General features: G+C 40.3%; 1 protein-coding gene across 1 annotated transcript; it reads right to left on the bottom strand.

The window, feature by feature from the left end:
• Nucleotides 1–18,639: 18,639 nt before the first annotated feature.
• LOC124117067 lies at nucleotides 18,640–70,633 on the bottom strand. Its single transcript, XM_048393526.1, has 34 exons — nucleotides 70,403–70,633; nucleotides 63,185–63,316; nucleotides 59,966–60,213; nucleotides 59,471–59,602; nucleotides 59,163–59,301; nucleotides 58,758–58,865; nucleotides 56,570–57,913; nucleotides 56,172–56,273; nucleotides 54,493–55,893; nucleotides 46,534–46,632; nucleotides 46,002–46,164; nucleotides 44,158–44,342; nucleotides 41,724–43,038; nucleotides 41,485–41,558; nucleotides 40,917–41,015; nucleotides 38,932–39,076; nucleotides 37,161–37,351; nucleotides 35,199–36,653; nucleotides 34,663–34,991; nucleotides 34,232–34,450; nucleotides 33,100–33,410; nucleotides 32,563–32,677; nucleotides 32,172–32,354; nucleotides 31,499–31,798; nucleotides 30,588–30,999; nucleotides 30,079–30,296; nucleotides 29,664–29,828; nucleotides 28,789–29,053; nucleotides 28,393–28,663; nucleotides 27,734–27,880; nucleotides 22,657–22,945; nucleotides 21,976–22,044; nucleotides 21,337–21,532; nucleotides 18,640–21,174 (listed from the first exon to the last, which is right to left on the bottom strand). Exons 1-34 carry the CDS (start codon nucleotides 70,473–70,475, stop codon nucleotides 19,415–19,417), a joined length of 12,654 nt encoding a protein of 4,217 aa, XP_048249483.1. The 5' UTR covers nucleotides 70,476–70,633; the 3' UTR covers nucleotides 18,640–19,414.
• Nucleotides 70,634–72,089: the final 1,456 nt, after the last annotated feature.

Genomic DNA, 72,089 nt, shown 5'->3' with positions numbered 1-72,089 from the left:
TATTTAAGATTTTAATATTGAATACTTAGTCTCTAGGATAAACTTTTGGGCGACGTCCAGTTAGGGTTAAGGTAACCAGGAGTCCCACGAAATGACACTCATTTCACGAAGTCTCAGATTAATTCACGCAAAATCAGTCATTAATAATAGACTCTGAATATCTCAATATCTGTCATGTCATGGTTGTGTCAGATGTCAAGGTCAGTTTGATTGTCATTCACGCATGAAAAGTTTCTTTCAGAAAATGTTGGAAGTATGGCATGGATACTTTTTTATTTTATCTTAAGTTTGTATTGTTTCCAGAGTTGTAGAGTAATACAGTATTCCGTTAAAAGCATATTGCGGATTGCATAGAATGACACAATACACTCTTTAAAAAAATTATAGGTTTTGTAACAAATATTTCCACATTTCAAAACAAAAAGGAAGCAACACACAATCAGACTCAAACATAGCATGTATCAACAGAGAGCTCATGCTGAGAGTAAAAGTGACCATTTTTTGTTCAAGTTATTTCTGTCATCCTTTTTATAGTAGTAAATTTGTCGATTGAATATAAGTTTTTAAGTAGTTTTAAAAGCATATTTTTTTTTCGGTTTGACGGCATGGATACTTCATATTTGTATTATCACCAACGTTTTGCAAGCATGGGATTTAATGACATTTGAAGGTCAAGGTCACAAAGAAAGAGAAGGCGTCCTAAACGTGTCTGCACAAAACGAGTATTTATGGTTGGAAATTGATCTCGAACAATTTAGTGAAAACCATTTAAGATCAATGTCACGAGAGGCAACATTTTGAAACGTGGTTCAAATTTGAATCTGTTTCAAAATTGCACTGCACTGGGCATACGTGACGTGAAGTGATCAAATGGGAAATGTTTTATAAGTTGGGCGTATCTCACCAAGATTCCAGTGTGATGCCATTACACCGAAAGTGCTTACAACTTTGTTATTTGGTATCTTGAGGCAAAGAGCTAAGTTATATTGCCCTGGACAGCATAAGTGAATACAGACAAACAAGGGGGTCCTTCGATTTTGCAAATACCTTTCCAGTGTTTTATAGCTTGTCATTGATAAGCGCCTTTCTCCCAAAACAATTGCAAAACTAATATGTACAAAGGCTGTGCATTTATAGTTTGATCGGAGCAAACGCTATAAATGGCATGGAGACAGCTGTTGAAATTGAAAGCACGCGGAATGCTCTCAAAACAAATTCGTTAAAACATTCATGATTTCATGTAGCATAATGCCAATTATCTTTTGATGAGATAACATGTTACAGAAATGTGTTAGATCGGATTGTCCATGATGTTGTTCATTAACTATCATTTTGGCTAAACTGTTCTAGATATCCTTTTGTAGCCGTGTTAACATGACATATGACTTACTGTAACTATGAAATTCGCATTGAATTGAAATGAAACTATGACATCGACCATGTGATAAATTAATGTTGGCCAGAAACTTAAACTGAAAACCTGATTACATTTTACAAATACGATTCAGTTCATTCCATACTCACAATTAAAGCAGCATGCCGTAGCTACCCCTATGACACAAGCGGCCACAAAAACAACATAGAGATTTGGGGTCACCGCGAACAGTACTGTACTTGTCCCCTGAAGGAATATGCAAATCAGGAGCACAAGGTTTGAATCTAGGAACTTCAACACAGCCATGGAGCACAGACACCCAACGCCTTCAGCAGTGGCAAGTATAAGGAAGAGGTTTGATATGTCCAACAGACTGGCTTGGAAGAGATGCTTGAGGTCGAGTAAAGTTGGTCCTAATGCACCAGCAAATGTCCCCTGCAGACAAATGAAAAATCAACGACTTTGATAGTTAACAAGCTCGATAATTTCCTTAGTGTTTGTGTCAGATCTCATTGTCATAATATGTATGTACTGCAGTTAATGTCTAAAGTCAATCAAAACTCATCTTCATGTTTTTTAAGATGACAGATCTTTTTAGACTGAGTGAATCAGTCATATTACAAATTTAATGAACATTTCTGTCATTATAGAAAAGGATGATTTTAAACATTGGCTGTAATATATAATTCTGTTTGGTTGAAAATCGACAGAATTTAACTGATGTATGACGCTTATGGTATATTCGGAAATGATTAAACAACGTTGATAATAAGCTTTTATGTCTGCTTTTGTCATACATGTAACATGAATATTTGGTTGTTGCCACGTACAATTAGGAAGAGGCAATAGCTCCACACAGACACTTTTAACACCTTCTTTAGAAGTACCATGGTGGATGGGGATAGCAGCTTTCAGGATCTTGACACAGCCGTACCTTGACCTGAAAACAACAGTTCATGCAGGACGTAGAATTCATAGAATACTAAACATTCCTATTTACCGCATGTGCGCATGTTAATTTGCACATTTTGGTTTTTAGCTCGAATATCATTTGAATGGTATATCTAATGTCATCTTTAAAGAAGCCTTATCGAAATCATATTGTATGTATCTCTGTATCTTTATCTTGAATTTATGATAAGAAAATGCAAAAAGAAAGTTCAAGACACATGTAGGTTACACCACAGGCATGGAGAAAGACCTTATCATCAAGCACGAACAATAATTTATACTTATGGGTGTTTTTATTCGTGTTAAATGCAAATTACTTCGCATTGTAAGAAGAATAAAGAAATGTTCCTATGCAAGGCAGAATTGTTGGAATAGGAAGTAAATGTGTTCAAAATCTAAAAGAAAATATAAAGGAACATCGATATTACTGAAATAAGTCAAACAAAAGCTGCTTTTTAGGTTGCTGACATTGGTCTATGCAGGGTTTCTGACAAACCCGTTTCTACCCAACACATCCCCTGTTCACTTGTTAATCAGAGGATTTTGGCAACAAATGTAATACACACCCAGGTCGGACTGTCATCTACTGACTGACTGATTTCAAAGAGCGTCATACAAGTCTTGCTCAGTTGTTTGAGCAAAGCGATAACATTCAAGGCGTCAATAAAGCTCTCAAATCGTTTTGGTTAGACATGTTGTCCGATGCAATTCCCTATTTTGACTTGTACCATATGTTCCCGTGGTTTTTTCAGGTGAACAATTGGCTTGCCTTTGCATGTGTTTGTGACGGTTGTCACTGATGGGGCAGGATACGCTCAACTTTTCGTGAACACCAGGTATCATCACTATTTGATAGTGATTCATAAACACAATCTCGTGATATCGTCGGAATCGTACAATCGACGATCTGTTTTGGGCAGATATTTCTTAGGAATGTGGAAAGGGTTTTGTCGCTTTTATATATCTAATGGCTGAAAGTATAAATACATACCAATTCCAGCTTCTTGCATAACAGTCTTCACTCTGAATGAATCATAGTGCATATTATTGCTATATATATACTCTGCATTACTTTTTCATGGAATATTTTCTCTCATGTTGCAATCACGGTCGTAAATGTTAATAATGTGAATATAATACATAATGTTGTCACAAACACGCTGGTTACAACAAAAGAAGACACACAAGTTAAATTGTCAAGTTAAATGCCTGCTTATACAATTACGGTTGTAACAGTTGGGCTGAATCACTGAACAAAGGAACTTTAATTGAAACTTTAATCCCCCAAAAGATACCATTATTAATGTGACTAATATCAATTAGCTTTTGATATTTTGGGAATGATCCTTATCAACATAATAATGTTAAAATAGCAGATGAAACCATTCTTCTATAAGATAACTTTTATAGGGCTTTATTCCAGATCACCTTACAGCTGCAATACTCCGACGTAAACGTATCCGTCACTCCCATTTCAGCGATGAAACTGCATGATCTCGTCACATGGCTCGTATTCCTCGGGAATTGAAATATCGGTGCGTGCTAAGAATAAAGAGCGCACAACATCCGTTCACTGTTCCTCACGTATTTTTCTCTTATGAGTATGGACTAATCTTCCTTGCTTACTCCCAGTGATATCCTGTGAATCATCAGAAACTTGCATGACAAAGTCACCATCAGAATGTAAATTGTCACCCAACACGGAAATCTCATGTTTGTGACATAATTCTTCAGAGTGGATTTGTATGGACATAGCTCGAGTCGCCGAATCGGCAGGACAATTGCCTGGAATGCCTTGTTTTTACTGCTCTGCGTTTACTTCTGTTTTCGGATTCGGATTAGAAACAACTTTCAGGTCAGCCCAAACTTTGTGAAGACACTGCTCAAAATAAGCGACACACCTTCCTTCTTTTGGTCAAACAAATCTGAATATCCGACTGCTGAAGTGGGAAGATGGGTAAATGTTCAAGGAGCAATACGGGAAGGATATGTGTAAAAGAGAGTCGAATAGCAACAGCTTGGAGGTTGTATTTCAGAGAGACAAGGCTATGGATAACATCATAATAGAAGCACCACCAGAGGTGAAAATGAATGATATAAATTGTAATGACGAATGACATGGTTTGAACCAGTATTTAACAACTCTGACGTGAGATCTCATTTTTCTTGCTTATCTGTTTGGGTGTAAGTAGCAGCAGTGATGTTAGCGTTTCTGACCCCATTTGGCTATGGATTGGATCAATGGAAATAGGCCTCTTTTCGGTTCCTCTTCTAGCAGACTCCTTGGCCTGGTCAGGGGCCTAGTGTAAGTGTTATCCCTTCTAATCCCCAGGTCTAATCTGTATTTGTTTTAAACTTAACTGCTGTATTTGACTTGTAACCAGCGTATTTTGACAAAATGGTGTAATTGAAATGATTAAAATTTGTTTAAGGACCATATTGGTAAATACAAAATGTCAACGCAAAAGAAAAGTCTCATGATCTAGATTATCTGCCGAAACAGATTCCATTGGTGTAAAGGGCAAAATACTTCATATTCATATGAATGAAATATAAAAAATAGTGATGACGCCAGGTGTCCGCGACAATGGTAAGCATGTCCTACTGTACAGGTAGCATGTGGACATATTTACTTACAAAATAAATGTGGAATATATATAGGCACTACTGCGCAATGTCTCTAAATGAAATGACTCCTGTGGTCCACAACGTACAATGTAGGTACAGAATCATTGTCATGTTGCTGTTTTAGAATATTACCTATGATAACATGTCTTTTAGATGCGAGTGAACGATTGGATATTGCTTTATGGAATGCTTAGGTATTAAATCCTGACATGTGTGTTGGTATAACAGAGCTTGGATTGTGAAGATGAACGTTATTTCACTGAAACTGCAAACATGCACATACCAGGTGCTTTAAAAATGGGTTGATATAGTGTATGATTCATTTTACCAAATGTGTAATTCACCATTTTCAACAGATGTCACCAAATGTTTATGATAATTTCAGATCGTTTTCTAATTTTATTTAAAGTCAAATTATATATTGTGATTAGGGATTCCTGAATTTCAATGTTGGAATTTGATGTTGTCAAATAAATTTCTTGTAATTAGAAATATTTTGGTAAAAGGGTGATACAAAGACCTTGACATGCATCGCTTGTAAGAATAAATTTGTAAGAATTTCTGGGTCCAGAGAATGTACAACATTCCCTGTCTCAAAGATCAACCATAATCCTTGCCCCAATCAAAAAAGACATTCTTTAATTGTACAGAAAGTATTTGAAACAAGTAGAACTAATACCATATGAATTCTCAAAACTTAAGGGGTTTGCATGTCATTTTGCAATGCCAGAAAATAACCAAGTTCAATGCTGTGAAACCCTTTTATTTTACAACAACTATCCCACACGACAAACTTAAGAAAAAAATTGACCATAGATTAAAAGGTTCAGGATAATTTGGCAAAAATGAAAGGAAATGTCATCTGACATGAATGACTTTCTCATTGATAGCATCTATGTGAAATTTAGGCATTACATTTGGGCAAGAAGTTGGCATCCCCATGGTCACCAAATGTACTCCCATCCTTGCGTATTTGCTTCTTTATGCATACTAATCGGAATTTCTTTTCTGATTAGCAGAGTCAAAACAAGGTAGTTTGGCCAAGAAGTCTAACTTAAACCTCAGCTATATCGAATATCTGATTTCGTTCAATAACAATCAAATAGCCAATTCCCTTCCACTGATTTACCCACCTGAACTAGAAATAAAGTAGACCAGTGAGACCGCATCATCGGTTTCATATTTATGCATAAAGATTCAGATTCTTTCTTTTCGCTTACTTTATTCATATGATAGGATTTTCTGCTCGGACTGGCGAAAAAAAACAAGGGAATTTGGCCAAGAAGTTTAACCTAAGCTTCAGATATATCGATTATGTGATATCGTTATAACAGCCAAATCCCTTCTTCGGAATTAACATTAAGTGAGTTGGGTTTTAACGCCGCTTTTAACAGTATTCCAGTTATATCACGGCGTGTCAGCTTAATGTGGGAGGAAAGCTCGAAGTGATGCAGGTCTCAGACGTTTACCACTTCGGTGAAACCCACGAGCACGGGTTTTGGTGCTGACAAACCTAGAAACATAATCGGGGCGAACCGGGATTCGAACCCACAATCATAGGTTTCTGGCGTGCCCAGAGGACGCAACTCTGCACAGCGAATCGCAGCGCCTTAGACGACTGGGCCACCCGTGTCCCCTCGGAATTAACAAGAAATAACACCTGTAAAACCACCGCATCTCTTTCATATTTAGATCAATGGATACAAATTCAGAGGGACAAATCCTCCACAAGACTATGACAAGAGGAATGACTTCAACTTTTCAATTAGGAGATTAACATACTGTGTTTTCAATGTAGAGCTAGGTTACCTGTAGATTTAACCCCGCTTAATTGAATTTGGAACCGAACGCGCAGCGTGAGGTTTCAAATGTTAAATTTAGCGCGTTTAAATCTACAGGTAACCTAGCTCTACATTGAAAACACAGTATGTTTATCTCCATTCTACCTTGACTAAATAAAACGCGAACTCTTTGGTGTTAGCAAATATACTGAGTGAAGCGGCATGGGTTGAGTTCAGTGTTTTGAGTGGGTTATCGATCTGAATTGCGGAATCACCGAACAAAATATGGTGCTGTATACACTCAAGCAGTTTGTTTACACCGTAATACTTCACTCGAACATATATGGCAGACATTGAAAGCATATAAGCACGGCAACTTGGTAAGCTAACATGAGGTGGGCATCCCTAAAGAAAACAATGCAAACCTTGCAAGGCTTTCGCTCTACATCGCGCGTCACCATTATGACGTCATATCGCTCATTGTGACGCAAAAGATATGACATCACAGTCGTATATAGAAAAGCGCCAAAATTCCAAGCTCTCTGTTGTCTCCAAAACGTAAATACATTCCCTTTGTTGATTTCTGTCGGGTTTTTCTGCACGAAATGTATTGCCACACATCCTTTGAATGTTGTAGTAACCGCATCTGTCCATTTTGTAACCTGCAATTGTAGATATAATTATTTAAATATGCTTGCCGACAGTGACTGAAAATAGTACTATTCTATGAATATTAGCTTCCGCGGTGATGCGGCCGTCAAACCAGCTGTTTCAATCAGAGGGGGTTTATTGTGATTTAATAGCCTCTGATTGACCAATCAGAATCGAGTAAATTCCAAATTCATGGTAGAATAGTCAATTTTCCCTTTACGTCCAGCAATAATGTGTTTGTGATGGGCGATACTCGTGGGGACGGAATCGCTCACCATTTGGCGAACATCTGGTACTGTCCCTATTTGATAGTGATCATAAACACACGCTCATGATATAATCGGAATTAAACAATGAACTTTGTTACGATCGTGGAAATGTTTTTTATTTGCATTTAGAAACAAATGATGTAGCGTAAACCGATTCAGATTTGGTTGATCTTGAACCCAGTATCTTGCATTAATTGAAGTGTCTGTCTCTGGTGTCATTTTAGACTGTTGAATACATATACAGGAAAGCTGCTGTGTCACATGACACAGTTATCTCATTCATTTAAATGCTTCATTTCCATTAGGTACTGATGTAGTGTCTTGAAATAACTAACGAAGTCGCATAAAAAAGATAAATGTGGATACCGGTTGGCATTGTATGCTATAACATCGCCCAAAAGAACATGGATAACAGTTTTGACTACTTTACCATCTGTTATGTCTATAATGTTCAGTAATTGTGTTTAACATGACAAGTTGATATGGTTTGTCTCTCCATTTCTCGTAGGCAGCAATTTATTTACTCGAAAACCCAACAATGGTGGAACATGGTTCACATTGGCTTTGATTTTTTCCAATATGAACTCATTATTGAACAGACAGCAATAATGTCAACATAGAAGAACGACAAGAACCAATATCTACACCGATTATTATTTTATTCTATGCATGTCTAATTTCTCTATACATTCCTTTCGGTGGCTTACCGTCTGCCTATAGTAGTTATCTGTCTGTTTATGGTGTGAAATGTTATTTGCATATCAATGTCCAGGCAATAGCTACCATGACATCGGCATTTTGGATGCTTTTCACCCTTGGAAGGATCCTTGGAACAATTCTCAGCCAGTCAGTGCTGATCTACACTCTCATTGGAGTGTTACTTGCAGCAGTGTTAGTAGTGTTTCAGACACCATGCCAAGTCTGGCTGTGGGTTGGATCAATGGCAATAGGTCTCTTTTCGGGTCCTCTTTAGCTGCGTATTGTCCTGGTGCAGGGCCTACATCACTCTGTCACCACTAGTGCTAGGGATCTGCACATTTGGAAACCTTACTGATGTATTCCTTTTGCAGTACTTTACAGGACAAGTTATGGGTCATTTTGGGTTAGATTGGTACTTAAATTTTATTTTGTTTCTATCTGTCTTTGAACTCATGATGTTTGTTATTCTTACAGTGTTTAGTTATTGCATGAAGTAAAACAGAGAATAGAAGTAAACAAAGTTAGTGCATTGCTGGAGGGAAATTTCGATTTTGGGAGTGACCTTCTCATGTCGCACGTTTTCACTAACAATTTCAGGTCTTTCTGGCATAGTGTGCCTCGCGGGTCCATTAGACACCATCTACACTAGCATAACCACTTTGGTGATTCCACTGGCACATTCCTTTTACAGTACTTTACAGGTCAAGTCATGGGTGATCTTGCATTAGATTGGTACTTGTATGTTATGATATTCTTATCTATCTTTGAATTCCTGATTTTTGCTATTCTCACAGTGTTGTTATATGAAGTAAAATGGAAAATGTAAATCATGTAAATATTCTGACTGGAGATGAAAGTTCTAACATCAGTATATCAAATATGTTAGAATTTAGAGATACATATCAAGGCAGTTATCGCTCTTGTAAATACAATATTATGATTATTGTCATGAAATGGAAGAACTTGAAAAGGCAAACATCAAGAAATGCCATACTGTGTGAGTGTGGTAGATTACCCTCTTTACATGCGCTGTGAATCAATAGATCAAAAACTGGTCACGTTATTACATATACCAACAACCACTTGTGACGAACATGTTATCTTATCTACATGCTAAATTTGTATTACAGAAATTGAAAATGTGGGGAATACATTTCAGAAAGATTTTATATTCTTCAGGTTGTGTTGATGTTTAGAGACCACAATCACCTGGAAATGACACGTGTCTTAGTAATCTGTTTTAAACTGCGTATGAAAGTTAATTTCCTCAAATGGCGCTTTGCGTCTCGTAAATTCCGAGCATGACATTGATGCTGCCCCCTCCAGCTGGAACTGTAAGTTGGAAGGAAATTTAACACCCCTAGCAGAGTGAGAGTCAGAAAAGTTGGTATGTCTGATGTCATTTGTTGCTGGAGTGCCCTTTTCATAAACAAATACGTCATACATAATATCTCTAGTTGGGGGCACGGGTGTCCATGTCATGTCGTCTGGGGCGCCGAAAATCGCTGTTCAGAGTTGCGTTTCTTGGGCATACCAGAAACCTGTGATTGTGGGTTGGAGTCCCCGTTCGCCCCGATTATGTTTCTGGGTTTGTCAACACCACATCAGTGAATCACCAAAGTTACAAACGTCTGGGACCTGCATCACTTCGTGCTTTCCTCACACATTAAGCTGACACAGCGTGGAATACTGTTAAAAGGGGCGTTAAACGAAAAATATGAAAATAGTTAAATATGCTGTGTCAACTTCAAATAGAAATAGCACACTCAATGAAATACTGTTACTTTACCTGTTCCGACATTAATTCACAAACCGTTGACATTACAATCACAGATAAATTAGTATGTATAGGTACATTGTTTCATTCTTTCATGAGTGAGAACTGAAACAAAATGATGCCAGTTTGCATAGGGTTGGTTCATTTAGAGATATTTTTCTGGCATGACTTCTAAAACTTAGTGCTGAGAGAAATAGAAATAATCGAGGAATAAACATTGTTTATTATATTGTATATATAGCACCAAACTTGCAATGGTTTCCATTTTCCCCAACTTTTTATAAGTTTGAGGATATTGGTGTGGCTGGATAATTGGTAAATTCTTGATTTTATCTTTATGTTGAAATTCTTTTTGTGTCAGTCAGTACAGTTAAGAGATACGAATCTTATAGTAAAACACTATCACACACAAAGCAGTCGGTAAAACGTTCACTCGTCACGCCGAAGACCCAGGTTCGATCCCCTACATGGGTACAATATGTGATATCCATTTTTGGTGTCCCCCGGCCGTGATATTACTGGAATATTACTAAAGCGTCATAAACGTCTATTCACTCACTCACTCAGGCCTATTAGAACTCAACAAATGTGACAGTTTGACACAAACGTTAAATACCTTAGTGTCTACATCACCGTTGGGAGTGAAGTGTAGAATCTGCAATACATTATCAACCCAGGTCAATCCTCCAACTGGCAAAGAATAGAGTAAGGACACTTGCAGTTATACCGTATCACCAGGATACTTACTTCTCAATCAGTCATGCCTGGTATCTTGATCAGACGAATGTTAGGACAACGTGAACTAAGACAGTCAGAATGCTGAAAGATGGAATCTGTCCCCCATGTACCTTCAGTGTTACGATGTTGAGCAATCTCAGTGGTGGTAGGCCATCGGACGAATAGGAACAGTCATAGGTGTGCTTGTAGCCACTATCTGTAGAAATGTACGTCATTATAATGTACATCCATATGTATTATCATAATAAAATTTGGTGATCTTAGATACTTAGGTGACCATAAAAACATAATTCATAAACACATCCCTCATCGTGTATTATTATTCAACGTTGTACATTTTGTGATATAATATTAGTATGACTTCGTGATGTTACATTCTAAAACAGGTGTGAACGAGCGATTTATATTCTATGCTTGCTGGCTCACATTACATGTTGTGCAATATGCGAGTATCACATCAGTGAAGAAACAAATTCCTCAGCGTCACTTGTGACTTCACTTTACAATGAATAGCTGTATGTAACCCTCACTGTAAATCCAGGAAAACCTGTTATGGTAATGTGCTTATGATGTGTGCTTGTGATCTACTTGCTTATACACACCACGGGCAACCAACAAGCAGGACCAGAGTTTTTCCATCCAAAGTAAGGTTCTGCAAACAAGTTCATATGTTTCGACGATTAACCATCTTCAAATATAAACGTTTGCTTTTGAAACAACGACTCATTCAGTATTGTTTTATTCGACTGCCGATAAAATTTGCCCTTAGTTTACATGTACAATGTTTACTCCTGTAATGTTGCATAATTTTAACTCAATTACAAATCAGATTCGGTTTAATGATGATACCTTGACTTTATCATGAGAAGTTCCTTGTGTCTCACCCCCATTTTACATGTTACAACACAAATTTGGTTCTGTACAACTCTCCAATGAAATTCAGCTTGGATATTGAAGAAAGCCAAACTGAACTGCAGCATTCTGCCGCTATCTGACGTCCCTCTGGAACACGTGGAGGGATGTGAGGGCCTTTTCTTGGACCGCCCGACCTTCATCCAGTTACTACTACTCTTGCAAAGGTAACATTTGATACAAGTCTTACATCTCTTGATTATCCCCTACATGTAAAACAATGTGATTTAAAACGTCATATTATCTATACACATGAAACAGTGTTCCAGTAATCAAATAGTCGGAACCTTTTACGGGCGTTTTATATTGATATATTGAAATGTCTTGGCGCCTGCGGACGCTCTTCGGTATCTTAGAAAGAACATGCTCGAGTGTACCTCGAAAGTGGTAAAATGTTAATATCAACGGTTGGAGCTGCTGGAATATTGCCCGACATAAAAGGAAAGGGGGTTATTGGAAAGTTGAATCATCCTTCTTGTCATACAGTTTTGATTATAGTTTTGACACTCAAAATCTTAGTTCAAAATCCATAGTTCCGTGCAAATTGAAATGCACATGCGTTCCCCCATTTCTTCCCCTATAAAAATCCACCCAGATCGGACAACATTCATTCGTTATTAATTTGCTACCGCATGCCAAGATTGACAAGAAATCAGCGACACCAAGCCCTTGGACGATTGCAAGCTGGACAAACCGCCCGGCATGTAGCCAATGCATTTCAAGTTCACGTAAGGACCATATACAGGCTCAAGCAACGGTACCAGACCACCAACACTACAGATGACCGACCACGTAGTGGAAGACCAAGGGTCACCACCCGACGTCAGGATCGTCAGATTGTGCGACAGGATCTTCAAGATCGCTTTGTTAGTGCTGCGGAAACTGCTCGACAGACCATGGGGACACACCGGCGACACATTAGTGCGGACACCGTGCGTCGACGATTGACGAGCAGACACCTCCACTGTCACAGGCCACACCAAGGACTCATTCTGATACCACGTCATCGCCGGGACCGTCTTCAGTGGGCAACATGGCACCAGCATTGGAGCCACCAGCAGTGGAGAAGAGTCCTCTTCTCAGACGAGAGCCGTTACTGTATCTCAACAGCAGATGGCATGAGAGAGAGAGAGAGAGAGAGAGAGAGAGAGAGAGAGTCTGGCGACGCCGTGGGGAACGTTATTCGGATGCTTGTGTTGTTGAGAGAGACTCGTGGGGTGGTCCGAGCATCATGGTGTGGGAATTGGTCTTTCACAGAGGGTCGGCCCTGTGGTCTTCCAGTACATCGGTCCAAGGAGAGTCAATGGTGTCACAGCAGCTCGGTAATTTGATCAAATCTTGAGACCACACGCCATGCCTCATTTGTCACGTCGCCGCAACCACGAGTTTCAGCATGATAACGCCCGTGCCCACACTGCGAGAGCAACAAGAGACTTCCTCCAGCAGAATGGCATCAGAACCATGCAGTGGCCTGCCCTCAGTCCCGATTTAAATCCCATTGAGAACCTGTGGGACGAGATTCAAAGACGGCTGAATGACGTCCGATCAAAGCCGACAACTGCAGCTGAACTGCGTCAGGCGTTCCTCAGAGTGTGGACTCAAGTGCCTATGGTCTTCATCAAACGCCCCATCTATTCCATGTATCGATGTGGCACGGCAGTCATCAATGCACACACGGCGGATAAACGAGATACTGACTTGTGATGCCGTTTTCTAATGTTGTGTTCACTTTAAGAACATTTGACACTTTAATTTCAACCTTGATGATCAGTTTTGCCAAGTTTCATCTTTTTAATATGTCTCAAAGTATGTTTACAGTGTTTGGACAAATAAGGTTCTCATACATACTGAACCAAATTAAAAACTTCACAATCCTAAAATTTTAACATTTTGACCACTTATCATTGTGGGCCCTTATTGTGTATTTAAACAGTAATGGCCACATATTGTCTTCAGATAACACCCGTTTTTGTGCAGGTGAATCGATCAAAATCATGTGCACGGCACTATAGTGGCAAAAGAGTTTTTTCACGTGCAACTGGTCGCGTGGCCATAATACCGCACGTGTTTTCAGCCATACTTGTTAGCAGTCATTTACAAAAAAAGAAAAACACAAGAAAACAAAAGTCTTTACGGCCATTTGTCATGACACGCCTTTCAAATGTGCAACGTGAACGTGCCATCGGCATGTTGCAGACGGGAAGTCGCAAGGACGATGGGTTGTAGTCGACGGACTGTTTATGATTTACAGACGCGTCTACAGCAAACGGGTACCACTGCTGAACGCCCTCGGCCAGGTCGACCACGAGGACGTCACATGCAGAGGATCGTCAGATTGTCTTACGTCACATCCGTAACCGATTTTTGACGGCTACATCAACCAGAAATGAACTGTTTAGGGGTTTAGGAGTGCGCAAACTGTTCGAAACCATCTGAGAACTGCTCACCTTCAAGCACGACGGCCGTACTGGGGGCCGATTCTGACTCAATTACACAGACGTCAACGTCAGTTGGCGGCACAGCGACACTTACGATGGACTCAGAGGAATTGGAATCAAGTCGTCTTCAGTGATGAATCCCGATTTAATCTTCGATTTGCTGATGGTAGGGCGAGGGTGTGGAGGCGCCGTCATGAACGTTACGCCCAGTGTTGTGTACAGGAAGTTGAAAGACAATTTCACAGTAAGGTAAATACAGGATACAGCAGACACACCAGTGTGCTCTTGTGACTAAGTTAAAAACCAAGAGGTATCCTCGCTGTCAATGACCTTTTGTGGCGCTATGTATGTTTTGCATTGTATATACTTTGATTTAAGCAAACACAGGGAGGTAGGTGTAAACAGGCTACTTTTCAAGTAAGTTTCAATTTGTCACGGCTTCCTTGATCAAAGGTGAGTCAAACCAGGAAGACACGACTGTGTGTGTGATGTTCTCCACGTGCCATGGCACATCGGCAACACAGTTTAATTTGTGCACATACATGTTGTATGTGTTGATTCAACAGATATTACGCAGAAGAGTGTGTACTGGCACCAGAACTTCTGCCTTTTATGGGTCAACGTCATGGACTGGCCGTCAAGGTCTCCTGACCTCAATCCCATCGAACACGTCTGGGATGCTTTTGGCAGCAGTCTGCGCACTCTCCAGAACCGACCACAGAATTTGCAAGATCTTGGCACCATTTTGCAGCAACAATGGCGTCGTCTTCCCAATCATGTGTTCACAAGCATCACAAGGTCCTTGCGGAGGCGTTGTGTGGCAGTTGTCAACGCACATGGTGGCCATACACGCTACTGAACTTGTGTGCCATCAGATTCTCGTGCTTGGGACTTATGATTTAAACTGTTGAAGTTATTACCGAATACCGTAGGTGCTTGGAACAAATTATGGTTACCACCGTTAATTAAAATCCTTCTTTTGGACATTTATGATTAAATATTACCTTCTCTGATACATTTGTCCGTTGTATATCATATATGGGATTACTTTTAAAAATGTGAAGTTTTTAATTTGACTCAGTATATCTATCCATGGTGACGTTTCTTTTGCGGTTCAGTATATATTGCATACAAGTCAGGCCTACACCAGGAAGTTTGCGGAGTTGGGGCCAGCCAGCATTTGCTTAAACTTTTTTAAATACTTTAAAGCCTGAGATGATGTTTGCAGATAGTATATAGAAGGGTGTTACCTCCATCAGCAATATAAAAGCAATATGTATGAACGCGGACAAAATCATATGGTCCAGCCTTCAAATGAAATTTGTTTCATGGCCTAAAAAAAGACAATTTCACAGTAAGGTAAATACAGGATACAGCAGACACACCAGTGTGCTCTTGTGACTAAGTTAAAAACCAAGAGGTATCCTCGCTGTCAATGACCTTTTGTGGCGCTATGTATGTTTTGCATTGTATATACTTTGATTTAAGCAAACACAGGGAGGTAGGTGTAAACAGGCTACTTTTCAAGTAAGTTTCAATTTGTCACGGCTTCCTTGATCAAAGGTGAGTCAAACCAGGAAGACACGACTGTGTGTGTGATGTTCTCCACGTGCCATGGCACATCGGCAACACAGTTTAATTTGTGCACATACATGTTGTATGTGTTGATTCAACAGATATTACGCAGAAGAGTGTGTACACAGGCAGACATAAGGTGGAAGTAGTTTGAGGGTGGGTGAGTAGGCGGGTTTTGGGAGTGTTGGCGCGTGGGAGGTTTTGTACCCGTAATACATTAGTTTCAGAACACCAAGCATGCCCAGTAAAGGAGTTTTCGATCAGAATAATGATGAGTTTGTTTTGGGGAAACAATATCCCAGGTCGACACACCATATCGCAACCCCCCCCCCCCCCCCCCCCCCCCACACACACACACAACCCTCATCAACATCAATGTTCGACCCTCTCGTCTCGATGTAGCCATCTTTCGGAAATGTGTTTTCCCGGACGATTTAACCGGACGCAGTGATATAACTGGAATACTGTTAAAAGCGGCGTTAAACCTAACCACTCACTCACTCACTCACTCTAAGAAAGTTCCAAAACCAGTTGCGTCAGGCGTCCATGATTTATTCATTATGTCAGAGCATAAATCTAGATGAATGTGTGTGTGTGTGTGTGTGTGTGTGTGTGTGTGTGTGTGTGTGTGTGTGTGTGTGTGTGTGTGTGTGTGTGTGTGTGTGTGCTCTCGTGTGTGTGTGTGTGTGCTCTCGTGTGTGACTGTACTAGCGGACGGACTAATGCCGTTTAAGATACCGGGGTCTTCTCTCATATAAAGATCACCAGACCTAAATTATCCCTAGAACAAGAAGGATTAAGATTATTGTTAGCTTCAAACTCTAGTTCATATTGCTGTATGCATACTGTAACTGTTAAGACATATCTTAACTGCAACATGGACAGAGGTTAGTTTGGGCCATATAAAGATGCAAATATGAAAAGTCAGATAGGTACTGCTTTCAGTGAAAACAAAACAAACATGGATTCGTCCTTGTCAATCGGCGATAGTCAGAATTAACCATCGCGAGTCTGGAGGAACTACTGACATAATTGTTTTTATTGTCAAGACAATAGTCTAAGATACTGAAAATTAGTAGCTGAGGCATTTTACAAGTTTTAGCAACTTTGAGATCTAAATTGCGAAACAAGCCCAGCGGGAACAGTGTCCATATCTGAGCTTGTAGATCTCTGCGGAAAAGCCTTTTCTCACATGTTTCCTCGTCGAATATTAACCTCAATTAGTGTTACAAATGACCTTTGTCACATTTTGTTGTTGAAAAAAAGTATATTGTAATCCTTTTATCCCACTCATACGAAGGAAAGTACAGTGTACAAATGTTCATTGGTAATTGTGGAAAGAAAAAATTCTAAGGGGTAAAAAGGGTGAAGAATATGTTGGCTTTGCCGAGAACGTGTGCAGGCGATCATGGCCGTGAACGGAGGAGTGCCAGCTGGATTGAGAACGGAAGGGCGGACTTGTTGTGCGATCAAGCGGGTACTTTTGCAGGTAGCTTGTGCGATCAAGCGTGTTAATATTTAGGTGATATCCTCCAAGACAAAATGTGAAGCCCCTGTATGTAAAGGCTCATCCTCCTCTGAATTGTCGTTCCAGCCTTTGAAATTGATAGACAGGACAAACGTGCAAATGAACCTTATTTACGATCTATTATAAGTTGTATCCTAATCTGTAAAGTTGTATCCTAATCTGCAAAGTTGTATCCTAATCTGCAAAGTTGTATCCCAATCTGCAAAGTTGAAACCTAATCTGTAAAGTCGTATCCTAATCTGTGAAGTTGTATCCTAATCTGTAAAGTTGTATCCTAATCTGTAAAGTTGTATTTACTTATGAGACTTGCACTCTAAAGAGGCTGTACATGATGTTAATATCCCATATAAGAAATAAACGACTCGTGGTATGTATTTATCGTACAATAAAACACTGCATGGAGTATAAACCACTCTGTGCTGTGCTGTTATATTGTACAATAAACAACTATCCCTCATCGTTTTTTCCTTAAAACCTGTACTTCAAGAGATATATGCATCTATACATGTACATACATGATGAAATATGACGCTACATCAAGGTCCAAGTATAGTGGCATCTATAAATACACCCTTAAACACGAATTCGACTTGCGTGTAAATATACATTGAATCAGGACAGCCATTGGCAAACCCAACTTCAACAAACAAACCACGCTCGGGTAGCATAATGCTCCTCATTCATGACGAATGAATGCTCCTATATTCTTTCCTACATTCAGCTGTATTTATACACAACATACTTCAAATAGAAGACGTATTGACGTATTTTGTGATGGTGTAATGTAAGCAAACAGGGTACAGTTTTTGTCCTCTAAGTGATAAATGAAACGTAAATGTGTATGTTCAGTTTGAATTGAATACAAATTCATAAGACGCATGCTGTGGCTACATTCACATGAACTCAAATCACACTTACTCCCGTGGGTATTCTGCATACTGCAATTGCTGCCCACGCTACATGAACTTGTAGTGCAAGGCAGGTCAGGGTCGGTGATTCTGTTGATGGGCGTAAAACCGACGGCGTGGGTCGTTGCTCATAACAGATGTATGTGGCACAGGTGCGTTCACGTGCGTTCAAAAAGTTTTATATGGAATCCGGTATAGAATTCATAAAAAGTGAATATTCTGTCGAGTCATTCGGGTGGTTATACTGTGTGAGTTGGATGAGTCTGTGTCACCTTGTCCCGTAGATAGTTACTCAAATCATCAACCTTGACCGTCACGTCAAGGCTTATGAAGAATCACCAGACTTAGCTGGAACATTGCCGATTGATTATGAGAACAACAATACATTCACAGAGACAGTAGCACGGAGTATTCTAAAAAAACCTTTATTCATAATATTATATAAAACATCATTTGATAGGTGAATGAATATATTTAATATTAATAGGTTGAAATGTTTTCTATGTATGATTACATTTGTACTCATATAAAAAAATGATAATACTACAATTGCAATGTGTACATTATGTTACATCTTGGATCTCCACGGTGATATAGTTTTGTAGAAAACAAACTAACAATCATTTCATTACATAATCTTGACAAATAGAAACTTGTTCCTATTCGTAATAGGAAGATATACGCATTCTTTTTTGTCTCAAGCTGGTGTCAACGCGTTCATTACAGGTTAATAAACAGTACATGAGACGATACGTAGCACTTATACTTAATACAAACTGACAATCAAATGTTATTCAAACTTTGTGTTGAGATCTTGAACGGATATCGTACTGCTGTTGGGAAAATCCTTGTATCGCTGTCGTTCAACGATAGTTATGTATGAAGATAAAAAAAGAGAATATTATACAACAAAATACGAAAAGAACGCAATGTAAGTGAAACGACTATGTGTCTAAAAATATACGGCAACTACTTTCTCAGAAAAACGTTACGTACATAAATATATTATCTATTATCACAATTCAAGAGAAAGCAGCAATCATTCACTCAACATGTCAGTATTATCAAATATTGTGCTTTCAGAGAAGATGTCAGAAGAATTAAACCAATGCTCATTTAACTCACTCGAACCTTTGACAGAATATACAAATGGGACAAATCAAATATTCACAGTGACATGTATGTTATTGTAACATATATATCAGTATTCCCGGTACCACCAACATCCAAACATGGGACAGGTTGTTTGTCGACCTAGATGTTGACACTGTAGTACCAGGTGAAGCAAACACAGAAGTTGAGCTTGAAACAATTGTGCCGTTTAGGTCAGTACCTGTTGAAGTTTCATTGGACGTGGATAATGAGGCCGTAGTTACAGAGGTTGCGTCTACAGCACTTGTGCTGTTTATAACAGAATCTGTTGTTGTGGACGTAGCAGTGACGGTGGTGGAAGAAACGCTAACGGGTACAGTCACAGCTGATGTTTCTCCTGACACCTGGGAGGTGGATCTTTGGGTTGAAACTCCTGTGACTGAAGATTTGTCGGTAGATGTTAAGGACGACGAGCTGTCGTCACCAACCTTCACCACAACTTTGACTGAACTACTCAAGGAAGGGATGCCATCATCTGTTACTGTCACAGTCAGTTCATACAGTGTATTTGTGAGTGGTTCAAGGCTTCTGACTTCTCCAGTCAGTTCACTTATTGTGAAAACAGAAGACCCATCAAGACTGTAGCGTAGTTGCGTATTCGGGTCCTTATCCGTAGCTTGAAGTTCAAAAATAGGACCTGGCAGTTGATCAAATGCAACGAATATCTCGTAAATACTCTTCGTAAATGTCGGCTTGTACATATTTTTAGGTCCAAATACCAGTGAGTAAGAGATATTAGTTGTTTCAGTCATGTTCTTGTGATAGTCAAATATGTGCAAGTAAAACTTATCATGGTAATAGGATGTCTGCCAGGCATTAGGTCCAACCAAAATCTTCTTCCCATCATCTCTGGTGACTTGCAGAAGTGTGTCAGTCGCGCTATCTCTTGTCAGATTGTTCACCAGGCGTGTGTAGGTATAGTTTGAGAAGGAACTCCTTGACATCATAGCAGTCAGGTCAACGTAAGCATATGACCTAGTCCCCACTGTCTCGGTTCTACCTAAAGTGAAGGTCATGACATTTGAAGAACTTACTGGAATTGAATAAAATCCATTTGAACTATCAAAAACGGCATCAGGCATTTCGTCCTCATCTATGATATCATTAACCAGAAAGTCGTCTCTGGTGTCATTTGGAGACTCGAGTCTCACCAGATGGACCAACTCGTGATATCCAAGGTCTTCCATAATGGATAACTGAGGATCACCAAGGGGGTTAATGTTCTCAAAGGTAGCTGTGTAGTTGTAAAATTTCCCCCTGAGGGTAGATGTTAGAAGCCAGCGAGCAGTCTTGGTCTCAAAGGACTCAATATCCCCAAAGTCTATAGACAGAGAAGGACTCACAGGATGTGTATCCAACTGTGCTCCTATTATCTTGAAAGCGACCAACAATCCCTTCTCATTTTCAATGATCTCTGGCTGTGCAGAGGTGATCTTCAGCTGGCGTGCTACACCATATGCCCCATTGGAGACCATGACTGCAAGTGTGAAGGGAACAACTGGCTCCACCACCTCTGAAGTCATTGGGTCATCCCCCTGGACATATTTCTCCTGGAAGTAGTTGACAGTGAGGCTGGGATTTGGTTTTACTGTAATTGTGTCTGGTAGGAGAGGGATGGAGAAGTTCGAACCATCGACTGTGTAAGAGAGAGTCCCGCCGACATCATACAGAGTGTCCTCCTTGACTGCCGCCGTGGAGTAGGGTATGATAAGCCACTCTGCTGTACCTGACACATCTGTCTCAAGCCTGCCAGTTCCATCAACTCCAGTAAGGCCCACCAGTGTTGGGGTTCCTGAGGAAAGAATCATACAGAGGAATATCCTACAGAGAGTTCATAATTCCTGCAAATAGCTTAAACCTGAATCATACACGACTTGAAGACAACATTAAACGCATTACGTTTCATTCTATATGATTTAGATAGGAGTTTTAGTATGTCCACTGAAATACTTACCAACTGAAAATTTGTCATTTGTAGATGTTTCATCGCCATACGTGGCCCTGATGTTTACGGTGACCCGAATGCTATCCAGGGCTGATTGTTCACCATTCTCTATCTCTAAACGAGCAGTGAATGCATCTCGTGTGAGAACCAGATCTTGCACAATACGTACTCGAACCTTTGCACACACTCCATCATCACTGCTACTCTGAAAAGAGAATACATGGATTTTCAGTTGAACATTAATACCAAACGTGGTCTGCACTGAATGATCTGCATGTAAATAGGGAATGGGAAAAGCAACAACGGGGTGAAACACGTTAGAAATCTCTCATTCCAGTACTATTCCAAGATGTTCACAAGTGTAATTAGGAACTTGTACCAGTAAGTACCTTACTAGCGGTATAGGGGTTTTCAGGGTTATAGGACTGTTTCTAAAAAAGCAAGCATTATACTTCTCAATGTTATCGCTGACATAGTGGGACCTTTTATATCAATGAACTGACTATACCTAAAAAGGTTATGATCATATTAATGTAAATACTAAGTTCAATGTAATGGTCTTGGAAACTATCATGTCATCCTTTGAAACGTTTGGTTGAAGTTCAATACACAATGCACAAGAATACAAAATCTAAGACATTTATTTACCTTCTTTTCGCTTTCTTGATAGGCATTGACTGCATTTCCAAAATCGTCAAATATAGAGTCAAATCCTCTCTACAGTGATAAAACATGACGCAAATATATATGTGAAAAAGAAGATTCATGATGATTATATTAGTTGCTTAAATTGCTATCTTAAATAAGTTTTATTTATTCTGAGACAACTGTCATATTGACAAATATACAGAGAATACCACCCGATCCCGTTAGTCGCCTCGTACGACAAGCATGGGATGCTGAAGACCCGAAACTTATGTTTATCTCAATGCTACCATCTTCTGTTGACTCTTGTTTAATAGGTGATTATTATGATTTGAAACCTCTGACCGATCAAAAGTACTTTCCAAAGTCATGGAAGAATTATGGATTATATGTCCCTCTTGAATGAGTGATATAAGCCCTCACCACCCCGACCCCTCGACTCCAGTAGTTTCGAGTTTCGAGTAATGTTATACATTCGAGATGAAATGAAGTATGGATGACGTTATTTCATTTTGAGCTCATGATTGGAACAATGTGATGACATGTCACTCCACCTTCCCAACCCGCATTGAAAATGACAAAAACGTACATGAATAAATACGTAAAAGCTACTACACATGTCCTTTCTTACCTCCAGCTCAAATAATCTGAACTGAGATTGCTTATGTTAACTTTCCGACTTACTTGTTTGGCATTGTCTGTGTCAGTCTTAAACTGCTCAAATCTGGACATGATGACATTGTAGGCAATGACATCGTCTTTAGGACCAAGTGAAGCAAGTGTTCCCCCTTCCCAAGCTGTCATTGTTTTGTTCCACCTAAGCAGGAACTTCTCAACAGTCTCACTCTGTGTTGAGTTCATCGGAGAAACAATGGACGCGACCTCACTGGAGGAGAGGAAACTTCCCCCTGCACTGTCATCAGCCAGGGCCAGGTTGAAGGAAGACGTCCAACTGTTGTCATACACACCAAACCTTAAAACAGAAACCCTCATTATTACTCGCCCGTTGAAGATACCACTGTTTAACATGAATACGCCGGTATTACAGTGTTTAATTCCAAAGTGCTTGCTGATGTACAGCGAGAACTAGGTTCAAAAACAAATATTGAAGACTGCAAACATCTCTGGGCTTATCTATTGTCATTGAGAGGAGCGTATGTACACTCGATGACCCCAGCAACCCTGTTGCAAGGTTGACGACACTTGGCGTTGTTTCGCTGGTGTATCTTGCAACAAAACTTCACATATTGTGTCATAGGGTTTTGTGACGTGTTTGTAAACTTTGTGGTGCAGGACCCCGTTCCCCACAGCGATCGTAGCGTAACGATAGTCGAAAGTCTATCCTAAAGTATGGGAGTTACGATTACCTTAACGCTACGATAACTTTGTGGAACGGTTCCTGAATTGCCGTTGTATGGTATTAAATTAATAGAGTCAACTTTTATTGTGTTTAAAGTAGTTTTCTGTTAAAATCAATTGGTTCATGCTGGGGATCGTGTAGATGTCTGCCTATTTACACACAACACTGATTTTTAAAAAAAGGCTATAATCGGCAAGTAATTAATATACTCACACGCAAAAGAAACGCAAGTCGAGTATGCAGTATACATGTTATTTATTTTCAACAGTAAAGTAGAGAAATATTTATAGGGCAAGATTGACAAAAATGTGACTAAAAGCAGTTTAATGGATTAAAAGGCAGATGACATAATAGTTGTTTTCAAATGTTAAGGGCTTATACAGTTTCGGGTCAATACCCAAAATGTCAGTCAATACCTGGTGTGACCACCATGAGCATTGATCACTGCCACACATCTCCTGTACAATGAGTGGATAAGACGATCAGAGTGGATCCAGAGCAGCTGTGCGTAGTTCATCGGCAGTTGTAGGGACTGGGCGCACATTGTGCAGACGCCTTTGAACCTCATCCCACAAGTGTTCGATGGGGTTCAGATCAGGACTGAGGGCTGGCCACGGTAGAACACGGATGTTGTGTTGTTGCAGAAAGGCCATGGTAGCTCTGGCAACATAGGGACGAGCGTTGTCCTGCTGGAAAATGTGTTGTTGATGTTGTGCAAAAAATGGAACAACGTGGGGTCTGATCACTTGGTCGATATACCACTGAGCAGTGACGCCATGTCACCGACCTTGACCAACATTCAGAAAGCACATGGGTCCAATCCCTGCCCATATCATGACGCTAGGTCCACCCAATGGATACCTTTCCACAACTTTCTGTCAGCGAAACGATCACCTCTTCCGTTTGCATGGGAGATACAAAAGCGACTTTCATCAGAGAAGATGACACGCCTCCAATCACGATGACGCCAATTGTGATGACCCTGTGCCCACTGAAGTCGTGCTTGTCGATGCCGTGGTTGGAGAACAGGACGACGTGCTGGTCGGCGACATCTGAGGATGCTGAAACGGAGACGTCGGATCACAGTGTCCCGGCTAATGTGTCGATTATGTGTTCCTATGGTCTGTCGAGCACTTTCACTTAGGAACGGATGTCGCTGGTGTTGACGGGTAATCTGCCGATCTTGTCGAGGTGTGGTGACCCTAGGACGACCGCTCCGAGGAAGGTCATCTGTGGTCTGTGTAGCATTGTATCGATGCAGGAGACGGTAAATTGTGGTTATGTTAACGTTGAAATGACGGGCAATATCTTGGACAGACTCTCCAGCTTCCAAACATCCGATAGCCTGGTTTCTCTGAATTTGAGTTAGGCGTGGCATTGTTGACCAAGGAGTGGTAGGTCCAAGAATCGCCCACAGTTTTATACCCACTACAGTTCGTGACAGTTCGTGCATTTTCGATTTCGCGAGAAATGGGTGCATGATACCAACATATTCATTGAAATGGTGCGTTTTGGCGATTCGTTTTTTATGTTGCGTTTTTACTCGGGGCTTCCATCAGGCTTCACTACATGCTAAAACTCGTATCAATATATGGTTCCGTGTTTGTTACCCATTTGCTTAAAATCACTTAAACCGTTTCTTTTGCGTGTGAGTATAGAATAATAAACTAACTCCATGTAATACCAACTTTATGAAACTCGTGAATAGTTCTGGTATCTGACTACCATTCGCTCCTCAGATACCAGAACTATTCAGTCGTTTAAAAACAAACTGGTGTTGCACAGGAGCTCGTTCAGTATTCTGTATTTGTGACATGAAACTATTGGATCAGATGGTGCGTGTTTATACATCAGTTCGTGATTGTTGGAAGCCACTGAACACCAGCGGTAGTGATTATGTACATATAAAAAGAATCTCCCACCAATGTACCCGATGTATTCACTGCGATACTGTATACTGGTGAGCATAATCAGCTAACTAATTCAGGGATACCTATAACGAGATACTCCCGGGATATGCAAACGAACAATGCGCAAGAATAACAACATGTAAATTGTAAATGACAGGACAGGCCAAGAAAACTAGAAGGGTTTACTACCTTTAAAGAATTAGTCCTGAAGACTATGTGTTTGCTTCTCTAGAAAAAATCATCTCCTTTTCTGAACTCGAGATTTTTTAGTTTGAGCCTTTGTTTTCAGATGTACATGGTGTTAAAATTATAAAATTGAGTCTGCCTGTAAACAGTCAAAATAACAACTGATGATTGTCAGGATAATGACCAAGATGGAAGCATAAGAAAGTGGGATTGACATTTGGACACGAACCATTCAGATAACATTGATATTACACACACTGAATCATTATGTCCGAAATTCAGTATGACCAATAACATTAATGTTGTAAATATAGTTAACGAGGTCTTTAATGGGTAGAGCCACCTTTATTAAAACAGGCGAAATTACCTTTTGGATCATAAAGGTCAAAGGTACATTATTTTAGGTAACAAAGTTTCAGAAAATGGAAACATTCTCGAACAATAATCAGTTGGAATCAGTTGTAAAAATAGGGATCAGTGCCCTCTCCTGAGAACTGCTGCTCCTTTATTTTGCTCTGTGTGTCTAAGTAAATTCTTCACATCTAGACTGAATAACAGTTATAGGCTGACTTTATTCTCAGAGAGCACTGACAGTTTTACTGAAAGACAAGTTGTATTAAGAAAAGGCTCAACAACAGATCACTTTTTTACATTTAACTCTCTCTTAAAACACGTAAACAGAAACTAATGAAACGCATTTCATACCGTGTGGAGGGTGGGTATCTGGAGAAAGATTCTTCATAACTGATTGCAAATGTTTTATTACAATTCATGATATGCTCAACAAGGAGAGAATTTGTCAACCTAACTGTTCTCTTTGTTCGTAAATGGTGTTGATAACTTTTGATAATATTGTATTCAACATGGAAGATAAAACCAGTCATAAGTATGTTTCTGAAACTCGTGCTACTGCTGTATGCAGACGAATCAAACTGATACTTTCGCAAATTGCTGCAACAAACGGAATTAAAGACACATATCAATAAAACCAAAGTTCTTATCTCTGGTGGTAGGAAAAAAGATTATAAGAAAGTAGCTATGCTAAACAGTGTAGCCCATGAAAGTTTCACAATGTATAAATTACCTCTAGTAAAACATGTAACTTTTTGTACACCACAAAGGCATAGTGTGAAATATGTATGAAAGCTATGCACTATGATAGCAGAAAAGCCGGATTTAAAAATTGTCCATAAGTTTGTTTTTGTTTTGATTGTTGTTTAACGCCGCACATATCAATATCCAGCTATATGATGGCGGTCTGTAAATAATATAGTCTTGACCAGACAATCCAGTGATTGACATCCTGAGCATCGATCCACGCAATTGGGATACGATGACATACATCAACAAAGTCAGCGAGCCTGAGCACCTGATCCCGTTAGTCGCCTCTTACGACAAGCATAGTCGCTTTTGAGGGCAAGCATGTGCTGCTGAGAACCTGTTCTACCCCGGATCTTCACGGGTCTGTCCATTAGTCTACACCAATTTTACTACATGGATCAGAAGTATGAAGTTTCGAATATAAGTCAATGATTGAAAATGGCCATACTGCCTTTAAAAAAAAGATCTCTATGAACTATGAAAAGTACCCCCCTTTACATCGTGTATATGTTGGACGGAGAAACCGATTGAAAGCCTTTATACAGCAATGTTAGGTAACAACACTTTGGGGAAAACGTATCTCAACACCAACTTGTTATCAAACTGGGAATCTAATATGCAACCTTTTCATCTTTAAAATGGCTTAAATATCACATTTCCACCTGTCTCCATGACCAGTTTATTCAGAAATGTCTTTCCAATACATATCGATGGACGTTTCCGTACATCATGTATTCGTAATGGCATAGGTGGTGGATGCATGATCTCCTTATTAAAATCCCATAAAATAAGTGTATAGTATACAGTTACTAAATTCAGTGGAATAATTTTAACACATGTGGTACAGTCATATCCAGAATCAAATATGCTCCTCTGCTAACCTCAACCCACTCTGTACATGATCTTGAATGAAATGAAGTTCTGTTCTTTTCTGATATGTTTGATATGAAAAGACACAAAGGTGAAATTAACTTGTTAATTTGTAAACAGCAATTACCAGTGTCTTGAGTGTACAAACTACAACAATCCTCCTTCAGTGGAAGACAAATTAGTGAGGTCATTTGATTCTGACGTCATTGTTTATTGATGACGGTTTGCTGGCCTGCAAAGCATTGTGGTGCAATTTCATTGCAGCGTTATATCGTGGAAGCCAATTTTGGATGATAAATACTAAAAGTACCCAAAAGGAAACATTGTGCCTTACATTTCTTGTCCTCCAAAGAGTTCTTCCAACATGATCATGTAGTTCCTGAGGGCAGTATTACTGTTCACGACTCCTTGGATGATCTCCCCATTTGTGGCACGTCGACGTCGCTTTGATTTACAGTCTCTGTTCATTTCGTATATGCACCTGAAGAGAGTGAATGATTAGTCGTACTTTGAACATTAATTCAGAATATCTCTACACTGTAGGAAAGCCCAAATTAAAGTTACGCAGGTTAAAGTTCAATCCATTTTGTGAAACCCAAGAACACGAGTATGGTGCCGATATTCCAAAGGAGCATTATCATTGTCAAGGTGAGATTCTAATCTTCGAACGTGCATGTGATAGTTAACCATCCTTCTTGCATGTGATAGTTAACCAGCATACGTGCATGTGATAGTAAACCAGCATACTTGTGCCATGAAAGGATAAGGCATGAAAGCCATTAATTGCACTGAAAAGTTTCAGTTAGTTTTCAAAGGTGAAAATGTTTCAATAATTCGGGTCACGTTTGTACCATCATGAGAACCCTGAACTACCATGCACAACATGTGATGCAGGTCTGAGACAATGAGTTTTGCTAACTCATAACATGTTTTTAATAACCTTTGAATAAACAATGACCTTACTTATAACACAATTATATATGTATAACTTACACAACAGCTTGCCACAAAGTTAGACCCAGAGCACATTGAGGACAAGCAACCGGGAGGACACATGCAGTAGCAAAGTCAAAGACTGCTTTTGCAAAACCCCAGAAGCCACTGGCACCAGAGAAACCAGTCACTGCTACAGCACATCCAGCAATTGGATGAAAACCCAAAGCACACGTCTTGATGAGCGTCCCAGCACAGTTGCAGGTGAGTGGAGTCACGGGATTGTAGACAACAACTGAACTAGATGGAGATGACCCACCACCACCAGTACCTAAAACCAAACACTCCATTTCCTTAAAACATATCACAGGAACATTTAGGGGATGCTTTTTCTTTTTTTACATTCTGTTACATATATATGAATATATTTATGAGTGATCTCTGTAAGCATATTACCTGATATTCCAACATAACCACCTCCACCACCTCCCCTTCCTCCTCCAACTCCGCCACCACAGGGCAATGGAGGTCTTCCTGGATACACCCGTGTCAATGTGATGTCCTGGCCTCCAGTTTTCGTACCACCACAATAGTAATCGTAAAGCATTTTCAAACCACATGCTGATGTGCCTAGGTTCCTCTTCACTCGAGGCTTCAGTTTAACCAAGACTGGAACAATGACGCTTGTATTTGCCTCTACACCTCCTATAGGATCTATAGTCTATGAAGAAGATGCAGACAATGTTATCACATGATTTACGCATAGCTTTCACATAAAGACTGGATACTTTTTTAAAGGCTCATTATTGATTGCCCAAATCCGCACATTTTGAAATCATATTGAAATTATATGTTTATCCAGTTTGCCAGTTTGGAAGTGACTTTGTTTTTAAAGCCACGTGAAATAATATGTGACTTAGAGTGTCTATTTACAGCACGGATATAAGTAAGTCTTGTGATTTGGTAATTTGCATTCCATAATAATGTAACTTAAAATATATCTCAAAATGGGTTAATCACATGTCGTGTGTTTACGATTAGTATACACGATCACCAATAAAATTCCCCTTCAGTCTACTTCAAAATTTAATCCACGAATGTTTTAGATCAAAGATGGTAAACTGAGTGTTTTTTAGTATTCAAAACATCCTGGCATGGATAAGGGATGCAACTCTCTTACCCTTTCATCTTGTATTTGAGAGAAATTATGTGACTGAATATAGTTTCAGCAATTCTTTTAGCCATATTCCATCAATATGAGGTTGGGGGATACGGGAAATGGTGTTCACACATTGTAACCATGTTGTTAAAGGTAAAAGCAACATACTCACCTGTGTAAAGATCAGTGTTGGATGACTTGGCAGAGCAAACCTGGCATTGTCTGCCCTTATCAGGCCATGGTTGGTGATGTTGAAATTTATCACGTCTCTCTTCCCTTCCTCGTAAGGGATCAAATTGATGTTGGCTGGCTCCACGGTGACAACGGGCATGGGTACCTTTGCACATGATTCATGTATAATTAGCACATATCAATCATGTACAGTCATATACACATGATGTCAACTCCATGATTTAATAAATGTACACCTTACTAACGAGAATAATTATTTTAGAAATTTGACTTACAATGTAAGTTGACCACCCTCAATAATATAAGTACAATAATGAACATGCCGATTGAATAAATAACTAGCGAGTTAAGGTAAATTATTTTCCTTTTAAGTACCAGTAGTGTTTCTTATTTACCTGTGTTTCAAAGGTAGAATCCAGTGTGATTGTGTATTTGTCCTCAAATGTTGTTCGGGTAACAGTCCAGGTGTATTTTACAGCAACTCTCTGCAGGAAAATGGTGTAGGAGGCGTCCGACGGTTTCGCAATGACTACCCGTGAGTAGGATCCATGTCCTGGAGCAGTGGCTGTCAGAGTGTATTTATCTTCGTGCACATCCCCAAACACCACAAACTCTGTGAAGAGAACACCTCAACCATTGCAATTAAAGAAATACAACTACATATGACTGGTAGTGGTCTTCAGTGGTTTCATCAAACAAATGTCAACCATCTGTTGTAGGTATTAAATAATAGTATTAGCAATGATATGAAAACAGGCTTATTTTGTTAATATCAATTTCGAAACAACCATAGTTTTCATGCGTGATTAACGAAAAATATATTTCAAGAAACAGAATTTATGCCACGTTGATAATTTATTATCATGGAATTTGTATGCTGAGGAATATGTCCAGACCAACATGCCTGTTTGGTTAGTGGTTATTCTCTGTTCCGTGTACCCTCTTCTAGGGTTTCGAAGCGTCACCACAGCTCCAGACACCAAGGGCTTGTCAGAAGCAAAGTATGTGTACTCATCTTCTACCCGAACTGTGATGTTCAGTTTCTCCTGGGATGTCACATAGAACCTGTAGGAGATACTGGCCGATGAGAGATCCGAGTTCAGGGCGACGCTGCCACTAATCTGCCCTAGACCATCAGTTGCACCAGTCGTGACTGTCAAAACCAAGATGGCCGTCTCGTTTGGTTGTAGGTCAAGGCCATCTACTGAAGCTATTCTAGTTGTTGTGGAGTATGCAGACATCGTGAGTCTTGGTTCTGAAGGCATTGTTACTCTGAGTGATTTAGCTGTGACTTCACCTTCATTCTTGATATTCACCTGTTGACATGAGCAACCAGGAATTACAAAATGTAGCTGACATAGCATTCCTGACATTCTTTTTTTGACATAAAAACATTTTGGTTGATGTCGCCATTATAGACCATAATATAACTATGGCTCAGATGACTCCCCTTAGGACCAAACGACTTCCCCGTCGAAGGCTCAGATAACTCCCAGACTCAAATGACTCCCACAGAATAGAAACTGAGGAAGAGGGGTTGAAAACCTTTATAATACAAGATATGTTTGATCTTTTCTGTAATCATTTTAATTCAAAACAAGGGGTGTCATTTGGGCCCAGAAGGGGAATTAGCTGAGGCTAGAGGGAGTGTTTTGAGCCTGGCTAGGGGAGTCATTTGTGCCGAGGCCCATATGACTCAAGAGTCAAATTTAGGGGGAGTCGTTTGAGCCTACTACACCGGTGAAAGAAATACACACTGTAATAATTAAGTTGCCGCTTATAATAAGAACATAATTTCCAATTCAAAGGACATACCTGGAACGTTTTCTGTGTTCCTCGAGGCACACTGTCTGACAGTGATGTTGGTGAGACGACCAGAACAGGTTTCCTGACATTTAGCTGCAATCCTATTCTAACTCTGGCTGTGGTGCCATCGGGTGTGCTGAACACAACAGCAATAACGCCCCTGAGAGGACGGGATGCTGTCAGGATCAGATCTATGGACACTTCAGAATCTTTGTCCAAGAATATTATTAAGGGTTGAGAGCCCACACTTGATAGTCTGTTTCCTGCTCTCACGACTACAGATGTTAGTGGACCACCAGTTCCCTCTACCTGATAGCACAAACACAGACTAATTATTGACACATCAACATAATGCTTATTTGCTGTTGTCGATGTTCGTGTCAGTGCTCTCGGTGGCAGAACATGACAACAATGTCTGTCTGTCTGTATTCTGAAACGCCATGCACAATGGTACTGTATTTAAACTCACTCTAGCTGTGATGCCATTGATCCTATTGATTCTATCATAATGTGTCATCAGGACAAGTAGATAAACTAATATGCATGTTTTATGTAGGTCGCTACTGTCGTTCGTTTCAAGGCACTCGGCGACAGAACATGATAAATTGTCTATGAAATTTATTATCATACATGTACATGTATTCTGAAAAGTCATGCACGAAGGTACTGCATTAAAACTCACTCTAGCTGTGATGCCATTGATCCCATTGATTCCATCATTCTTGAGTACAGTAACACCCCGCATCTCCACCACGTCCGTGTCCAAGTAGGCTTGTCTGTTCACATACCCAGGCACGCATGTCATCCCCAACACACTCCAGGATTTCTGAGGAGTGAACCCACTGTCGGATGGGTGACGGCCATCCTGAAGTAGTAATTAATTTAATCATAATAATTATGCAATCAATCTTTTAAAAAGACCACACCGTAACATGCAATCTCACCGATACCAAATATGTTTTTTCATCAGCCAACACTACGTCAAGAGTATTTTAATAATGTTACACTAACTGAAGGCTTTAGAGCGGTTATATTTACCGGTCACCTAACTGAAGGATATAAGTATACTTCACCACTTCAAACTGTCCACTGTCGCCAGCCTTTGGAAAGTACACTGCTTCAAAACGTTCCCTGTTCCTCGGTGATGTCACGATGGAAATCGTTGTGATTCTGCCTTTATTTCGTACCCTGAAACAGACCCCACCTCAGTATGTTGCACATGCGTATGTTTTTCGCAGACAAGATACGTTTCAAAGAACAAAAATCATTGCGTGAAAATAGATCCTCATTGTTAAGTGAGTGAGTGAGTATGGTTTTACGCCACTTTTAGCAATATTCCATATATATCATGGTGGTGGACACCAGAAATGGGCTTCACACACTGTACCCATGTGGGGAATTCAACCCGGGTCTTGTGCGTAACGAGTGAACTCTTTAATCACTAGACTACCACGCCGCCCCTCATTGTTAAGCAATCCATACTATAAGATTCCTATTTAAATAAATTAATTGACTCGCTATTACTGTGATAGTTTAACTGTGAAGTTGAACTTGAAGTTTCCGTTGTGATTGTCAATGAATACATAAAACAAGATAACTAGTATACTTACTTCACATCCACAAAAGCAATCAATGATTGAGCTGTTCCACTAAAATAAGTAACCATTCCACTGATTTGTATGTTTTTCGGAACAGGGAGTACCCCACTAGGCGCCACCTCTTCTATTGTTATGTTATATGACAGCTGGACTGTCAATGACCACTGGACCTCTGAACGTCCTACACGGTTGGAAGCCCTGGCGTTGATGATATATGGCTGGACACGGGCTACCGTCCTCTCCCAGAAGATGAGCCCAGTCTTTTGGTCAATTGTCATTCCCGATGGAGCTCCAAACAAATACCAATCAATTGGAGCACTGCCCTGTGAATTGAGGACCACACTGGATATTTTCAATGGTATTTCATCACTACATACTTGACAATCACTCTTTAAACAGCAAGTAATTGAATCTTCAAGCCACTCAAAAGGTTGCAGCCTTATTCTGGCAAAATATATAAATGATACGCTTTCGTGCAGACGAAACGATTTATATATTTGTATATACCTTCAGTTCCACCTTTCACCTGACTCATGCTTAAAATGCATTGACAATGAGACAAGAGTTAGACAACAACAGTCCAGAAATCGCTTTTTAAGGGATATAAATAAAAAAACCGTGGTAATTTGCATGGTAACATTCATATATATTCAGTTTGACAGATATGAATGAATAAAAGATATGTGTTTATCTCTACGTTCTAGTAACCAGGGGGTTCAGTTGTATATAATGTTATTCATTGTTGTATGAAACCAGCGCATCATCAATTGCAGTCAAAACGCCAACCCTAGAGAAGAACAGGTCTCGAACATCTGCCGCAACAGATTGAATAGGGAGAAAAGGCAACGCAGAGATGAACATTATCTGAATGGATCCCAGAAAATCAGTGTTTGAAGACATGTCTGTGTCTCACAGCTGGTTGAGTTCTGATAGACACAGAGGGGTAATTCCATTGTCATCACAGATTATTCGCTTCTGATTTGACTTCTGACTTCAATTTAGAACCAACAGAAATAGCTCATTAATTAGTGTATCTTTGTTCATCCAGCATTAAACAGATAACTAGATATGTTGGGGAAAATGCATTTACCAAACTATGTGGACATGTCACATTTATTGTGATAATAAGAAGAACACAACTTACCTCAATGAGTGTTAATTGAAGTTGATATTCATTTCCTTCAGCGGCAAACTGCTTCTTTTGAACTGTTGAGATAACCGGTGCCTTCAACTCGACATTGCAGGCCTCCCCTGACCAGGGCAGTACACACACACATCCTCCATAGAGACAGTGACCATGAGGAGGAGTGTCCGTCTTCCCACACGCTCCAGGTGGACACACTTCATAGTAGGTGAAAGCTGTCTGGACAACAGGAACGATACACATTAAATTTTCTGTTTCCTTTCTTGCGAACTTACTAGCTCATATACCAACATAAATACACACACAATACACACTACCGTGTTCCTACAAGACGATAAGAGAATGAGACATAATGTATATCCTTGACAAACAACAAACAACTTGACCCTCTCAGTCGCTCTCACTTGCATGTATGTAGAATACGTTTTTACCTGATTTCGCGTAAACTGTAGTCCATCAGGAGAAATCTCAACAATGACAATGCCCGCTTGATGCTGAGGATTCTTACAAGTGATGTGTTCCTTTGACAGGCGTGTGCCACTGACCACTGTGGAGTCAAATCTACAGAAGAAGATGTTGTTTTCTGTCTCCGGGAAGTTGTGTCCCCAGATGTGGACGTCTGTACCTCCAGTGTCGCGACCAGAGCTTGGGATGATGTTGAGGACATTAGTGTATGGAAGGCAGTTGGGACCATAAAACGTCTCACTGCACGTGTCACACAATTCTCCTGACCAGTTTTCAGCAACACATGCACAGTCTCCTATTTGAATCAAAATGTTATTCAAAATGTTATATCATACAAATGTGCAGGCACAAGAACTACGTACTGATTAAATCGAGAAATTCAAAGTTAACTGTACAACATTGTATAAATTTAAAACTAAGGTCATTTATAAACAAGTCTTAAAAATCACACCTAATGAGATTACATGTAAACAGGAACATTATTGTGTTATTAATTACTTACCATTTGTGAGGTTGCATGATCCATGATTACATTGAGGGCAAGGAAGGCAGTTGTCTCCCCATCTCAGCTGTGCACACTGGGAACAGTCAGCTCCACTATACTGGGGGAAACATGTACACTTCTCAGGCAACACACAATATCCTCTTTTATCTCCACCACAGTCGTTAACCTCGTGGCATGTAGCAAGCACACAGGATAGACCCTCCCATCCCAGAGTACAATCACATTGGTTTGGCCCTATACAGAAACCGTTTCCATTACAGTTGCCAACACCAGAGCAGTCAAAGTCAGAACAATCCTCTCCAGCCCAGCCCGCGTCACATCTGCATCCATTTGGACGAACACATTCGCCCTTATCACTGCAATTCTTCACCTCCGAACAATCGAAATTTTGATCAGTGAGGATTGGAAGGAAGTCTACTCTAAGAAGCCTCTGGTCAAGACGCTTGTCTAGAATTCGTTCCCTGGCAATAGCTGCATCAGCACTTCCCCACCAGTTCTGCTCAGCGTTTATTTCCTCCTCTCCAGTCAACAGAATCTTCAGTTCATAATCAGCTCCCGGGTTATCCAACGTGTTATAATGAAGACTAACATTTTTCGAGTTCAATATGACTGTTGCTTCACTGGCGGGAGAATTGAATATCCGGTTATAGGTGAGCGTTCCGTTAAATTGATATTGTGTTGACTTCACGAAAACAACACATCGACCTGTAATATTTTGGAAACTATTCGTAGACAGACTAATATTCTGAGTTTTGCCACTATCCCTTGTATTATGTATATCCACAGTAAAGAAACACTTGTCCCCACCGAAGGAATTCTTGAAAGTATTGTCTTCAATATAAACAGATGTGTAGTATTCTGAATACACCGATACTGGGCCAGTTGATTTGAAGATATTCCCTCTGATGAGGCACCTCTTGTCGTTGTAATTGTAATAATAACTACTCAGTCTGACATCCATGGACATGACATTGTTACTAAATGTATTCTGTTCAAGGGACACCATGCTGTTTGGCTGAAGATACTTATCTAGTTTAAGAGCCGACCCTTCCCAAACATGATCCAAAAAATTGTTGTGCTTGATTAGTAACATTTTGTCGTTGTTATATCCATTGAACTGTGTTTCCAAACCACGAAGAGTGTTGTTAATGATGTTCATATTGTCAACAGTTGTACGAGATATTTCTCCAGACAAGATTATTCCACTTCCTTGATTGTGTTGTGTCGTGCCATTCCTGAGACGGAAACGTTTAGTAACTTTAGTCAAAATACCTGTTGACCGCCCATGTTCCACGACTGTTCCATTCAGGTCAATGTCTATGGTATCGGTCTGGATGGTGAGTCCTACTTTCTCGGTGTTGTTGACGTGGCAGTTGGATAAGCGGACCGTGGGAGTCTGCACTACAAGACCACTTTTAGAATCCAGGATTGACACACTTTTCAGGTAGGAGACTGGAAACAGAATATATGCAATAAATCCGGAGAGTCACAGAGGATACAAAAGATCACCATTATTACATGATGAGGCATTTTGAGGCAGGTGAAGAGGTAAACCCGTATCTTATTTCACGTCATGTCAACACATATTAATAGGTAATATTTTAACTTGTATTACCATCAGGCATTGACAAACAAAATGCAATGCATCAATAGTTAGAGCAATCGTTACACCACTATCAATAATAGAAATCTGCACTTCATCAAATCTCATACATGACACTTTAATAATAGCTCTAAATAATATTAATTTACTTTCATTTACAATACTATGCAAGATTTATTGGTGGATCCAAAAATAGCATGAAAGGGTCTAGCATTTGTTAAATGACAAAATATACTCATTGTACAGATATGTTCCCCTTCTTCCTGAATAGGTATTGTGTTACGATGCTAGCAAGAAGATAAAATGTTGAAAACTATCAGTTTAATCACCCATATTGAAATAATAATATTCCTTACATGTGTGTGTTCCTGTATGAGCTACAAACTGATGGCATCTAACTCCAACATCTCGATTATGGTTACAGTATCTACTGGTAGAGTAGCTGGGCTGGCACTCGGAGAGGGAGGAGGCCATCACATCACAGTTCAGATCCTGGAGAACAGGTCCACTTCCCCCACCATGCTGGTAGTTTGCAAACTCCTCCGATCTGCAATGTTGTCAGTATTGTCAGTACCGAAAAGTTTATATTGATACAATACAAGGCTAAGAAGTCTTGGTTGTGTTTTAAAGTTACAGGTTTCAAATATGCATTTAATAGTTGGTTTGTTTCTCGAACATCGAACGTGGTAGCTTGAGGTTTAGAATACAAAATAACAGTTGAAAACAGTTCTTATCTACTAGGACAAAATGAAAAAAAACCCATAAAAAAATCTATTTCCTCAAAAAGGGATCAGTCAATGGCATCATTAAAGTTAAATGATTTGAATAGGCCAAACAACTGACTTGAAGGATCTATTACATTTTGAACAATTCATGCTTATTTGCAGACACTCAAACCATAGTTTTAGCAACATTTTATTCTGAAGTACACAACTAAATAAAAAGTCATAATGTTTCACTAAAAGGAGGCCTCAGCATTATGATGCTGTAGACATGATGTCAAAGTTTGTGATAAAGTAGCAAATTTCAACTGTGTTCATGTTACTTAATGTTGAAGGTTGACTCTCTCATTTGTTCTCACAGTTCGCTACATAAAATATATAGTCACAATTTCTGGAATGTTTAATAAGTAAAGTCAGTATTTAAAACATATCGGGTTTGAGAAAGTGCTATGTAAGATGCGGTCTAATGTAGATGCTATTCTGATACTGGCGGACAGATCAGAATGCAGGTTTTTACAATGTCACGGTAGAATGAGGCTTTGATATGTTTGAAGCAAGTACAGTGATATCATAGGTTTTGAATCCAAACAATGGGTGAGAGTGGATATGGAGTTATGCCACTTTTAGCAATATTTAGGGGACCATTCAGGTTGGGCTCCGCCACTTCAGGTAATAAAATCCACAAGATTAAGAAAATATTGACCCCATGTACCATGAATCTGAATTTATCATATTTGATCATACATGCTGTAACTGAACACAAATATGGACACGAGGATATCAGAAAGTCCCTGCTTCCATGTTTTGTTTGTTGATAAACGCCGCACTCTGCAATAGTCCAGGTATCGAGTCTGTAGACGATCGATCTCTGCAACTGGGATACGATGACGAGCATCAGTCGAATCACCGAGCCTGACCACCCGAACCCGTTATTCTCTTACGACAAGCATGGGTTGATGAAGATCAGTTCCAACTTCACACACAAACCTTCACGGGTTGCTTCAGTGTATGTATTGTATTCACTGCTTTGAGTTCCAAATCGAGGTACAGTGAGGTGAGGTGAGGTGAGGTGAGGTGAGGTGAGGTGAGGTGAGATGGCGTTCAACGTCGCGTTCAAGATTATTGCACTTATATAGCGACGTGCGTGAACGTGTGTTTGTGTGTGTATGTGTGTGTGCGCGGGTGTATGTGTAGCTGTTTATAAAGAGAGTACTGACTTCGAGCCGACCAGTCCTTGTTTTAGCCCTTTAATGCCGAGCGCCAGGCAGGGAAACACGCGGCCGGGGATCGAACCCACGACCTACCGCTCTCCTGGCAGAAGCCATATCCACTAGACAAGGGAGATGATCTATGCTTTTGCAGAAACATTATTAATCAAAGTTTATTTCACTTATAACATACATACCCATAACCCAATGCCCTGCAGACAAGAAGCGCCTCATTCCTGTCAATATTGCATACGGTTGACCATGACCCTTTCACGAACACTTCAACCCGTCCTTCGTTAGCTGTTGTTCCGTTGGCCAGTCTCACTGTCTCAGATACCCCATCTGTCAACAACATCGTGACATCTCAAAGTGAAACAATGAATCAGACAGTTAAGTCAGTGCTTGATGTTGGTACCAGTAAAATGCACAAACTAAAAAAGATGAAACAAAATTGGAAAGTAACAAATTCTGTACTTGCCAGCTGTCGTCCAAAGCCTGGGCGCCCTACTTTACCAAATTTGTTGTTGTTCCCACTCCCAAGACCTCAAATAACACAACCATTATATGTAAATAAAAACTGTTTAGGCCGAAAAATAACCCGCACGATTATTCACCAATAGAGACTCAATAGCTGCGATTGTTTTATGAATGGCTACCAGTAGCACGCCACACATATATGTTTGTTGCCTGACGCCTCTCACACGTGAAATTAAAGAAATAAATTAATGACCTAGCTACTGGCTCGCCAAGCCATGTTGGAATCATTGGTAACACTGTGGACGAAGCTGGTGCAAAAGTAGCTATGGCTGTACCCACAGTGTGTGTGTGCGTGCGTGCGTGCGTGCGTGTGCGTGCGTGTGCGTGCGTGCGTGCGTGCTTGTATGTGTGTGTGTGTGTGCGTGCGTGCTTGTATGTGTGTGTGTGTGTGTGTGTGTGTGTGTGTGTGTGTGTGTGTGTGTGTGTGTGTGTGTGTGTGTTGATTAGCGTACAATTATTGTCCCCCTAGCAGGAGTTGTAAGTTCCATGTCCTTCAAAGTATTTCTATGCATGCCAGAATTTTAAAAGTTGTATATTTGTCATTATACATTGATGGCTAACCTTGCGTGCAATCGCCAGTAGCTGACGGTTGAAGGGGTAGTGTAAGTCCTGCAGTAGGGTGGCCTTACTTTGGATGCTGGCTATCTGTAGCCCATTTTTATGTTGAGTTGTTATCTTCTTTTAAATATCTAGTTTTAAAATCGAGTTATGATGATCTAGTTATCCAGTCAATCGATGACAGGATTTTATTCAATCTAAATATATTTATCATCAATGAATCAGGTCTCGTCCCTATATGACTGGAATATTGCCAATTTCACGTTAAATTCTAACTCACCCAAGCACTCACTTACAACATTCAATGCCTAAGTCTAGATTTCAAAACTTGTTTTGTGGAAGACAAAAGGAGGACATTTCTAAATTTGACACATCAGTGACAAATATGATGTCTGATGCAAATGCCGATTTTGACTTATTACATATGCCCCAGCTTTTGTTTCAGGTGAAAAATTTGCTTGCCTTTGCATGCGTTTGTAACGGGTGCCTACGGTGAAGCAAAATATGCTGAACTTTCTGATATGCTGAATCTCATCATAATATAGTCGAGATCGAGATCGTACAATGGACTCTTCTTTGTTGTAAAACGCCGCACTCAGCAATACTCCAGTTATATGGAGGCGGTCTGTAAATAATCGAGTCCGGTCAAGAAAATCCAGTGATTGACATCATGAACATCGATCTACGCAATTCAGCGAGCCTGACCACCGGATCCCATAAGTTGCCTCTTACGTCAAGCATAGTCGCCTCTTAGCCAAGCGTGGGTTGCCAAAGACCTATTCTCTTTCCGGATCTTCATGACAAATGGTCTTTGAAAGATATGTTTATAAAAAGGACATTGCTAGCCCAGTTGTCTAAGGCACTGGAATTCACGGTGTATAGCTGACGATCGTGCGATCGAATCCCAGATTTTCTCTGATCTTGGTATGATCCTGTGTTTGTCGGCACCATGTCCATGTTCACTCCATGAAATGCACCACTTTGACCTTTCCTCACCAACACGATGCTGACTCACCACGATGTGGCTGAAATAGTGTTTATAAGAGCCTTGAACCGAAATTCACTTACTCAAACGAAAGCTTATTACCTGTCTTGTATGGAAGAACAACGCCAAACCAGGACTCGTTTGCTGCTCTAGTCAATATGACTCTTTCTGCAGTACCGCCTTCTCCAGCCACTAGCACGCCTGTCAACAAAAGGGATAATGATAAATGCAGGGGTACACTGAAATGATATTGCCTAATCGCAGTGGTAGCATTTATAGTGAATTTCACATACGACAATCCTATGCCCTGATGGAACACTTGCCTGGCTACACCTCTACCTCTTTACATTGAGGGGTCACGGATGGTCCAGTCTAAGGCGCTGCGATTCTCTGTGCAGAGTTGCGTTCCTTGGGCTCGCCAGAAACCTATGATTGTGGGTTGGAATCCCAGTTCGCGCCGATTATGTTTCTAAGTTTGTCAGCAACATACCCGTGCTCGTGGGTTTCACCAAAGTGGTAAACGTCTGAGACCTGCATCACTTCGGGCTTTCCTCCCACATTATGCTGACACGCCTTGATATAACTGGAATACTGTTAAAATCGGCGTTAAATCCAACTCACTCACTCACTTTACATTGACAATATGACCAGTGTATGAAAGCGTCCATACCATCTACGTAGATTCCTCTATTCGGATGGAACTGTAGTTCCACACCACTGTCAATGTGCAATATGCCTTCCGACCTGATAAATAAAGGAAACAATTTGAAATGTGAGTCTAAATAAGCAACGAATACAGCTTTTGAAGTTGTCTAGGAAACGCCAATTATGATTTTGTAGCTCAAGGATAATTAGACACTGCATAACTATGTCATGTTCTTTCTCTGCTAACATCTCGTTTGTACATACCTGACGAATATTGATGTCCTTATCCTGTACGGTGATGCAGACGTTTGAAGATGTACCTGACTAGTGATCTCACCACCACTGAATATTAGCTGATCATTTCTAGAGACTTCACTGAACTCTTCAGATAGGTAGTAAGGCAGATAATGCACAAATCCCTTCTCCATGTCAATGTCAAATCCACAAATACTCTCTCCGACATAATCCATCTCCTGCTTCCCCCAGAAGTTCCATCGAGCATCAATGGCATACCATCTTTCAAACGTTGGTGCATCTAGTTCACACGTGGCAGATGGGTTGCTAAAAACATTGTTCCTCAGTTTGAACTGATATGAAGCAACATTCACAGTCTCGGAGCAGATGTTATCCTTGAATATGTTCTTTGTTATGTTCCCTTCGAGTTTTCTTATATCTCCAAGTAGTATTATCTGGGCAGCTTTATTTGCAGAAAAAAGATTATTGGCTATGTTGACCTGACCTTCTGCATTTCTCTCATCACGGATTTCCAATAAAGACTGAGAAGATGCCAGCGATGTGGTGTTCTTGACAGTGTTATTTACAAAAGATAACTGAAAAGGTATGCTGTTTCGTGGCCGTAGCTGAACAATACCGCCAGTAATGTTTTGGAATGTGTTATTCCTAATACTAGTATGTACACTGGATTCGTAATAAAAATAAATGTAAAACATGTTGCCAGTTATTCTATTGAATGTATTGTTTATGAACTCAATATCCAAGTCTTTTAAATTTGATGACGGGATGTCAAACATACTTCTTCCACTACCCCAGCTGTGGTACCGACTGGGAAAAACATAATCATGGAACTGTGAATCTCTAAAAGAAAGTTTGAAAACATTATTTGCACCCCTTCTCAAATTCAGTTTAAACACACCATAGGTGCCACCGGAGAAGTTTGAGCCTAGAATGTTTATGAAGGCATCACTTTCAACGTGGATATCTTCCTTAGTATTCCTAGAAAAGCGGCATGACGTCAAAGAAATGTCCACATATTGCTGGATGTAAACACCATACTCTCCATTTGACCTGATATCACAGTTCGATATCCTGATTTGTGAACTGCTTATATAATCACCTGTGTTGAAGGCAACTATGATCCCTGACAAATGGCTGTGTACTGCCTCCAGTCCATTAATAAGAACAGGAGGCATTCCTTTCATTCCAACGTTGAAAGTGACGCCGTGTCCACTTGAGTAAGATGATATGACATTCTCCATGACTGTAATATTTCCATTTATTTCAAGACCAATATCTGTGTCATTCATATGGAAATGACGAATCTGCACATCATTCCGTATATCTACAATTACAAATATGACAAGTTATATACCACTTGGAAAAATCGTGTTGCTTGGTTCTCATTTCTACTCCTTACATTTCTAAATATTGTGAAGACACTAGACGTAGAAAAGAAGAAGGTATGATAAGTGCTTTTTGTGCCCACTAGAACTGTCAAATTTAAAAGTTTAAATAGTGAACATTGGTTATAACATTTTTATCACTATAGCTGACACATATGCATGTTTCTTTTTATTACTTCACGTTTATACCTTTTTGATGTCTTTGTTAACATTTCTTTGTTCTACTTTTTTCCTACACCTACAGAGCAATTCAGCTGGCATCAAAGACGTGTTCATGTATCAAATGGGGCGGTCGGGTAGCCCATTGGTTTAAGCGTTCGCTCGTCACGCCGAAGACCCGGCTTCGATTCCCGACATGGGTACAATGTGTGAAACCCATTTCTGGTGTCCCCCGCCGTGATATTGCTGGAATATTGCTAAAAGCGGCGTAAAACCATACTCACTCACTCATGTATCAAATACTAGAAACATGCTTCATGAAAGCCTCATGAATCACCCTTCTTTAAACTGCTCATACCTATGTCGATATTTTGTATTGTAAGAATAAAAGATGCATTTGTCACAAAGATCAAAGTCAAATTATATCTGACCGTCTCTATCTTTTAAAGTTATTCAGATATTGTGGGCCGAAATGGATCCTTATGATTCTAGACGATCTGAAGTTATTGAAGTCCAAAAGATGGAAGTGTAGAAAGGTTATCAAATATTTTTTTAGTAAATTCTTAAAACATTGCTAATGTGATACCTTGTCTTTCACCACTATGAATACATGTAATAAAATTCAGGTCTCCATCCTGCGTTATGGAGGACTTTATATGTTAATAGCTCATACACGTTATGTACACATTGTGTGCTGACCACCATTACATTATTGGAGGAACCTCTGTTAGGCAAAGGATTGACCAAGTTATCTTTTCGATCCTTTTTTTTGTTTTCCTTCAACACAAGGAACTTTCTGTTGACCAGCAGTGACTTGACTCAATGTACCCCCTCCCATCTGTTACTTTGTTATAGATTAGACAAAAGGATTGATGGTAAACACGGTGTTGAACACCTACCTTGAAGAGTAGGAAGTAGCTTCTCACTGCATCTTAATGCTACATCCTCTCTGTGGTTGCAATTAAACCTTGAACTTTCACATTCTAGGAGTGTGTCCTCAGTGCCTGTACATCTAAGGTTGCCAAGATGTATGGGGCCCAAACCGTCATTTGAACCAGAATAAACGTCAGGTGATATCGTATAGCTGCAGATAGATACAAGTATACATGACAAACTCAAGCACATATCTATCATGTTCAGGGAGTGTCAAGGCATGGTGATATAAATGGAATACTGTTCAAAGCGGCGTGCAACTCAACTCACTCACTCACTCAGTTGATTACAATGTCTACAAAACCACCCATATCGAGTTTTTGTGTTTGTCTGCAACAAGACTTGATAGTATGTGAATCAGTAAAGTTATAGCTTTAACTTAATTAAATTAAAACATCTAAATTATTATGACTAAAAGCTATAAAGCATTATTTAATGCATCGTCGGTTCTTTCCAATGCCTACAATATAGCCTTGAACCAATTTGTATCTTACAGTTTGGTTTATCGAAACTTTTGTAATGTATAAAATCTAACAAATTTCTATGTACGGCAAGCGGTATACTTATATTGAAATTAGAACAGTCGCAATTTGACCAGTGACGATACATGATATCAGGTTCTCGTCACCCAGCAGTGATGGGTGTTTTATTTCACTGATAGTTTTGACTGTCTCACTGCCAATTAAATAATAAATCTAAATTTTCTATTCTGCTACAATGTAAAGATAATTAGTCTCTCAATTATCCGTCGAAACATACATATACTCAGAACCAAGACCAAGAGAAGAAATGCTTTCAAATGATAACGTTGCACCATGAACAATGAGGAATGACCAAAAAGACTTGAGCCTTTGGTGAATATAAGCTAAACATAAGACGTCTTTCTCAACAGTTTATTAACGTGGGACTTGACTGTATTGATTTTTTCCATCACAAGGGATAACTATTTCAAAGTTTCATCGCTCAAGGATTTTTCAGGTAAGTTCTCATTTAATTATTGTTTTTTAAAAGAATTGGAATTATTAAATACATTTTGAAATATGTTTTGTATTTTAGAATTGGTAGTGAGAAACTTAGTAGGGTAGTGGCTTTACCCTTGATGGGGGTTGGGGTAGCGTAAATTGATTGTCCCCCAGGGTATAGCAGACCCCGTCATTCAAAGTAATTGTTTTTCCACTACAATTTTAATCGTAGTATATATGTTCATTTAATTTTTGGCTAAATTTGTCATTAATCGCCAACAGCGGAAGGGATGATGTAAATCCAGCTGGGGTCCATGCTGGTAGCAAAAACTACTGTACGTCCCCATGGACCCTAGCATGGTGATCTACCTTCAGCTGTTGGCGATCTATAGCCCTTTTTTATATTGTACCGTTACTTATAGCTTTTTATAGTTCTATGCTAGTTTTAAATATCAATCTGTGATATTCTAGTAATTTTACTGTCCATCAATGACAGGTTTTATTTAGTTTAAATATATATATTAAAATGTATAATTTCTCGTCACGATATGGCTGAAATATTGCCGATGTGACTTATTAACATGGGGACTGAAATGAAGAAAAGGTCCCAAGAATCCATTTCGTGTGAGAGATAACTAAAGAGGATGAAGTACGTGGCTCATTTGAGTAGCTTAGAACCATTTGATCACCGCTCATGCATTCACTTGGTCATTACCTGAACAAGAGTCGATTGTATACTGGCGGCAGAGAAAAGCTGGAACATACTTGATTGTTCTGTAAAACAACTTCTGACAAGGAAAACTGACATGCGTTATAATGGGATATACAAACATTAAAAGAACACTCACTCATATCCAAGCATTCGGCAAACGACTTTGGCATCAGCTCTGTCAAAACCATCATCACAGACAGTCCCCCATGTTCCATTAATCTTGACTTCAAGACGTCCCTCATTCTCATTCATCCCCCCGACAAGTCGGACACTTGTGTCATCAGTGGGAAACGGACGGTCTGTTGAATTAAAAACGACTTATGATTAGACACACCCTGGTTACTTTCATTACATATTGTCATGCATTTTTGAATTTTATAAATCAAGGATGTGAAATGAATATGGTTCAATATTGACAAATTTGAGTGTCAAATTAAACGTTTCTCTCTCTTCTATGCAAACACATATCTGATAACGATATTTTATGTAACAGATAACGGATAATTGAATATAATTTATAATATTTATGTTTTTTCAATCCTAAGATTTTATCCAAATTCCGAAGCGTGGTGTGAGTACATAATCGGGCATTGGTTTTTCTATCGTGAAATATTCTACGATCTAATTCCCGTACACATATGATATTAAGTAAAAAATCCTTCACTTACACAGATTCCCAAGTAATCTTACTCCTGACCATTTCTCCCCAGGAGTAACTGGCTTGGCCTTCACAGGATGACTCTTGTTGCCGTGAACAATAAGTGCACCTAAATATGATATGCCTTTACATTTAACAGTCAGGTCATACTATCTCACATTAAGTATGAACATAATGGAATGAAAAGAAACACAAATATGATGTTAATATATCATCACATTCATTCAATCTCGGTACTTGGGATTTAAGCCTATTGTCATTTCTTTTGTTAGTTCAACAGCAATTCTTACAGGGGCGTCCGAGACAACAACGAGTTGATGGTGAACATGGGGCACAAACAGCTGTCACCACCTTCAACAACAATCTATCACATGCAGAACTCTTTCAATATGACAACATCAACCGTAATTGGTCGCATAGTTGACTTTCAAAATGAGTGACATCATCCACATCACATGGCAAAGTTAGTGTTTGGTGGAGAAGGCGAGATGCTTGTCAATGAAAGAAACCCCAGGATCAGAACTTGATCTATGGGGCTACAGATCTGTACAAGCGAATGGTGAACCATTAAGTAATGACATCGCTTCTGCTTATGCCCCTCATTTTGAATTTTCTTGCTCCACAGCAACAACATTTCTACTCGTAACAATACAAGTCAGGGCCACCTAAGGTTCTTTGAAAGCTTTCTTTTGGAACCCGATGCAACCATTTTAAATCATTATCATTTAACAAACAGTGCATAAAAAAACAAAAACAATGAGGAAGTATATCACAAACTTGACAATCTAACTTCTTTGAGTGGCATTTAGAAGTTGGAGTGATAAAGTAAGACGAGTTCTATGGATGAACAACTTCTTTATTACAATTGGTGCGACGTTTCGGTGTAGATCCTAACACCTTTATCAAGCAAGTGATGGATAGGGCTAAACAACATAGTTATATATACACTTATTGACATCTAGATTGTTACAGTGACTAGTTGATGGGCACAGAGAGGTGATTAAGCTAATTAGAAGCCAGTGGATGACTGATGAACACAGAGTATACTAGCAGAGTAAACAAGCTAACTGATGGAGATGATGGAAGCCACTGTATTAATTGGATGGACAAAGGGATTGAGCAATTAGGTGATGGTAAGCAGGCGGGATGTAATAGCCTTGGTCTCTGTTCATTGCTGGCTGGATCCTTTTGATGTGGATGGCTAAGAAAGAAGACCCAGCTGGAGCCGTATATCACATACAATGTGACTGTGGCGACTCCTATGTAGGAGAAACATCCAGGCCCCTACCCATTAGAATAAAAGAACACAAGACCTCAGTACAAAAAAATGACTCAAAATCAGCCATCTCCGACCACACCCAAACCCACCCCGATCACAACATCCAGTGGAACAACATCAAGATCCTGGCCAACAATTAATCAGACTACAAAATCAGGAAACTCCTAGAAGCCATCCACATCAAAAGGATCCAGCCAGCAATGAACAGAGACCAAGGCTATTACATCCCGCCTGCTTACCATCACCTAATTGCTCAATCCCTTTGTCCATCCAATTAATACAGTGGCTTCCATCATCTCCATCAGTTAGCTTGTTTACTCTGCTAGTATACTCTGTGTTCATCAGTCATCCACTGGCTTCTAATGAGCTTAATCACCTCTCTGTGCCCATCAACTAGTCACTGTAACAACCTAGATGTCAATAAGTGTATATATAACTATGTTGTTTAGCCCTATCCATCTTTAATAATTAATCCATTTCACAAACCCTCCTACTAAAACCAACAACAAATAACCACCGCAACCTCCTCCGCCTCCTAAACACAACTCACCAAGTAAAAACAACAAACCAACTTACCTCCCCAAAACACCACTCCCACTCCACCACCACTCACCACAACACACGCTCTCCAACTCTCCAAACAACATGACTGACACCCGCAACGCCACACTCGCAGACATTCCAGCTCCTAACTCACCCACGCCTGCGGAAGCGCACAACACTTCCGGGAGGTCACTCGAAAACATCGTCCCGACCGAGTATGGCGAAAACACGACACACACCCCCCCCCCACCAAACCAGCTAACTCGCCACCTCAAAACACCAAAAAACGCAAACTCGACACATCCACTCCACCTCCATCGCCCACACCCTCCCCGGCCGCCTTCCTCACCACCTTCGCCCTCTACTTCTTCTCAGCAGGCTCAGGCACCACTCTCTCACTAGAACTTTCGGCAGATAAAATAGGACTTTGGTTTAAAAGAGAAAAAATAAATTACAACAATATTAAAAAAGCCAACAAAGGATACCAGATTATCTTCCCTAACCGAGAATCTTACAACGCAGCAAATAAAATAACTCAAATATTCCACGTCACAGTAATCAAACAAACACCTAATTGGCAACAATATACACGAGGCGTAATTAGGGTTAACCCAAGGGAAACAACTGAGGACTTACAATTATACTCTCTAGAAGCTAACATAAACCAAGACCAAAACCCTCAACCCCTAATCACCAGCACGCGTAGAATAACCTCAACTAGAAACGGAAAAACGGTCCCAACCTCCATTGTCATAATCAACTTCAAAAAGACCGCTAAATTCCCTGAAGCCCCCAAACACATATCCTTCGGAGCCCACACCAACTTAGAAGTCAAACCCTATATAAAGCAGGTTAAGCAATGTACAAAGTGCCTCAAATACAACCACACTGCCTCCCAATGCACATACCGTAAAACTAAATGTAAAAAATGCGCACAAACAGACTGCCCAGGCACATGCACACCCTGGTGCATCCACTGCAAATCCACCCAACACACTTCACTCTCAAACCAATGCCCATACAGACACACACTCACCCAGCAGGCCAACAAACACATAAACATAGACACGGCTAAAATCCAAACACGAAAATTAGCTACACCTGCATCTAAACCACTCCTCCCTACACCACACCCAAACACCATCCCACAAACAAACACCACACCCATAACCGACAGCTCTGTCTGGGGCCCCTACCGAGAAATCGCACCCACCTCACACATACAAGCAGCCACTCAACCAACCACGAACCCTCCCACATCTCACATAGCCAAAACATCAACCCCCGCATGTAAAACAAACCTCAAAATGACCACCACAACACGACCCTCATCCAAGCACCCTACAGCCCATATGGTAACAACGCTCTCCCACAAGCAAGCACAACAACAAAACACAAACACTAAGAAATCATCAGCTACACCCATCCCACAAACACCTTCACAATCCTCCACATCACATGCCTCCCCCATGGAAACTCAATCAGCTAAACCTAATCTAACCGATGACGAAGATTTCTCCACTACTGAGGAAACAATAGACACTACTCCAACTAAAACAAACCAAACTCCCCAACCAGCCAACACCCAAAACCTAAATAACCTCAACTTAATCCTAGCATACATGCATAGTCAAAACTCACCAAAAGCTAGCATGAAATCCTTCTACAAAGTAGCTTTCAATCTAAAATTAACCGATCTTCCCTTCTTCCTCTTTAACCTCCATCTAAAAGAACTCACCGAATAAAATAAAAAAATAAAAAATAAATCACCAATCACCCGAACCCAATATTCGAAGGACTAAATATTTTTCAGTGGAACGCCAACGGACTCACCTCCCACGGCCATGGACTAAAAACTAAATTTAAACTAAATAAAGGCCCTCACATTGCTTGTATACAGGAAACCAAATTCTCAAAAAAAACCAAATTCACACTACCTAACTACAACTCAGTTAGAACTGACAGAGCTAAACCGAAAACAAGAAGAGCCGCAGGAGGACTAATCATATTTATCAGGGAAGATATAAATTACGAAGAAATAAAAATAGACACGCCAAACCTAGAAGCCAACGGCATTAAAATCACATTAAATAACCGAAACATAAACATCATAAATATTTAACACTGGGCGGAACAAAAAGTCCAACCTGAGGATCTAAACAAACTACTCCAAATAAGCGATAAATCTACTATATTCCTAGGAGACTTTAACGCTCACCATCCTACATGGAGCATAGATGATAAAATAGATAATCATGGCAAATTAATCTCCGAATGGATAGAAACAAACGACCTAGTACTCCTTAATAGCAACCAACCCACGAGGTACGATAAGATAAACCAAAAAATGTCGGCTATCGACCTTACCATATGCACCGCAGATCTAGCCCAAAGTACTCAATGGGAAGTGCACGACGTCCCGCTAGGTAGTGACCACTTCCCCATAAACATAACCATAGGAAATACAAACGTACCAATCCAAACAGAAAACCAAGAACCAAAATTCCATTACAATAAAGCTAACTGGGACCAATTCCAAGATATCTGCAACGAAGCTAACTTAAACGAAATAGAAAATATTGATCCAGAAACCTATTGTAAAAACCTAACAGACTATATAATAAACGCAGCCAAAACCTCCATCCCCTTCAAAACATCTAAGACAGGCAAACCGACGGTACCATGGTGGAATGAGGAAATAGAACAGACTAGACGAAAACGTAAATCAGCCTTCAATAAAGCAAAACGCGACTACAAATATTTAAACATAGCCCACGAACTAAACCACCAGGTTCAAAAACTAGTCCAAATAGCCAAAAGTAGAGACTGGAAAAAATTCTGCGAAGGTATAAATAACCGTACAGATGCCAGAACGGTCTGGCGCAAAATCCACGCCATCAGAGGCTTAAAACGACATAAAAAAAACCCTAACATTGACAACTCAACCAACCCCGCCCAAAAAGCAAATAATCTCGCCAACCACTTTTCGGCCGTTAGCAGTAACACCAACTTCAGTAAAAAATTCCAAGATAAACTTAAAACAGAAAACAAACCCACAAAAGAACCAAACAATAACAATCTAGAAATAAATCAACCCTACACAATGGAGGAGCTCCTCTACGTAATCCAAAACAGGAAAAAGGGCACAGCCCCAGGATTAGACCTAACTTCTTACCAAATAATTAAAAAACTCCCCCTAAAACTACTCCAGGCACTACTCAAACTATACAATCTCATCTACCTAAACGGACAGGTTCCTACTCCCTGGAAACAGGCCCTAGTCATACCAATCCCTAAACCTAATAAACCAGCTAATCAAGCTAACTCATATAGACCAATATCCCTAACTTCAAACTTATGTAAAGTAATGGAATCAATGGCTAAAAATAGATTACAACATTACTTAACCCAAAATAACATCATAAACCCAGATCAAAGCGGTTTCACTCCTGGCCGCTCAACCCTAGATAACCTCGCCCGACTAGAACAAGATATTAAGACAGGACAGCTAAATAAACAATATACCACAGGCATCTTCTTAGACTTCTCTAAAGCTTTCGACATGGTATTGCACGATGGGCTAATACAAAAACTTAAAAAAATAGGACTCAAAGGTCAGATAATAAACTACATCCAGGACTTCCTAAACAATCGTAAAATAACCGTGGGTATAGACCAAACTCTATCGGACCAATGTCCCCTAGAAAATGGTACTCCACAGGGCAGTATCCTCAGCCCCACCCTCTTCAATATAATGATAAACGATCTATTCGAGGGCCTATCCCCTAAAGTAAACACATCAAAATTCGCGGATGATGGAGCCATCTGGATCCGCACTAAAAGCATGAACATGGTCCAAAATTTACTCCAAAAATCTCTTAATAAAATACAACAATGGGCTGACAAATGGGGCTTCTCCCTTAACTCAGAAAAAACAACAGGAATAGTATTCAAACATAAAAACATGAAACCCGCCTCCCCAATCCTCCAGCTAAACAATCAAACAATCAAATTTCAAAAACAAACCAAATTCTTAGGACTTATTTTCGATGAACATCTCACCTCGGATGCTCACATCCAAAACCTAACAACTAAATGCAGTAAAGACCTAAACACCCTAAGATGCCTAACTGGCTCTAACTGGGGAGCATCCAAAGATACCCTCCTCTCTCTCTACATATCACTAATTAGATCAAAACTAGACTACGGCTGCGCCATATACAACACCCTAAACAACTCTCTATCTAAAAAACTTGACTCAATACAATATCAGGCTCTCAAACTAATTACACGCACCCAACATGGCACCTCCTACACCTCACTTCAGGCCTTAACAGGAGAAATGCCACTAAGTCTACGCAGGGAACAGCTAAGCTTAAATTTCTGGGCCGCGTCCCAATCAAACCCTCTCATCCAAAACTTAATAAACCAAAACATCAGCCCCAAAAACCAAGCTCTAGCTCGTAAACACCCCTTACTTACCCCAATATCCCAAAGAATAACAAACTACCTAAATGAACACCAAATTAAAAATCTTAAACAAAACTGCAAACAATCAAATATCTTCACCCCTAAACTTAAAATACCCAAAATAGACACAACACTAGCTAGCCAAATAAATAAACAAACCGACCCAAACATAGCTAAAACTACCACACTAGCATACATACACGAAAATTGGCCAAATTGGTGTCACATTTACACGGACGGATCCTCAGATCCGACCTCCAAACACACAGGTTTCGGAGTCCATACCACACAACCAACTAAAACCACACAATCCTTCCGACTCCCAAACAACCAATCAATATTCACGGCAGAACTAATGGGCATGGCCTCAGCCCTACATAATCAAGAATCCAAAAACCACAAAAAAATCCTAATACTTACCGACTCCCTAAGTGGACTGCAAGCCCTCCAAAACAAAAATACCAAAAACCGACCTAAATTAATAAATCAAATACTTAAAAGCTCCAACGACCTAACTAAGGCAGGCAAACAAATAACCTTCTTGTGGATACCCGCCCACGTAGGAATATACGGTAATGAAAACGCCGATAAAGCAGCTAAACTATCCCTCAAAATCCCAGAAATAAGCTTAAACTTACCCATCTCAAAATCAGAAATTAAAAGTGTAAACAAGCAAAAAATCACCAAAAAATGGCATAACCTATATCTAAACTCAAACAGCCAAATCAAAAAAGTGCTCAGCAAACCACTAACCAAACCAAAAATTCTCCATCCATCCAAAAAAATCGACAGAGTAATCACTAAACTCCAAACAGGACACACCAACTTAAATAACCACCTAAAACAATTTAAAAAACACACTACAGGTAACTGCCCACACTGCAAACAACCAGAAACCCCAGAACACGCACTCATCCACTGCACACACTACCTAACACATCGAACCGCATTACAAACCACCCTCAATCTAAACAAGGCTCTAACTCTAGAAGCAATACTAAACCCACAAAATAAACTAGAAAACTTCAAGGCATTAGGCGTATTCTTAAAAAAAACGGAACTAATAAAACGCATCTAAAAACACAATTACCTACCAAATCAAAATCACATAAACAAACAAACATCCACCATACCCAGCTCCCTTAGTTCTCCTCCCCAATCCCATCGGCATCTATTCCAAATCTCAAAATTCCCCAATTCTATATAAGCAACCCCTAAAACCCCCCTCTTGGGTTGCACAGACCACCTTCGCCCCTTTCGGAAACACATTAAATGGCCTGGCCGGGCCCGTGTGCGAAATACGCATCAGTCGGAAAGCGCACGTTAAATCTCCAAAGTAAGTAAGTAAGTACCTATCCATCACTTGCTTGATAAAGGTGTTAGGATCTACACCGAAACGTCGCACCAATTGTAATAAAGAAGTTGTTCATCCATAGAACTCGTCTTACTTTGACAATCTAACTGTTCAATATAATTCATTGTATTATATGCTGCTATAAAATCATGTTCAATATTAACAGTTTCAGTTTGAATAAACATGAAGTGAGAGTAGGATATGAAATGATATTCGAATGATGTTAATAATACACATTGAAGTAAATGATATTTGTGTAACTACATGTAGTATACGAATATTGTAAAATAATTTTAAATAGCAGATGAAAAGATAATAATTACCTTCCACAAAGATTCCAAATCCCTTCTGAAACTGCAAAGTCACTCCGGCCTCAACTATGAGTGTCTCCAGCTTTCCGACCATGATATTGTCAGCCACAGTGTATGGGCTGTCTTCAGGTGCAAGGGTAACAGTCCCACCAATGCTACCACCAATTGTGCCATCAGCAGAAATAAAACTATGAACAGGGGACTGGGGATTGGTCAAGTTGGGGAAACCATAGAAAGGTACAAGTTTGATTGTAGGAAGAGAAGTGTCATATGATGAATCGAATACTCGCCGTGCTATATCCTTGGCATCTGTGGTACCCCAATAGTTGTATGTAGAGTTGATTTCTCTGCCTGCATAACCATCCCCTTCAAATTTGATATTAAACTCTTGATCAGCATGGAAAGTGTTCTCATTCAAAGTTACATTGGGGCTCTTTAGAACGATTGTACTCGAGTTGAAGGTGTTCTCTACTACATAAAACCTTTCTCTGTCCCTTTCAGATTTCAGTGTTATAAGGCCACCTTGAAAAAGATTTGTACTTATCCTTGTGCTACCATCATTGGGCGTCTGAAGATTAATGTCCAACGGGGACTTTCCATTCACAAAAGTGTTACCATCTATTGATGTATTAAAAATGCTTCCTTCCATTTTTAGTCCACAATTTTCAAACGTGTTGCCATGTATGCCCAAACTCCAAGGAAGAGTGTTGCTCCAGACATAAACATTAACACCATCATACTGTTTTTGTGTACGGAATGTGTTATTGATAAGTAGGACATCATGTGGTGTAGTATATTGATAGTATGTTCCTCCAAAGTCCAGTATATCTGCAGACCGTATATCAAAGAGAGAATCTTGAATGTCTATGACTCCAGGTGCAACATTTGGACGATTCCTGATACATGTTCGGAAAGATGAAGCTGCCCTATTTCCAATCACTGATACTCTTCTAAATGTTATGTTCATTACTCCTCCATCAATGTCGAAACTATCAGAATTATATCCACTCTCGATAACAGAATCATATGCACTTATAGTGATATTTGATTTACATGACCGCATTACAAATCCTTTAGAACTGGAGTACAGTTTTGAAGAGTGAATTCTTACATTAAAGCGGCCATCATTGGCATTCGATTGAAGACGTATTCCATATGAACTTTCAATTTCACTGTCATTGATGCTTAATGACACTGCATGTGAACTAAGCCTGTCCAAAACTATGAACTTGTTAGATTCATTTATTTGTACTCTTTCAAGAGTCAACGACACATTAGACCACAGTTGTCCAGCTATGGCTGTTGTGCATTGTGTAATGATGGTATCAGAAGATCTAATTTCTCCAGAAACATTGACGGAGACACTCATTCCTGTCTCTGCGTGTATCAATGTGGTGTGACGAAGGGAAGATCCTGAAACATACACAGCTCTTTCAGGGAGATTGTCATTATATGTCTGTCAAACTAACTGTGTTCTCTCTTAACATTACAAATGCTGTTTATAGCGACTTTGACAGTGACAATAAGTGCTTTATAGCTACACATAGTTCTCATCGAGTTAGAAACTGGGTTCTTTTGAATCTTTCTTGGATAGTTAATAGTCCTTCCGATCTGCTTTATGATTTTCGAAGCCGTTTCGAAATTGAGTGTATACAATGCTATGTTCTCACAACAGGAAAGTAAGTTCTTACCTGTAGCATTGAATATGATGCCACCCCATCGTTGACTGCTAGGGGAACCATCACTCCTGAGTTCAACTTTGGCATCTGCCTCACCTTGTATTGTTAATAATCCTGAAATAATAAGTCAAGGATCCTGCGCAACATATAAAACTTTTACATTGCAGTTAATAATATATTACAATTATTCTTAGTCTTTTCATTCATTATTCATATTTTTCTAACATGTTAATTTGAGAATGATCAAATTATCTACTCAAATGAATTGATCCCAATCAGATTTAAATGAATTTTACTCAAATTATGTACTTGTTACAGGTCAGTAGATACTGTTTAAGAGACGACAGGGATTTAAACACATTCAAAACCTTGTATATTACACGAATAGAAAGTTTCACATGAAAACGAACCTCTCACAAAAATTCCTTGCTTGTTTGGAAACACCAATGTATTGTTCTTGCTTATTGTCAGCTCAATCCCTTCTGGAATGTACAGACTTCTATTCACATATAACACTTGGTTTGGTTGAAGTATGATTGGCGAGTCCAACGTTCCACCAATCATGCTTTGATCGTCTAAAGTAAACATATCAGAGTCTAACTGTGATGACATGTCAATGAGCATCTCTGAGACAAAGTATGGATCAACTTCAGCCATCATTTTTGTGACATCACAGAAAAAGTCACATATTCTGGACCGAACAAAGAACTTGTCACTACTTCCCCAAAAGTTGTGGCTTGCATTCAGCCTATGGTTTGTAGAATAGTCCACATCAACAAACACATCGTACAGTGTCTGTGGGTTCATGAAGACATTGCTGTGGATTTGTACTCTGACATTCTTTGTGTGAATCACTGACGTTGTTGAACAGTTGGTGAAGATGTTACCAAATATGACTGTGTTATCTGCCTCCACAAGTATGCCAGTGTCTCGTTTGATGCCAGTAAAAATGTTATTTGAAATATTAAATGCGACATCATTTCTGCCTTGTATGCGGATGCCCTTTCGTGTCAGAAAAGAATTTTCTGTCATAAGAATATTTCCGTATTTAGAAGATCTAGTTTCAATATACATCAGTTGGTAGGATGTGGTTTGGCTACCTTCCATGGTGTTATTCCTAAGAAGTATTTCAGGTCGGGTGCTTGAGAATTCTCCTTGAATTTGAACACCATGCCGGCTGTTGTTGATGAAGTGAGAGTTTGTTATAGAAATGTACACATCCGAGGCTGCATTTTGTATATACAATTTAAGGCCCTCTTGCTGGTTCTCCTTGAACTCAGTTTCATCAAAAGTAATGTTAAGTTTTCTGGCATACCTTGCATTACTTATGATAAATCCTGTGTATCTATTGTTTTCAAACATACACTTCTTTATGCTCGAGCCCATGCCTCCATAATAATAATTATGATATATTCCATGAGCTTTATTGTCAGAGAATCTACAGTTATTGGCAAATAGCACAACCTCTTTGCCAAATGCCATACCACTTTTTCCATTACGCAAGATGTCACTATCTTCTATACCAATATGAGAACTCCCTTCTGGCCAATTGCTTGCGTATATGCCCTCTTGGGTGTTGTCTGATATGATGGTTCCTGAGATATGAATCCTGTCTTGGACTGTATCACCAACATGAAGATCTAGCCCTCTGTCGTTGTGGTGGATGTTGCAGTGTCTTATAGTCATGGCTCCGAGAGTTCCTTGGATGCCGACACCTGCTCCATATATGTGACTGAATTCCAAAGACAAATTTCCTGCAAGTTACAAAAGAGCATGATGAAGACATTTGGTTATCTCAGGCAAGTGAAAATACAACTTTATCTGATATTTAACTGAGCCAAACTTTGGATGATTTTGAAACTTTACAAAATTGAAAACCATCGACCTCAAACCATAATGATCGTTGTGCAAGACGTCTTTTTAGGTAGCGTGCGCCATATTGAGGAATATAAGAGACATATGTTCGAGATCAATTTTGGATTTTCAGGCCGAGGAATCGAAACTGTCTCTCTGCCATCACCAATCAAGTCCAGGAAAAGGGACAGTTTTCACATTTAAGCAAGGCGACAAAGAGATCCAGATTGCTATGGAATAGAACTTTAGCCAGTTGAATTTATTAAATCAATTACAGAATGTCGTTATTGGTGTTAAATAAATAAAAGACCCCATTGTTTGTTGTTTAAGCCATGTCATGTTTAAATGAAATGTTTCATGAAGCACAGGAGTTTCACGCCCATGAAAACTGTATACTCTCAAGTACTTTATCAGCATATAGATGTACTCCACCTGATCAGAATAGTGACCTCTCATTGGATGTATTTGCCTGTGCTCTAACTGCATATGGACTTTAACAATGAAGGATTCGTAATTAGAAATACATGCAGCGAGTAATGGTGTAAAATAACATGTTAAATATGGCTACCATTGTGGCCATGTATATAATTGAGTTGGGGTTGTGGGAGCCAATTAGAAACATAGTTGCTGGTGTCACTCCTTCATGGGATAGTTAGGACAAATTCAAAACAGATGGAACATTTCTTGGTATGCAGAGACGTGGGAGCTCTGTTATACTATTCCACAAGACCATAGTGCACATACCTTGACTGACAACTTCAATGCCTGCCCACATGTTTGTCCGGTTTGTGAACGTAGTTGAAGCTGTGAAAACCACAGGCAGTCCACTGAGACCTCTGGCCTCCATTGTACCTGAGATACAACATATACTAAATTATAATCAATAACAACAATAATTCTTTCAGTCGTCCCAGGGTTTCCTGATTTCATTATTTACACCACTAAGACACATAGCATCAAATGATAGCTTTCAACATAAAATCCTTTTAGCCAGTACCTGTTGATAATTTTGTCCAAAGGCATGCGATGATGGAAAGGTAGGTGAACGACTTGCTTGTTTAGGAAAACTAGCTATGTCTTGATAATTGCAGTTGGCATTGGTACAATTAGATGTGTACGCTTAAGATACAACTGCCCACATATTCTTACCAAGAACGATGAATCCTGCGTGTGAAGAATTAAATATAACCTTGACCCCCGGCTGTATTTTCACGTGTGCTGCTGGACGAATCTTGATGGCAGTGTTAATGACATATGGACTCAGGCTGGGTAACCACTCATGACTTCCCTGGAATACAAAAACGATCTTGAGATGGTAGGTGCACATGCAGATGTTGATGTAGAAATGTTTATGTAGATGTATATAAATGCAGATTTGTATGATGTAGCTATAGATGTGGATTCTGATGAAGATGTAGATGTATATAGGGATGCTGCTCTTCAGAACCTCTGTTTACCTGTATGTCCTGGGAGACTTCTGTATGCCTGACGGGGATTTGTTGTTCTGCCGCACACCCATACAACTCCAGGCGAAGTCCTGCATAACTACTGTATGTCCTGCGTTGAGGTACAAATGCTAGGTACCGTGCCTGCAAAAGGTTTATGAGGTCTTTAACAAAGACATCATAACAGGAAAAATGTATCACAAACACAGAAGTTTGAGCTGAAGGATATTACACAGACGATGACTCAACACTCCAGGAAGAATATGCTATCATGTCGTGTATCTACATAACGTATCTCCTTCACATGTTCCAATATGCTATAATTATATAAGGTACCATCCTCGAGCAGTGGGCTCTTTTTCAAAATGAAAAAAATGTTGTGCAAAGATGATACCACCAGTAGCTGTGAAGAAGAATGTTAACTCACTAACTAGCGGACAAAGATCTATATACATCATGACTGGCCATAACTAACGAGTCTGAGGATGTAAGTGGTGTCACCCTTACCTGCACAGCTGGGTTCAAGTCGAATGTGACAACAGTCCTGTAATCTGGAGGCCCTGCCAGAGTCTGTGTCCCATTGCTGGTGACATATCTCCCCCAGACAAGACTATCCTGGCTGTAGAACAACACCATTGTTCCAGGGAACCAGCCATTCTTGCTGCCCTGGACTGAGTAGCGGGTTACACTATGCTGAGTTAGCAAGTCAACCTGAAGGTACTCTGTGCCATTAGACTGTTGGGCGACCCATCCATCTGGAAAACAACGACACATTGCGAGTGGAGTGGAGTGGAGTGGAGTGGAGTGGAGTGGAGTGGAGTGGAGTGGAGTGGAGTGGAGTGGAGTGGAGTAAGTATAAAACAAATACCCTTATCTTTAAGTCTCAAAATCAGAAGATGTAAATTCCTTTAGTGCTGATTCTCTTGGGTGAATAGGGGCGGTGGGGTAGCCTAGTGGTTAAAGCGTTCGCTCGTCACGCCGAAGACCCGGGTTCGATTCCCAACATGGGTACAATGTGTGAAACCCATTTCTGGTGTCCCCCGCCGTGATATTGCTAAAAGCGGCGTAAAACCATACTCACTCACTCACTCTTGGGTGAATACAATGGGGTAATGTTTCATATATTGGTATATACAGTGATATCTTTTTAATATCCGGATAGTACCTTTATCACTGAAAGTGTCAGAGTAAGAGTATAGAAGTTGCTGGATTAACAAATCACTGGCAAAGAATATGTTTCTTTTGTTAAAAATGACCTTTGCATCAAGATCGTCTGAATACCGAGGTATATATATATATACTCACACGCAAAAGAAACGCAAGTCGAGTATGCAGTATACATGTTATTTATTTTCAACAGTAAAGACAAGAAATACTAATAGGGCAAGATTGACAAAAAATTGACTGAAGACAGTTTAATGGATTAAAAGGGAGATGACATAATTGTTGTTTTCAAATGTTAAGGGCTTACACAGTTTCGAGTCAATACCCAAAATGTCAGTCAATACCTGATGTGACCACCATTAGCACCATGATTGGATAAGACGATCAGAGTGGATCCAGAGCAGCTGTGCGTAGTTCATCGTAGTTGTGGAGACTGGGCGCACATAGTGCAAACGCCTTTGAACCTCATTCCACAAGTGTTCGATGGGGTTCAGATTAGTGCTGATGGCTGGCCACGGTAGAACACGGATGTTGTGTTGTTGCAGAAAGGCCATGGTAGCTCTGGCAACATGGGGACGAGAGTTGTCATGCTATAATATGTGTTGTTGATGTTGTGCAAAAAATGGAACAACGTGGGGTCTGATCACTTGGTCGAAATACCGCTGAGCAGTGACGCCGTGTCCCCGACCTTGACCAACGTTCAGAAAGCACATGGGTCCAAGTCTCGCATTAAGTCCAAACCCTGCCCATATCATGACGCTAGGTCCACCCCATGGATCCCTTTTCACAACGTTTCTGTCTGCGAAACGATCACCTCGACGCCGCCAAATTCTGACTCTTCCGTCTGCATGGGAGACACAAATGCGACTTTCATCAGAGAAGATGACACGCCTCCACTCACGATGACGCCAATTGCGATGACCCCGTGCCCACTGAAGTCGTGCTTGTCGATGCCGTGGTTGGAGAACAGGACGACGTGCTGGTCGGCGACATCTGAGGTTGTTGGAACGGGGACGTCGGATCACAGTGTCCCGGCTAATGTGTCGATCATGTGTTCCTATGGTCTGTCGAGCACTTTCACTTGCAGTTAGGAACGGATGTCGGTGTTGGCGGGTAATCTGCCGATCTTGTCGAGGTGTGTCGAGGTGTGTCGAGGTGTGGTGACCCTAGGACGACCGTTCCGAGGAAGGTCATCTGTGGTCTATGTAGCATTGTATAGATGCAGCAGACGGTAAATTGTGGTAAATGTTAACGTTGAAATGACGGACTCGCCAGCTTCCATACGTCCGATAGCCTGGTTTCTCTGAATTTGAGTTAGGCGTGGCATTGTTGACCAATGAGTGGTAGGTCCAAGAATCGGCCACAGTTTTATACCCATTTTCGATTTCGCGAGAAATGGGTGCATGATACCCACATAGTCATTGAAATGGTGCGTTTTGGCGATTCGTTTTTTATGTTGCGTTTTTACTCGGGGCTTCCAAAATGCAACACCGGATAACACTGTCAGGCTTCACTTAAAACCACTTGCGTTTCTTTTGCGTGTGAGTATATTTACAAATGCAATTAAACCGAAAGTATATTCTCAAATAGAAAGTTATTTGCTACTACGATGTTCAATTTCAATTTCTATCTTCACATTCAAGGGTAAACATAAAATCATGGCCTTTCAACGAAAATCGGTCAGACACTATCTCCTATGACTTCAACATACTTCTTGATCCAGCAATGCTCTAAGTTCGTATCACTGCCCTATGGAAGTCATCATTTTGAACATTTGAGTTTAGGGAAGAAATAAATGAAGTAATTCAAAGGCACAGTCTTCATAATCTGATAGATTCTCTCAACTGACGTAGGTCTGTGACGTAGTATTGTAGTCATGATTAACCCCTAACGATCCCAGAAAAGCCAGGCCTTTACCAACTGATGCCACTCGAGTGTTTTTCTTTGGGGGAAAAAAACCAACCTTTTCCACTGTTTGCTCTGACATTTTGACTCTTGATCGAAGCCTCATGATGTGTTACAATTTGTCTAAAAATTACAGGATACTGATGATAATTCAAAAGGTCCCTGAATATGTTGCGTCAGGTCAGCTTCTCATGTGAGGTCCCCATTCTGGGTACCCATCCTGCTCATGTTCAGCGTGTCAGCTGTGTCAACAGTATCAACGATATGCTAAATTGTAACACGCCTACCAGACATAAATTTGTCCCTCACCCCTATACAATTCCCCAATAGTTGATTTCTCGAAATCAGATGCAGCTATAAGTCTGTAACTTGGTGCTATGTCTACCAAGAGACAAATCTTCATAAACGTGCTGGAATATCATACAACAAGAAAGGCCATGCCTATGAGGCCACGACGTTTTCGATTTACCCTCGTATACTGTTAGCCAGCAAAGAACAGATCTCGGTGTCGCAATATATCATATGTTCCCATTAGTTTATTTTACCAGTGATGTTTTTTTTCAGTTTGTTGCTAAAGACATGTTAAGGTGAAGGACATCTCAAACTATAGCAATACAAAAATGTCATACAAAAAGAACTCAACAAAAAGCTGCTCACCACCAACGTTAAGTCTTGCTGCATTTGCTGTGTAGCGGGAATTTAAAGATGATGAAGCAGAGAACTGATCGTCCGTGATGTTGCCATTCTCAAAACCAAGTGGAGCATCACACTGTGTTGATTCTGTTAGTGCTGTAACAGTTGGGAAAGAGAATAAACTTAGACAAGTTATCACAGGAATGAGAGTTGTAAAACTTATTACTTAATAAAGCCTCACAAATGTATGTACTTAGTCATCAATCCTCCGCTAAAGATGTACATTTCTCGAGAAACCCACAAATAATATGTCTATTAGCACAGTAAATGACTAAAAATATATTGTTACGCTCCCATAATCCTCTCAATCTGCGCTGTATATTTTCATGGGCAGTTTTCATGCCATACGGAATTTTCATTTTACCGATCGTCAAGGGGTTACATCTTTGTTCAGCTCGTAAAATCACAAAAGTAACGAATTCATAATTAATTACGAGGTAGGTCACAAGTTAGACTTACGTTGTTGACATTAGGGATTGACTTGTTTTTGCTATATGGACTTTCAATTGACTGTACATTCATGCTCCATTGAGAGATTTTTTAAATATACCCATAGGTACATTTATAAAGCGAAATGTGATACTGTAAACAGCGTATGCTCGAAGCACTTATACGATATTGCCACGATCGATAGATGAATGCCCATTCAATTTACAATCTGAACTCACTGAAGCGTAAATAACCAACGATGCCTGCAAGCTGCTGGAAGATGCAAGTTGCATTCAGTTACTCTCTCATCCTACCGGGTACCCACATACAGCTGGGTGATCCAGGGGCAAATGTTTAATAAAGTCACTTGAATTGTCCAAAGACAAACCATTAGTTTTTGTATGGGTTATGACTTTCTCAGACGTTAAGTTTCCCAAAAGTCGTTTTGTGGTCGTTTACCCCTCCCCTCCCCCCGCGCGCCACACGCACGAGCACTCTCAACAGAATTAAGCCTATATCGTATGCACTGACTTACTATGGGAACGCTCTATTGCGAAGACGTTGGGGATGTCACATCAACATCACATGTGCCCGAAGCAGGTTGGTCGCCGAAATGAAAATAGCTTCAGTCGACCGAGAAATATTTTATCTAACATCTACGCTACTAGCGATTCGTAGGTTGCGTATGTTTTGTTGAAAGGTCATCGTAGCTTGGATAGGACTGTTTCAGAGTTTTTGAACAATTTTCAGTTTTGCCATGGCTTGACCACTTGATGTTCCTCCTCTGATATAAAAGGAAAACCCAAAGTGGTGCAGGTCTGCGACGTTTGCCACAGGACGGCTACCGTCAAGATTCATGTTCAGAGTAATCTGGGATAACTTACAGCAATGACAACAATTGCAAAGTGCGCTTTTCAAGGAATATCCATTTCGCTGGCGATAAACATCATCATTGTGTTTTGATCACGTGGTTACTATCCGGCAGTCATGTGACTTTACTTAGGATATATATAAACCCAAAGTGGTGCAGGCTAGATGGGGAAGGGTCTTATCATTGTTCGGTGGATTCACATTCCATATTAGGTACGTAAAGTGCGGATATTCTAGAAAATAAAAAGGTATTCTCGTCGCCATTACTTTCTAGCCCAATGTCTGTCGGACTTTTCTAGAACTACCAGGATCCTAGAATTAATTGAGGAGGATATAAATATCCTAGTCCTGCGTCATGACTGTGGAATACATACAGTTTATTTTACTAAACACCTAGGCAAGTCTAGATCAAACAAGAGGAAAGGTTCTGTCGAAGAAGAAAAATATAATTATTTTTAAGAAATGTTAGTCAAGACAGGTCCAAGACTGTTATTGTAAAGAACACGAGTGAGTCATTCGTCTGTTGGGCCGCGATTTGGGCTGAGACGTGCTTGGGTCAACTCTTCAAGAGTTTGAATATGAGATCCGCCTTTTCCGATCCTTGGTTTGTCAGCTTCCGTGGCCTAGTGGTAGAGCATCTGTCTGGATAACGAAATGTCGGGGTTCGATCCCAGGGCGCGTCATACCAAAAGGCTTTAACATATGGTACTTGTTGTTACCCCGCCTGGTGCTCGGGATAATGGGGCTAAAACAAGGGCTGGTCGACAAGTATACCGTGTCTTAGTGGGGTATTCGTGTTAAACTGCAGCATGGTATCTCAGTGGGCTAGCACTTTAAAATCGACTTTTAGTCCGGACCAGTACAAGCAGCCACACACACACCTACGTGCATGCGCGTCGCTATATCAGTGCAATGATGATGAACGAGATGTTAAACCCCATTTCACCTCACCTCACCGTGTCAGCACGATTTCATAAGTATGAGGTTAACGTCGCCGATTTTGATCTTTTCCTCTTACAACATGCTACTATCACGTGATACACCTGATATACTGTTCAAACTCACATGCAACTAAACAGATTACAGAACGCAGTTTTAGGAGAGTATTTAATTGTATTTTATCTGAAATCGGCAATATTGCAAAGATACGCCTGTAAATGGTGATTAAAAAAGGTATAGAAAAGGTTACCTATTATGAATTATGGGGACAGATAGGTATCACGGTAACTGCCTGCTCGAAAACGGCCCCTCAGTCATTTGCCCCCGGAAAACAGTTCTCACCCCTACCCACGGAAAATTGATTACCCTCAAAGGAAAATTGCACGACCCACACGCAGCCCCGTGAAAGCAGAAGGCTGCAATTGTGATTTGACTTGATTTTAACATATTGTACTGACATAGGTGAAACATTGCCATGGACAAGAGTGAATCACTGGGTCCTCCTCATCTAACATACAAAGGGCTGTGGGGTAGCCTAGTGGTTAAAGCGTTCGCTCGTCACGCCGAAGACCCGGGTTCGATTCCCGACATGGGTACAATGTGTGAAGCCTATTTCTGGTGTCCCCCGCCGTGATATTGCTTGAATATTGCTCAAAGCGGCGTAAAACCACACTCACTCACTCACCTTACATACAATTACATGTATACATCTGCTTCCAAGGTAGTGTACAATTCAAGCAAAGGATGTATAAAATATGTACACAAATTTGCATCGCCTTATTACTTATTACTGCAATTGTGAATTAACGGATCGATTTGCAGCTGGGATTCTAGGACCGTTTACTTCGTAATCAATATATCTATGTCGGAGTAAAGACAGCTCAGGTATCGATTAGCTAAAGGGAAAACAATGAACAGTAGAGAACAACGCTAACAGAACTGGTACAAATAACACCTGGACGAGTCGACCGAGTTCGCCGAAATCTGTTCATGGAGGATCTGACATTATATTAAGTGAGTGAGTGAGTATGGTTTTACGCCGCTTTTAGCAATATTCCAGCAATATCACGACGGGGGACACCAGAAATGGGCTTCACACATTGTACCCATGTCGGGAATCGAACCTGGGTCTTCGGCGTGACGAGCGAACGCTTTAACCACTAGGCTACCCGACCGCCTCACATTATATTAAGAACGAGCGTATCAGTGACGCTGTTGCAAGAAGAATATGTATTAAATTGGTAAATATTAAGTTAAGAATCGGATATTAAGAATCTGCCATGAGTAAGTTTGATATCATAAGTATTTCATGGATATGTGGTTACAATAGTTTAAACCGTCAACTACACATAATAAACCACTTATTAAAAACCCTCGATGAGCCTTTCATGAAGTGTGAATTTGCCGCGGAGTGCATTGTGTAACAGAAATTCACTTTCTTTTTTAGACTTTTGTAGATTCAATGTTAGATTGAATAATTTAAATTTCTAAAATACCACTTATAAAATAAGTTAAATAGTCTAAATACGGACCTCCTCATTTAATGTGATGAAGGAATATTAAGGCTAGCATATCTCAGAATACTATTAGAAAGCATCCGTGGTCTCGTGGAAGAGCGTCCGGAAAACGGAAGGTGGGGGTTCGATCCCCGTCCGCATCATGCCAAAAGATGTTAAAAGATGATACTAGTTGTTACCCTGCCTGGCGCTCGGCAATAAGGACTGTCCTGTCATAGTCCTTGAAGCATGTCCTGCCGTCATGGTACTGTCATATCCTGCCGTCAGCTGCAGGCTCCCGCTTATAACTGACCAACATTGATTATATAAGTGCGATTCAACCTATTGTCGTCTTCTTAGAATCGCCTTTAAATAGCTTCCACGAAATAACCTGCCGTCTTGTTTACACGAGAGAGTTGTTGGTTCGTTGCATTTGTGGGTCAGCTTTGTGCCCAAGAGTTAGTCAGCGTCGCTGTATGTGTGCAGCCGCAACGGCCCAGTCACATGAGAACCTTCGAGCAAACACAGAGTATAGCAATCAGTGTATTTTACTCAGTGTATTCATGTTAAACTACGGCATGGTATTTCAGTGGGCTAGCACTATACACTAAAACTCGACATTAGTCCGGACTAGTACAAGTAGCCACACACACACACACACACGCACGCACGCACGCACGCACGCACGCACGCACGCACACACACACACACACACACACACACACGTCGCTGTGTAAGTGCAATAATCTTGACCGTGACGTAAAACCCCATTTCATCTCCCCTCACCTCAGAACACAAGTGAATACTACTGGTATTCAATGACAGGGCACGGACATGCGTCCTTCGTTAGTTATCGACGAAGGGTTCGCGTTTAATTCAAAGTTTTTCTCTCTTTTGTTGTTCATTGCCATAGGGGAGGTCAAATAAATACATAGATATACATGGTCTCAAACTTTTGACCCCCGGCCTTCATTAGGCAAAATTGTGAAATATAGCTAGTTGTTGCTGTGTCCATCGTTGACAGAATGTAAAATATAATTATAATTTGTAACGTTTTCTGGTCACGGTATGGCTAAACAATGCAGTCACTATTCACGACGGGTGAGATCTAACTATTATAGAGAGAGAGACGATGGTCGAGTGTACAATAGACTGCGTTTTATTGTTGGTTCAGTCGTTAAATCCCCCTGCTAGTGTAGACATGTCGACAGACATATATCTATACACGGGTGACTAATGATTGTTTGTGACTACTTGCATTTAACATGTAGCTGGGACATTTCAATGACACTCGCGTTAGTGGTGTTAGTATTTGTATTCGACATCGAACTTATGAGCTGGTCCCTAAACATTCAGATAAACATGACAATTGCGTCTTCATATACATCTAGTTTGAAATGAATTCTCAAATTCGAACCAAAGATTCTGGCATGGCTGAGCTCTCAAGGAATTGCGGCATCTTATTCCGGCCGGCTGAGGACATACGCACGCACGCACGCACGCACGCACGCACGCACGCACGTACGAACGCATGCACGGACATGAATAATACCTCTCTCGTGCGTAAATATTCGTGCATTGTTGTGATTACCGAGAAACGTTTCAGGTTTGTCCAAATCCTGCAAGATTGTTGCATGCCCTGTCATGATGGTTCTCGTAGAATGCCGTGCTGTTTCAGTCCCTGTAGCATGTCCTTCCGTCACGGTTCTCGTAGAATGCCGTGCCGTCACAATCTCCGCAGCATTTCCTACCGTTACAGTCCCCGTAGCGTGTCCTGTCATCATGGTTCTCGTAGAATGCCGTGCCGACACAATCCCCGTCAGAGCATAGCCTGGTAAGTCTGCGTAGCATGTCCTGCCGTTACAGTTCCCGTTGCATGTCCTGTCATAGTCCTTGAAGCATGTCCTGCCGTCAGAGCATAGCCTGGTAAGTCTGCGTAGCATGTCCTGCCGTTAGAGTTCCCGTTGCATGTCCTGTCATAGTCCTTGAAGCATGTCCTGCCGTCAGAGCATAGCCTGGTAAGTCTGCGTAGCATGTCCTGCTGTTACAGTTCCCGTAGCATGTCCTGCCGGGTGTAGTGCCGGGTTAGCGAAAATCCAATTTTCCCTAGTATCAGTAAAGCGAAAACCCAAGTTGGGGTAGTTGTCCTACGAAAGCGAAAAATGAGTAATTGCTATAAAAACACCGGATTACCGTAGTTTAGATTAGCGCCCGTGCTCTTCAAACAGAGGAGAGGCGAGGAGATTTACTAGAGAGTCGTTTCGTAAAACAATAATACAGTTGGACGTTTAAACACAGCAGAAGAGATGATCAGTTTCTCAATTGAACAAACAATTAGTTTCTTGGTTGATATGGGTTATGATACCGATGGGTTTAGAGGAGAGTCGTTTCTTAAGAATACATACAGTATGTATTTGAGGGTTTATATAAAGAGTGCAACTTATTTATCTATGTGGTCTCACATATACACGGACGGATCTTCAAATCCGACCTCCAAACACACAGGTTTCGGAGTCCATACCACACAACCAACTAAAACCACACAATCCTTCCGACTCCCAAACAACTAACCAACCCCTAAAGCCCCCTCTTGGGTTGCACACACCACTTTCGCCCCCTTCGGAAACACGTTAAATGGCCTGGCCTGGCCGGGCCCGTGTGCGAAATACGCATCAGTCGGAAAGCGCACGTTAAATCTCCAAAGTAAGTAAGTAAGTAAGTAAGTAAGTTATCTATGTCCAAAATGGCTAACGCACAAGTTCGAGTCACCATGGTTTATACCGTGCGAGGTGGTCAGCTCTTGTTAAGGCTCTGAAAGACAATCTCGTCAACAACGTCATCGGCGACCTTGAGTACACAGATCACGTTGGTGACCTGATCCACTTGGAGTGAATGACTTGAACACAACGTGTATGCCAGTGTAACCTCAAATTTATTATAGAATGTATTTCTGTGTTTACCATTATATTTGAAGATATAAGTTATTGTTTTTGTAGAAATTATAATGTACATCTATGAAATATTAAAGTATTAGAGTTATTAAATTTGTTAAATGTAAAGTGCTTTTGTGCAACTATACTATACTTAAGCATCTAACAAATTACTACTGTAATTACGGTATACGCATTTCTGTGTGTTTCTTGTAATTTGAGATTTCCGGTACAGCAATATCCCGTGTTTACTGTAGCGTGACCAGTCTTACTGTAGCTTCACGAAAGCGAAGAGGTTTTAGAGTTCATTATGGCTAGGTTTCGCTCTCCCGGCCCAGAACCGTCATGGTACTGTCATATCCTGCCGTCATAGCCGTTGTAGCATGTCCTGTTACAGCCCTCATGAGCCAGCTCTGCTGTGATTGTACTAAACGACAAAACGCATGGATACGCTGACCGCTAAACGATAACGTCTACGTCTCGACCAACGGATTTAGATGTAACCATAGTGTACTCACCCGTGAGAGTAGTGACAGCGATCGTGTGAACCAGTACGAGGTACCCGGCCAACCCGCCGCTGACACTCAACATCCTGTATGGGTAGACAGCGGATAACCAGCACAAAGCTGCAGGCTCCCGCGTATAACTGATCAACTCACAAAGAGCATACACTTTATATAAGTGCGATTCAACCTATTGTCATCTTCTTAGAATCGCCTTTAAATAGCTTCCACGAAATAACCTGCTATCCTGTTTACACGAGAGAGTTGTTGGTTCGTTGCATTTGTAGGTCAGCTTTGTGCCCAAGGGTTAGTCAGCGTCGCTGTATGTGTACAGCCGCGACGGCCCAGGGTCATATGAGAACCTTCGAGCAAACACAGAGTATAGCAACCAGTGTATTTTACTAAGACACAGAGTACATGGATGGAGGAAGAAGAGTACGCCTTTATTACGAGACAATGCGTAAATGAGTCATGGGCGGTGGCCTGGTTGAGTGAACAATGGATTGTGTTGACGAACCTTCGCGTGACATTCACGGTAGAGAAACAATGCTGTAAGTAAATATAGGTATTGGTCTCATCTTTTCTGATGCAATAGTAAATTTGCTTTGGCTCGGCTCGGCTATTCTCCGATAGGATAAGATAAGATATATGTTATCATAGTGTCACATATTGTACAATAAGCAAAAGCAAAAAAATGTACTTTTCAGCCCGGGAAAGGCTTACTAGACACTTCTTAAAACATGATTAAAACATATCAATTATATTAATATCCACCAAACATTGGAATGTAGCTTTTAAGCAAAATACATTCATGTTCTACAGTCATTAAATACGTACTTAATGTTTATAGAGTACTTAGGTGGACGTCTCAAGCACCAGAAAAAGTATTATCAGCGAGAGTAACTGTCAGTAAACGATCTTGCTGCATAATGTGAACTAACTTCATGCCATTTGAATAGGTACAAAATTCAGAGTTAAATTCCTTTGATTTTTCTAGAAGATTATACGCTGATAGAATATAAGTCACAGGAAATGAGAAAGTGGGTTTCATCTTCCACAACTGTAACGTCTTTGAGTTGGGCAATATGACACAGTCTGTCTCCTAAAGGTATGTCGACAGACATATGTATGACATGGGTGAGTAATGCATGTGTTTTTGATATACAGTTTTGTCGCTTATCATCATCATCATCATCATCATCATCATCATCATCATCATCATCCAATCAGCAATATCCACGTTCTATCACATCGGGAGACACTGGACGGGTTTTCCTCAGCTTAACCCACGTGAGAATCGAAATTGGGTCTTCAACGTGATGAGCGAACGTTTATTCACACACACACGCACGCACGCACGCACGCTCTCTCTCTCTCTCTCACACACACACACACACGCACGCACGCACGCACGCACGCACGCACGCATGCGCGCGTACGAAAAACTTCTCCATAAGGAGTTGAGGCATGTGAGACTATTCAAAGCGAACTATATAATTTGCCAAGAGATAGAAATATGTTGCATAAGGCGCGTTAAATTAACGAATGATAAATTAAGATAAATCAACACATCATTTGGACACGTCACGAAAATGGATCCCTTTAGTTGGTTAAAGTGATTAAGTTATGAAAATATTAAAGCTTTTTTATTACAAAAAAAGACAATTTCACACGTCAATATTACACTTGAAATATCATAAAG

This window comes from Haliotis rufescens, unplaced genomic scaffold, assembly GCF_023055435.1.
Source record: "Haliotis rufescens isolate VD_foot unplaced genomic scaffold, xgHalRufe1.0.p SCAF_12, whole genome shotgun sequence".
Taxonomy (NCBI): Eukaryota; Metazoa; Mollusca; class Gastropoda; order Lepetellida; family Haliotidae; genus Haliotis; species Haliotis rufescens.
The sequence above is the reverse complement of the archived record's forward strand: the minus strand, read 5'-3'. Positions and strand labels throughout refer to the sequence as shown.

Excerpts from the sequence above, each read along its gene's own strand:
- LOC124117067 (XM_048393526.1), bottom strand. The coding sequence starts at position 70,475 with ATGTTGAGTGTCAGCGGCGGGTTGGCCGGGTACCTCGTACTGGTTCAC. Across the intron at positions 58,866-59,162 it reads CGCAGGATTCATCGTTCTTG|GTACAATGGAGGCCAGAGGT; the intron begins GTAAGAATATGT and ends GTTGTATCTCAG. Across the intron at positions 55,894-56,171 it reads CATCATATTCAATGCTACAG|GATCTTCCCTTCGTCACACC; the intron begins GTAAGAACTTAC and ends TGTATGTTTCAG.